Raw genomic sequence first — 72089 nt, 5'->3', positions numbered from 1 at the left:
TCGGCCAAAAAAATCATGGATTCCAAACCTATTTGCAACAGACTATAGCTATGCAGTTTTTAACCCACAATACAATTTTGGAATGAGGAATCGTCTTTATGTCTTCTAAAAACAGAATTGATTTGGCAAATTTTATGCTTTAATTTTTATAATAGTTGCTATGATATTTTACTTGATTTCAAAACTTGCATGTGCATTTTGGCACGAGTCAACATTACAGGGTGGAACTGTATCATCCACTTTAACTATTACATTCCAACTGCTACACAGCAATAAAATTGAGTTGAAAGAAAGTTCAAACTTCCAGGACAGAATTATAGGGTCAGTAATCCAAATGGCATCACCAATATTGTGGCTGGAAGACTGAGCCCAGAGTCGGTGAATGCTGCTAGTCGGGAGCTATTAGGAAAGACCAAAAGGAAACATATGAAGCTAGTTGGCCTCAAGGTTTCCATGGTTCTTTACATAAGGAGATGGTGACCATGTCTCTGAAAACAAATCATGTCAATGTAGGGAAAAGAGATGTCCATGATCCCAATCTAATCTTTGCTCGAGTTATGGTATTGCAACATTCTTGAGAAGACATCATTTGAATAATGTCCTCAAATATGAACTTGCTTCAGTACCTGCAGCCATGTTTGATAACAGTGGTTGGATGAGGATGACAACAAATTCTAGATTGAAGAGGAAACTCCAAGTAAATGTTTTAGAGAGAACGACCTGACAGACAGAGGCAATTATCATCGATGGTATTGCTGTGCTGTGGATCATTCATTGGCCAACAAAGAGTACCGTACTCAATTATGTCAACAGTTTCAGTGACTCTGTATTCAAACAACTGGGTCCGTGTGATGTGTATTTGGTCTTTGACCAATGCAATTAATTCAATATAAAGAGTGGAACATGATCTGATAGAGTTTGAAATGAAGCAACTATAAAACACAGATTGACCATTCACACTCCACTACCTCCATAATCAGTTGCACTTACAGTTACAAAGAATAAGGTGCAGTTGGTGGAGATTATCTGTCAAAATCTGAAGGAGAGAGTGAAGCAGTTAATGAGTAATCATCATCAACTTAGTGTGACAGGACACAAAGACATCTCCATACAGATCCAGATGGGAGATTAGACAGATCGCAATCACCTAAGGATGTCACAAGAGGAAGCAGATTTCATCATAGTATGGCAAATGGTTCATTTGGTGTTGGGAGGAGCAAATTCTATACAAGTCACATGTGATGATACTGATTTATTTATCCTGCTGGTCCATTTTTACTCCACTTTGCAATTGACTTGTAGCGTAGCAATGATGTGTGCATTCTCTGGAAGAATTACCATTGACATCATGGCAACATCAGAGAAGCATGGCAATGTTGCTTCACTCCCCTTATGTGAATGTACATTAACAGGTTGTGATACAGTCCCTTATTTGTTTGGAATTGGCGTAGTGCCATAAAGACACTGAAATCTGGAAAGAAACTAGAACATATTAGTAAACTTGATGCAATATGGATGATGTATTGGATGAAGCAATGTCTTTTGTTGCTTCTTGTTATGGAGTGCCTAATTAACACAACAACTGAAACCTTTGGAAAAAAATATCAATGGAGCACATCTTCAGGTATGTATTTGACATTCAGCATTAGATCAAGACCCTCCTCCATTGAATCCAGTGCATTTCAGTTGGACTCATGATGAAGAGAACATGTCACTTACAACAGTTACACTGCCTGCTGATGTTGCATTGAAGTGGATGACTTCTTTTGATGATTCGGTGTGGATGTTCCACAGATCACCCATGTTTAAGAGCATGGCAGATTATCATATTAAATGTTTTGTGAGTGTCATGGTGAAGCCCCATACCAAAACAAACACAAAACGGTACAGTAATGAAGATAAAGATGATGAAGACAATGATGATTATGAAGAAGTTGATACCATGAGGATGACTAATTGGTGTAAGTCGGTGACTTACTTGATATTTTTTCGTTATTATCACAATGTGATTGTGTTTGTATTATTGACCCCAGATTGTGCACAAGATAGCGCACTATTTTCATGCTTCGTACTCGTGTGTAAGTTCGATACGTGGAATGATTGCAAAAGTTATTGGTAAAACATTGAATTTCACTTTGAATTTATAAAATATATACCTGATATGTATATATATATGTATATATATATATATATATATATATATATATATATATATATATATATATATATATATATATATATATATATATATATATATTTGGGAGAGAATAAGTAATAATATATTCTGAATATATTTGAATTGTCAAGCAATGTTTCCGAGAAGAAATATGTTGAGATATGTACTTTGCAGATGGTATACCAGTGCCCACATACGACCTTGTTAGTGTGTTATAACTTCCTTATCTAGATGCTATCATGTACAAAGGTAATACAATTATATTATACTCAAGTAAAGCATTCCAAACGGGGTGCTACTTGCCATAATAGTTGATGAAGTACATAAAACGTGAATATTCTTCTTAGCAATTATGTGTAATTACATTATACTAATAAATGGACTTGCTGCCTTCATTAACCATGAACCTACATTCACCAAACAACACTCCATTGTTTCTAGCATTACTCAATCTCCCCACCAAATTTGAAACAGATTTATAATATGCTTGTAAATTTATTATCTTGCCAAAACGAAGTTTTTGCAAGATATGTTAGTCAGCTTGTATGTTTTTATCTTGCCAAAACGAAGTTTGCAAGATATGTGAGTCAGCTTGTATGTTTTTATCTTGCCAAAACGAAGTTTTGCAAGATATGTGAGTCAGCTTGTATGTTTTTTTCTTATTTTTTTTTATTATTATTTTTTTTTGTCTGTAATCACGTATAAAAAATTCTGCAGAGCACAGTTATCATCGGAAATTTTTGTAACTTCGCATATCAGAGGCCTATAGAGGTCCCTTTCAGTGCATAAAAATTTGAAGGTCAAGGTCAAAGGTCAAGGTCACTTTGTCGCAAATCAGGGGAGTCGACGAAACCCTCATTTTTTGAGTAATTTTGATCGGATCGTCTTCAAACTTCATGGGAATATAGTTCATGGTCTGGCGCTCAGCTGATTAATTTTTGGTGGCGATTGGCCTTGACCTTCATATGTTTTTTGTTTTTTTTTGGTCTGTAATCACATATAAATCACTCTGCAGAGCACAGTTATCATTGGAAATTTTAGTAACTTCGCCTATCAGAGGCCTATAGAGGTCCCTTTCAGCGCATAAAATTTTGAAGGTCAAGGTCAAAGGTCAAGGTCACTTTGTCGCAAATCAGGGCAGTCGACGAAACCCTTATTTTTTGAGTAATTTTGATCGAATAGTCTTCAAACTTCATGGGAATATAGTTCATGGTCTGGCGCTCAGCTGATTAATTTTTGATGGCGATTGGCCTTGACCTTCATGGTTATCGCCTCAGGTCAAACATATTTGACCCCAAGGTCAAATTTTCAAGTTTTAGGAACCATATCGTGTTCCTAAAATTGAACAATTGAACAACAATAAAATTGAACCTCAAATTGAACACCTCGATGAGTGCTTTCTAGATATGTCAAGCTTGAGACATTATGACGTCATTTGGTGACATTATGAGGAAAAAGCATATTTTTCCTGGTTACTCTGTAGAACGATTCTCATCGCAATCTCTCGTAGGCAGATATTCCTCAAGGAGTCGCTCATGGTGGATAGCGGCTCTGTTCACCTCAGTGTGACCTTAAAGAAGTCACACGTGGTCACCTTTTGGCAAGATACGGGTCACCCTGCGGGTGACATTGGTTTATTTATTTATTACTTACGAAATCTTTAGATTTCGTAAGTATATTGATGACTTCCGTCCTCTGTTTGTGTGTTTGTGTGTTTGTTTTTAGGCGCGATAACTCGAGAACGGAAGAAGCTACCAATGTCAAATTACACCAAGTGATTCAGGAGGGTGATGGCTAGTGCTGATTAGATTTTGGTCAAAATCGGTCAAAGGTCAAGGTCACAGTGAGGACAAATATTCGATTTTTGATGGTTTGGTACAGAATCATCGTAGAAACTTCTGGTTTTCGGCGCTACCTTCTCTAGAGACAGCTTTTATGAGACAAGGTCAGAGGTCAAGTTGACGATTTACCAGTACCAGTCTATGACTGCTTGTTTATTTATTGGCCACCCCTGTGGATGCGTTGAGTCAGAATGAGTGCCTGATGACCCCTCAATGCAAGAAACTGCAATAAAAAAATTCCCGAAGGGTGACAAAGATGTCACTTGGTGGTTTCTCATTGAGTGGACCCTGGAGGCAAGGAGACCATCAAAAAATATTGTGTGGACCTGAAAACACACTAATGGTTTGGCATCTGGAGTAGCTATACCAGTTTTGCCTTGACAATACCAAGTACTAAATTAACTGTTCACCAACATCTTCCACTTCCAACCCTCGCTTGGTTACTTGATAATATCTCATTTTACCCCAACCCCAACTTTTATTCATCGACATTTCATACTTACATGTAATGTTGATATTTTTTGATTTTTTTTTTTTTAAATACAGCCTGTGCTTGAAGTACGTACTCGAATTGCATTATTTTCATAAACTTTGAGACTTTTTAAAGTGATCTGCATGAACGATCAGCTTGCCATTTGTAGAGTCCAAAATTAAATACATGGTTTTGCTTATCAAAACTTTTGTGAAATTGGAGGTTTTGCATTGTGGTGTAAATCCTATCAAGGATCTGGTGTCTGAAAGGCATAACCCCAAATTTTCCATTAAATATTTCCATAATTCTTAGCTAGGCACACCACTGAAAGGACACAATCTAATCTTATTTTCCATGCTCAGTTGTTTGTAACAAGGTCATGAGATCTGATCACTGGTGTTTGAAGTCTGTTGTTGTCGTTATACACTACCATATTTATATATCATGTCACAACCCTGAATATAATGCTTATTTAGACATATAAAAGTACAATGAAGAGCAACTGATTACACCGATAATTGCAGTCATTATACCCGACAAAAGTTTCTGCGTGTTGCTTTCAAACAGATCCGATATTTTATAGGCTGTGGCACGAATATGTATTAATTCAAAAATCATTTTTATAACAAAGATGGTTATTTCATTGTCTGGTTTTTACCTCAGCCACCAAAGGTGGACAGAGGTTATGGTTTCACCCCTGTTTGTCTGTCTGTCAATCTGTTTGTCTGTCTGTCTGTCTGAGAGTGGGGTATCTCAAGAAGTTATACATGGATTCGGACGAAATTTGGTGGACAGCGTGGGTCTGTGCCAAAGACGAATTGATTCGATTTTGGTGAAGATCTCGATGCGGACACTATAATTTTTCAAAGTGATTGTTCACAATTGAAAGATAAGGCCAAAAACGATATAATGTTCAAGAGGTTGTGGATGGGTGATTACAAAACATGGTGGATGAGTTGGGTAGGTGACAAGAACAAGCTGATTATAGCGAACGCAGTGAGCTTCATACTTAACGCGTGCACGTGAGAGAATAGGAAACAACAACAACAACAACAACAACAACAACAACAACAACAACAACAACAACAACAACACAATACCCCTGGCTATTTAGAATCCGTGTCATTAGCTAAGACGTTTTGCTTCCGGTTGTTGTTAAACGCTGTGCGGTGTATAAACACGATTGGGTTTTATTTATATCTTGTGAGTATTACTTGACGTGTGCACATGAGAGAATAGGAAACAACAAAAACAACACAATACCCTGGCAATTGTGAATCCGTGTCGTTGGCTATGACCATTTTGCTTCCGTTTTTGTTTTGTTTCTGGTTTTTTCTTGTTTCCGGTTTTTGTCATGGGGAATGATGCATGCTGGGAGATCATGACCGGAAGTGTTTATTTATTTATTCAATTATTTTTTTCCCAAAGTTAATTTTATACTCCCGAAAGTGATTTTTTTTCATGACAGGAAATGTTTATTTAGTATTTAACATAACCGGGAGTGATTTTGAAACTCTTTCTGGAACATTTAATTTCTTTTATTCTTGACCAGAAGTGATCGTTTATTTATTTATTCAATTATTTTTTTTCCCCAAAGTTAATTTTAATAAAGATATCTCCCGCATCATCAAAAAATATTTATAAATCGTGATTTACATTATTTGATCGCTGATCCTGAATCCAGGCCGAAGTAACCGGAAATTGCGTCAAAATCATCAGCTGTGCGGCGCTTTCACGTACCATGGTATAGTTGGCAAGTATACAGTTGTGAACAAGTTTTATGTAAAGTCAGAAGCGAATGTAAGAAGAATTCTACGTTCGCTTCTAGGCTTTGCCTATTCCATAATATTTTGGTTCAGGTCTGCATTTAGATCCAGCCTATCATTGGGATACAAAACATAAACTGTTCAGCATGGGGGAGGTATACGCTCTGCCGAGTGCCGTTCTAGTTTATAACATGTTATCTGTATAATTAATCAATGCATAATGGGGCGAGTGTATGTCTGTATGTATGTATGTCTGCATGTATGTATATCTACCCTTCACCTCTTGGTTGGACAGTTGACCTGACATCACCCACAATTATAACCTGAAATACTTAGCTGGAAGTATCCAGAGGATGAACCCCCCCCCCCCCTGAGGACCCAAACGACCCTCAAGACCTAAATGACCCCGAGAGCCCAAAAGACCCCAAGGACCCAGAAGTCCCCAAGGACTCAGAAGACACCAAGGATCCTAAGGACCCAAAATACCCCAAATAACCAAAAGACCCAAAGATCCTGAGGATTCAAAATACCACAAAAGATCCAAAGGACCCAAAAGATCCCAAAGCCCCAAAAGATTGAAAGGACCTAAAAGACCCAAAATACCCCAAAGACCCAAAACACACATAAAACCCCAAAAGATCTCGAACACCCAAAAGACCCAACGGGACTATCTGGGACCCATGGAAATTCTGCACAATGTAAAATGTGTTTTCAAGTCCCCAACTCCCCCTCCCCCCCACACACAATCCCAATTCCAACCCCCCCCCCAACTCTGTCCTCTCTCTGCCCCCTCCCCCCCCTATATCACCACACCCAAACTCTGTGCTTTCCTTCTGCTTTCTTCTTAAAGTCCTCAACCACCCCAAATCCCAAGTCCTCAATCCCCCCCCCCTTCCCAACGTCTCAATCTCCCTCTTTCACCTCCAGGCACACTCACCCCCAACTCTCTGTCTTCCCCTCTCCATTTCTTCCATTACTTAACAACGTCACACAAATATACACAGGGAACTTTGGTGTTTGAGAAGGGAATTTGGCCTATCATGCCTGCGTTGTTCATGTTCCTGTTTGTTGAGAACAATGTTAAAAGTAAATAAAGGTGGAACGTTGAATTCGCAATCACTTCCTCCTTTCTTCCATTGTCCTTGTGATAATTTACGGACCGGTGTGTGTGTGTGTGTGTGTGTGTGTGTGTGTGTGTGTGTGTGTGTGTGTGTGTGTGTGTGTGTGTGTGTGTGTGTGTGTGTGTGTGTGTGTGTGTGTGTGTGTGTGTGTGTGTGTGTGTGTGTGTGTGTGTGTGTGTGTCACGCTACTCCTCCGAACAATTTTGGGCTGATTACATTGCCAGACTTAATACATAAGATCAGCATTACCCCAATTAATGTACAGGGGAGTTTTTATCTTTGCCGGTGGTCTTGGGGGGGGGGGGTGAGGGAAGGGGAGGGGACACAAATTTACACAAGTACATGTGTATTGTGTAGTGCCACCTTCAGATGGTGGAGGGTATTACAAGTCCTCACCATTTACAGTGTAGTATTCCTATCCCCACATTTTCCAGTGCACTAAGGTGTTTTGATTTATATGCAGTAGGTATGGTTTTGCTTCATGCACATAACTGCATGGGGTTTTTTTTTTTTTTTTTTTTGCCCACACAGCTGTCAGTTGCTTATGCACCACCCAAATGAAGATATGTGTCAGAAGAATGTTTTGCACGATTGGAACAAGATCACCCGTAGGGTGGCAATGCTGCTCGTATTGTTAATCATGATTTATTTTCAATGCCAGCAATGATTTACTTTCATTAACAGTGAAAATCAAGTAATTAAAGCTTGTTGTTTGAGAAGTTTAAATGTTCATGACTTTCAAATAATCCAAGATGGCTTCACCCTGGCTTTGGCAAGGGGACACCCCCAAGTCACTCTTTGTGAGAGGTGAAAGCCCAAAAGCTGCTTGTTATATGGTCAGCATGCATTTATTGATAATGAAAAAGACAAGACAGGATTCACTAAACGGATGCATCACTTGTAACCCCCGAGTGTGCCATTGGATCCTGTGGTTGCACAAAAAGTGAAGCTATTTTGATGCCTCCTCAGTAAAAATGTCTTCATGTTGACAGCATCAATCACAACGGATTAAGTGGTGGCCCAAATGTTTGCTCAATAAAGCAGCACCTGCACAAGGGTATCATACATATGTATGTTTGCGCTCTGATCTTCAATTTCTCTCCAATTTGGCCTGAAACACTGCACGCAGCACAGGATAATTTCAAATCCTCGAATTAAGAATAAATAGGTGTGCACATAATTAAAACATTCCAGTTTAGCATTGACAAGTTGAGGATCCTAGAGCGTCATATCAGGACAAATAATTATAACCTCTGTTTTTGGCCATTTTTGATAGACATGCCAAGTTCCTTGGCAATGACATTCAGCCATTGAAAAGGTGCAAATAGCTCTTCAGAAGTAATGCACAGGTTGACAACGTCAGCATCATCGAGATCACGCAGCATGTCGGCATATAAGCTTTCTAAAGTGAGCCTGGTGAAATATGATCTTTACCTCCGCCAACCAAGGTGAAGGAGGTTATGTTTTCATCCCTCTCTGTCTATTTGTTATACTTGCAAAATCGAACATTTTTCAACTATATTGGTTAGTCGATTTGGTTATTCTGTCTGTCTGTTTGTCAATCGCCTTTAGGTCACAATTCCAAACTGATTGTCATGAAACTTTACCAAGTCGTAGAGGAAGTATCACCTGAGAAGCCTTTTGAGGTCAAAGGTCATCGTCATTTTTCATCTGATTGACTTTAAATTTGAACACGATTCGCATCGTGCATCACTGAATTTGAAAACCAACTATTTGAGGTCAAAAGGTCAAAGGTCAACTCAAGGTCAATCTTCTAAAAATCATCAATTTCTGTCTGAAAAATCGTCAGTTTTCATCCAATTGACTTGAAAATCAACAGCAATTGCATAGTGCATCACTGAATTGGGAAAGCAACTATTTTTCAGATCTAAAGGTCAAAGGTCAACTCAAGCGCAAACATCAAAAATCATCAATTTACATACAATTAACTTATAAGTTAAGCAGCAATTGCAAAGTCCCTCACTGAATTTGCAAACCAACTATTTTTGAGGTCAAGAGGTCAAAGGTCAACTCAAGGTCAAACTTCTAAAATCAATTTCAATCTGAAAAATAACTTTTTATCCGATTGACCTGAACTTTGATTAAGATTGTGAATTTTAATCTTAATGAAACAGACAATTTGATGTATCCGTGGCAACCTTTGGAGAGGAAAGTGGATTTTGCAAGTATCGTGTGCTGCACAATGTCTTTTTCTTGTTTGTTTATTTTTGAACAAGATATCTCAAAAAGTTGTGGACCGATTCAGATAAAATTGATGGAGAGCTTGTATATGTGACAAGGATGAAGATATTAGATTTTAGTGAAGACCCGAATCCAGATCTGGACCCGCAAATTTTTTCAGGGATTTTTCATCACTGAGAGATAGGGCCAAAAAAGACATAACAGGATATCTCAAAAAGTTGTGGACGGCTGAAACCTAGTGGGCAAGTTGTGTATGTCACAAGTAATAATAAGATTTGATTTTGTGAAGATCCGAATCCGGATGCAAGAATTTTTAACTGATTCTTCACTATTGATTGATCAGGCTAAAATGTCGTACAGCATAATATCTCACAAAGTTATGGACGGATTCGGATGAAACTTGGTGGATGAGTTGATTCGGTGACAAGATCAAGCCGATTAAATTTTAGTTCAGGTCCGAATCCAGATCCGGCCGATCAGTGGGATAAAAGGATAAACTATTAAGCTTGGCAGAGGTATGTGCTCTTTCGTGTGCCCTTCTAGTTCCTGCATTGAATAATTTCGAAGTTCCTACATAATGTTACTTTAAGCTAGATTAAATATCGAGACAATCATTAAAATGAAGCAACTTTATTTTTGAAATTAAATATTGAACATCAGAAGAAAAAAAAAATTACCTTCTTGTTATCAAATTTGGTTATCTAATCTTGTGGTGCAGCTTATGTTTCGTTGTTGAAACAATATAATCCGATTTATGTATGATATCAAGCACGTTTACACTTCCAGTTAAAGGCAGGGTTTTACAATTTGCTTACTTTGCAGCAAAGCCAAGTTTGCTCCATAAGCAATATTGTGTGGCCTTCTGGGCTGAAATTTTCGTAAATTCAGCAGCATTATGATAGATAACAATCTGCATGTATGTGTCACTTTTATTCTGTCAATGAGTGTAAGGCCAACACTTATGAAAGAAAAAAAAAACACTATCAGTACTGTTTATGATAATGCCCGTGAAGATTTACATCAAAGAATAGTAAATAATGATGTTTCATCATCACTGTGGACAATATCCATGAGAACTGATTCAAACTCTCATGATAACGCCAGAAAAACTGAATTATTTAACTTGTTCAAAAAAAAAACAAATACACAAAATACTGTATCTATGTACAGTTACACTCAAGGACAACAAGAAGTTATTTAAATGGAATTTCCTGTTACCCTGCTTGGTGTTTGCTTTGGAATCAATGACTCATGATGCTGTTCACCAAGGTTGAAATCGCATTTACAATTTTATTGGGCGGACTGCAACCTTTGAACAGGACACAATCACACTCGAAGGCTACTACTATACACATACCCAATGTGAGCTGGAGAGGACCACCTTCATGTGGTGGCTTTGATTTCAAGAAGTAGTAGACGATCCTCATCTTCCTCCCCACTCTAGGCCTATAAAAATAAAAACTGGGAAAATTCTTGGAAACTTTCTGAACATTTACATATGCCCACAAAACTCTTGCCCAATACGTTACCAAACTACAAAACATCCCTGATTTAATTATCTGAGGAGATCTCAATGCAAAAGACACTTCCTGGTTAACCACCCAAAACCAACTCAAGAGGTACATTAATTATTATAGAACAATTCGACCATTTAAGTATCCTTAATGATAACAACTCACCGACATGATTCCCTCTTCACCCCAGGATTTTACCAAATCCCCTGATACAACTGTGGACGATGTCGTATTGTCCACAGTTATAGTATTGCTCACCCAAACTAAAGACTACCACATCTTGGCACACTTTCCGACCTTTCATCGGATCAACTACCCATCATCATCATTCATCAATTCAATCCCAAATCCATTACAAAAGATGACAGAAGAACATACACCAACTTTAATAAAGCCAACTGGCCGAATTTCAAACAATACATAGAACAAGCTTTTACAAATTTTGACTTCCTTGCACTCAATTAAAACGATGCAGCAGTAAAACATGTTTACAAAATCGTAACAAATGCATCCAAAAAGTTTATCCCAAAAGGCCACATTGGAAATTTCAATCCCAACTTCACAACATAAACTAAAACGGCGCTCAGTGGAGTGCATATATCCACCAGGCTGAAGAGTTTATGTTTTTGTTGCTTCCCACTGATTAGCTGGATCTGCATCCAAACTTTAGCTAAAATCTCAACAGCTTTTACTTCTCAAAAACTCAACTCATCCACCAAGTTTTTTTTTCATTATTCGTCCAAACTTTTAAAATTATCATGCTTTCCACAGTACATATAGAAAGTCTACACCCTCTTTCAAAACTTTCACCTTTTGTTGCCTTATAGACTGCAATTACCTTGCATTAAATCAGACCCACAACTTCCAAGTGAAAAACAAATTCCACAAATTTCAGAAAATTAATTAAAAAGTGCAAAACTAGAATATCTTGGTTGGATAAGCATCCACCCCCCCGAGTTACTACTTGATGGAAGCACCTTTGACAGCAATTATAGCTGTGAGTGTGTTGGGATAGGTCTCTTTCAACTTTGCACACCTTGATTGGGCAATATTTGTCCATTCTTCTAAATTAAACTGTGCAAGCTCAAGCAAGTTGCGTGGGGACTGATCTTCAAGTCATGCCACAGATTTTCGATTGGATTTAGGTCGGGGCTCTGACTGCGCCGCTCAAGGAGATTTGTTTTTGTTCCTTAGCCACTCCAATGTAGCTATGACTGTGTGCTTCAGGTCGTTGTTATGCTGAAAGGTGAACTTCCATCCCAATTTCAGCTTTCTTGCAGAGGGCAGCATGCTTTCCTCTCAGATTTGTCTGTATTTTGCTCCATCCATTTTCCCTTCTATCTTGGCAAATGCCCCATTCCATGATGATGAGAAACATCCCAATAGCATAATGCTGTCACCACCATACATCACAGTCGGTATGGTGTTCTTTGGGTGATGTGCTGTGTCGGGTTTGTGCCAAACGTAACATTTTGCATTTAAGCCAAAACGTTCCATCTCGGTTTCATCAGACCACAAAACTTTTAGTCACATGGATTCAGAGTCTCTGGAGTGTCTTTTTTGCACACCTCAAATGGGAATCAAGGTGGGATTTTTCTCGTAATGGCTTCCTTCTTGTTACCCTACTGTAAAAGCCAGACTTGTGGTGTGCTTGGGATATTGTTGTCACATGCACACAGTGACCAGTCTTTGCATAAATGCATGAAGGTCTTTCAAAGTTGTCATTGGCCTCTTGGTGACCTCTCTGATCAGTCTCCTCCTTGCTTGCTCATCCAGTTTGGAGGGGTGGCCTGACCTTGGCAGGGTCTTGGTGGTATCAAATGCCTTCCACTTCTTAGTGATTGTCTTGACTGTGCTCCAAGGGATATTCAAGGCATTTAAAATATTTTATACCCATCCCCTGATCTGTCTCTTTCAACAACATCATCGCAGAGGTCTTTTGCAAGCTCCTTGGAGCTCATGATTGAGTCTTTGCTGTGAAATACACCACCCAGCAGAGGAAATCTACAGGACCAGAATATTTTATTCTGAAACAAGGAAAAAGACATAAGATGTCATAGCACCCGTTGTTTTAGTAATTGTGCTGTTTGGAGTGAAAGGGATAGACCAGATTTGTTTACAACTAAAACGGTCGCCAGTCTACCTCTACCTAAATTGGTTGACTCAGCCCGGAATCCTTGTGAGGTCGGCTAAATTAGCACTAGAGTACTGGTGATAGGAGAACTGCATCTGCGGCAAAGCTGCACCCATAACCAATGCTGAAACCAGGAGCAAAAAAAGGCCGTACACAATCGGTACCCCCTCATCGCATCCATCCCTCCTGCAGCTCCCCCTTCTTCATCCTGTCTACCACCCCCTCCCCCTCTCTCTCCCTCCCTCATTCGCACCCCTCCCCCTTTATTACACCTATCAGCAAAGCCACCGGTTGTATTTGCTAGTTAAAAAATATGTGCAATACCCCTGGGCGCTCACCTGGTAATGGTTTGACCAAAAAAAAAAAACACCAGGAAACCACTGGTCGGCATAGACAAAATATGTAATGAAGAAGAAAGTAAATACCCATGGATATTTCTTTATGTCGTGAACAAATTTTGGCACATCACAGATGATGAAGGTTGTGGTCAAATTTAATCAATAATGTGTATTTAGCTTCTGAGAAGAGAGCAAATACCTATTTTGGGGGGATCACCCTTCCCTTTCCAGAGAGGGACAACAAGCCCCCTCTTCCAGTCAGTTGGGATGATGCCTGTGTTCCAGGCAGAGCAAAGAACTACATGCAATGACAAAAGTGGAGCATTTCCACCAGCCTTGAGAAGTTCAGCATGGAAGCCACAGATCCCAGGAGCTTTACCCCCTTTTCAACTGGTTCACTGCAGCCTGTGTTTCCACAAACGACGGTGGACCACAGTTGATTGGAGAGTCAGCATCAGGGATTGGAACACCCCTGACATCCAACTCGCCAAATGGTGGATCAGCCTGGAACAGCCGCTCAAAGTAACTGGCCAGGTGGGTTTTCACTTCGGACTCCTCTGTCAAGAGCCTACCACCCTCCACTCTAACCGTAGTACACCAAGGGATGGCCTTGGATGAATGCAATGCGTGAATTCCCTTGTAAGCAGGACAAGAATAACTTGACCACAGGTGATGCTCTTCCCCTTCAGAGATTCCTCACACATAGGCCTCCTTGTCCACCCTCAGTGCACGTACAGTTTTATGCCTCAGCTCCCTGAACAGCTCAACTCTGCCATTCAGCATGGCCCTGCGATTCTGGTCAATGGTATCCAGTGTCGCTTGAGAGACAAAATTCTTCTTCACCCAACGGTGAGTTCCAAGAGATCTACTGGCAACATTGAGGACAGTGGTCTTGAAGGCACTCCACAACTCTTCAGGATCCCCCAAAGCACGCAGACCCCCCAAATCTCCACTCAGCCTGTTCGCAAACTCCTCAGCTACCTTCTCCTCCTCATTGAGCTTGCCAACATCCAACACTGGCTGAGATAGTACAATTCTCCTGGATTGATGCTGCAACTTCAGAGTTGCTACAACAAGCCTGTAATCAGTATTGAGGAACTGAGCACTCCGGTATACCCTGCAGTTCTGAATCATCTTCCAGTGACCATAAACGAGCACATGGTCAATCTCCTTTGCCACACTGCCAGCAATGGAATATCAAGTCCAGCAATGAGTGTGTGGACGCTGAAACCATGAACCAGCCACCATAGTCCATTACCTGCAAAGCCAAGGAACTTAGTACTATTCTGGTTCACAGTTCCGGATCCATGGGGACCAGCACATGTCTCATAACCATCCCTATCAGTTCCAGTCAATGCAGTAAAATCCCCAAAGAGTGGAAGAGTATCTCGTCTGGGGCACTGACCAACCACAGACTCGAGCATGGCATAGAATGTGTCCTTCATAGTGAGATCATTCACCTCAGTCGGAGCATAAACAGAGACCTGGGAAATGACACCTAAGGAGTGACGAATCCTTTGTCTCATAATACGCTCGTTGACCGGTGTTACCTCAATTATCATTGGAGTCAGCTTATTGGACACAGCTACAGCAACTCCTTGGACATGGTACGGCAACACAGTTACAGCAACCAATAGTAGGTGTAACCTCCCACCATGACCTCGCCGCAATCTGGTCCCCGAACCTCAGAGAATGCTGTAATACCAATGTCCAAACACTTGAGCTGGATGATAACAGAGACAGGTGATCATCCTCTCTTCGGGATAGGACATTCCAGACACCCACCCCAAGGGACCGCCTCAGGTTAACCCAAGAAGACTGCCATCTGGTGGATATCACTTCAGCACCACCCCGCCAAACACTTCTGCAAACTGAACTGGGAAGGTTACTCTGTGGTTTTCCAGCGGTAATCAAAGATTGGGGATCCTGAAGGCTTTGTAACCCAATTGTAGGAGGACGTCCGAAGACAAAGTTTGGCACTAGATATGGTTGGCCGTTGGCTCACAAGGAGCTCCTCCACACTCTAACAGGTTTTGTTCTTCATCCTGCTGTGTGTCCATATCATACAGTCTCCTCACCAAGAAACTTGGTGGGGAGACAGTTTAGTTGCCGACACCCCGGCCATGGAACAGGTTAGTACAGGTTAGTACATGGTACCTGTCGCAAGTCACAGATCTAATCTGACCTGACCTGACCTGACCTGACATGGACACATAAGACACGTTAGACCCCATATTTTTTTAACGCCATTAAAAAAAAACTTTAGTATATCTTGGGTGTTGAAGTTTGTGGTCAAGTTGCATTGGAATTGCATGTGTATTTTCTGAAAAGAAATTACAAGTGTTTGTGGATGGATGGACGGACGGATGGACAGAAGGACTGACAAACAGATGACATGCCATTCCATAAGCTCCCAGGAACGACATTCCAGGTGAGCTAAAAATGTATAATCCCAACTGCCCCAATCATATCTACTCTCTTGTCCAAGTACCTGTTAATACATTATTCCTCAAAGCCTGGAGCTTTCATCCCGAGACATGGTCAAAATGGTGTTTTATGGCACAGATTTCAATAATTACTCTACTTTACCATTCCCCAAGGTTGCCTAAACGAGTAAAAAAAAAATCGATGGTAAACACATGGAGAGCAGATGGCTGAAACATGTTTTCTTACTTTTTGAAGGATATATTGGAAAAGCAGAGTACAGGGAAGAGGGTCGACAAGACGCTATATCATATCTGTAACGAACCAAGCGAGTCAAAAGACACAAAGAGGAGAATATGCAAAATTCAATACAAGGACGAAAAATTAAATGAAAAACCTAACCCACTGGGCACCACAAATCACACTTGTACAGAAAGACAATAATACAGATCGGACTTCCCTTTGTCTATGACGTGCAGGGTGGATGCAGGACTCAATGCAGTCTGCTTTGGAAACCAGGCGCGAAACGAGAGCTAGTGACGATAATGTCCAAAGACAAAATCAAACAAACAGACACGAGCAGGACCAGCGATGAGTAGGCCTTCAACGAAGTCATGTGGTCCTCTTTGTCTTATTCCCCAACGAGACCTCCTGGTCAGCACGTCTTCTTCCTCCTGAAAGTGCTTCTTTGCAGTCCGAGCATGTGGAGCTCTCCCGTCTGAGGTCTTTTTTCCGCTCTTGAAAGGCAGGATGATACCAGATTGTGTCTATCTCAAAGCTTCTACAATATCACAAGACCACAAGAACATCTTCACAAACTCATCTGTGGACTGCTTGTTCTACCATCTTGCACACAAGCCTCTCCTGGTTCTCTACTAATGGACAGAGTTCTCTTCTTATTCCTGGGTGGAGTCCTCCTATGGGGTGCTGTCCATGGGAGATGCCTCAATAAAAATAAATGCACATCTTTTCTTCCGGGCTCCATAGCCCCTTGTGCCGCCATGGCCGGCAGACACTTGCAATGAAAAGTCCTCGCCTAGCCCCGCCTACAACAAGAGGTATTTACGCATACATAATTACTCTGTCTACCCTGTCTATAAATTACATAAACTGCATCCTCAGCATCACGTGTAACATACGACTTACTCTGACAGATCCTTGTTACAGAACAATCTAACCTACACAAAACACACAAACCATACTACACTTAGCATCGTCTAGCTACGGATCCAACCCTCCCCCCCCCCTTTTACCATTTAACAATACTCTATATTATAGTTTGTTTGTTTGCATGATGAAGGGGGTTATTGGTGAGGAATGAACAAATGCCAACAGCACATTCACCTTTTCATGAGACTCTCTCACAGGCATCAGAATTAGGACACAAGTTTACAATCACCCATAAATATCTAAGCCACAAACGAGTCTTGCCAATCTCCAAGTGCCTCTCTATCCCCAAAGCTTCGAGGTACCGAATACAATTCCACTTTAAACCTATGTACTCTTTATGCTGCCACTACCTATCGAGAGAGACCACTCCATGCATAAACAACCCTTTCAGTGAAAGAGGTCTACCTTACCTTCCTGTCTACGAATACTAATTCCCATTAGCTTTACTGAAGGGTACCGAGCACTGTGCTGTCTGCTTACCCACATATCGACAACCACTCCCAGATCCTTCTGCATCAGGCCATCTAAGTCTGCCCAGTTCATTCTGCAGTGAGCTAGTTTTGTTATTCTTCACCATCCTCAACACCTTACATTTCCTCATGATAAACTGCATTGGTCGATGTTTTTGCCAATTTATGAAAGTATGTCATCTGTCCTGAATCTGATCAATCCCCTCTCAGATACATACGCACATTGCCTTCAAGTTTTTTGTAATCTGCAGATTTGGACAGCTTACTCTTCACCCAAATAGTCTAAGTTATTGACATTAATTATATTTAATACAACCTCCCAGCCAAAAATCTTCCACTCAGCCAATCTTTGTTTCTTATGAGTATGCCAGTTGCCTTCTCTGCTGGCCATTCCACAAGCCCTAAACTTCAGCTGTCTTACCTGTAGTACCTTTTCAATTTCCTTCTGAAAGTCGACAATATACTACATCCACTGCACTTCCCTCATCTACCTAATCAGAATCTACTTCGTAGAACTCCAATAAAATTGTTAAACATGATCTCCCTTTGGTAAATACATGCTGACTACCTTTTAGTTAGTTTGAAATTATTCAAATGATTCCCCTTCATTCATTAATTAGCATCTCCAACACCAACCCCACAACTGAAGACAAACTAGCAGGTCTACAGTGACCCAATTTTTCTCTGGATCCTTTCTTAAATCGTGGTATTACCTTTTTTACTCTCCAATCCTCCGGTACATGTCCTGACTAATTAGCTGTTAAGGATATCGAATAACTTCACAATTATCTTTTTGCCACTTCACACTTTTTGCCACAAATTTTTTGCCACTTTTGCCACTTCACAATTTGCCACTTCCCTCAACACTTTCGTTTACATATTGCAGTGATGGGCTTCCAGAGCATTATTTTCTCTTTTCTTTCTTGTGTAAATGTTTTCGATGTATTAGCCCTCATCGTGGCAACATTCATACAATTTGTTCTTTACAACTTGTATGTTTTAAAATGTCTTGTTATTATGTCGGTTTTTCTTTGCCATATCCTTCACCTAAATGAGTAGCTTTGTAAATTATAATTAAAGCATTATACTTGTTTCCATAGTAAATTTAAGTCGAGAATTGAAAGCAGTTGAATCAAATGAGAAAAAAACTATAAGCTTTATCCTTGAGTGCACTTGGCAATTTTCTTGAACCGGCCTTTCTTCCATTAACTCGATCATCTAAAGAACGTAGGAGACAATGGAGTAAGGTAGAAAACCACTGAAGCATGCGAAAAAGAAAATCTGTACAACAATGTAACATTCAGTGCCTCTGTAAGCACGCCACTTGGGCAACGAGGTGCACTCTTGTCACATGTCAGCATAAAGGAAAAAGATAAATGGTGAAAGTGGATCCAGGTCGAAAGGTTACAAAACATACGAGGAACTTTGTGGCCCAGTCACATAGATCAAATAAGATAAGTGTATTTCCACAGCACTGTGTGACACCATGTTTTGGAATAGTGTACTTGATGCACGACCAGAACTTGTCTCTTCCATTGTGTCCCCTGGTTAGAGTTAATTTTTCCTGCGGATGCTGGCAGTGAGTGATAATGGTGCTTGACGTGAAACAGTGAAGCGCGCAATGCCTGGACAATTGGATGCTTCCTGTCATTCTACCATATCTTGTGTCATTTGATTCCTTCCCCCCAAAAGTATCCAAATGCCAGGAAAAGTTTTGTGTCGAAGGTTTAATCCTTCCCAAAATTTTAATTCCTGACCTCATATTTTAGAATAGTCTTTTATCACAAAATATTAGAAAACTCAAATAGTGATACGTACTGTATGCATGACTCCAGTTTGAATCAAATTCATATTTTTCTGGATTTAGGTTTGTCTTAGGAATATAAAGAAAATGTGATTTAAAAGTCAAATGTGGTACTTTCTCAATGCAAAAGTTTGAATGAGTTTGAAGGTTTATCGATAAATATTTTCACGTTTCAAAAGAAGCAAGAGTATTTATTAAAATACAGCGTTAAGGCTCATGGAGGATCTGTTAGTCATCATATAAATATCAAAACTCAATCACGTTTGTCAACCATAATTGCAGGGAACAACCAATCAATTATCTTCAGGTGGCAAGGATCTTACAACCTGTTGTAAAATTAATACATATAAATATACCTATATACGTACAAGTGAATAAAAAAAATTGTGCTAAATTAAAAAGGCAATGTAGAGATAACAAACTACAGTCTGAAAAAGGTCCTAAACAAGATAAGGATGATGTTGGTTTAGAGAGTAGCTAACAGTATTGCCATCACATAACAATCCCTACATCACTGCTTCATTTACACTTCATCAATTATTGCTTCAAGCTTCTACAAACACTCCACTGGTAACAACAATACTTGGTTATTCTTGCAGTGTTGCCACATACTGAGACTCTTACAAATTAGCAGCCCGAGTACAATGTTATATCAGTACATGATCATCAACTTCTTACACTCTGCATGAACATCTCTAATAACAGCATTCTATAATTATCTGCATTTGTGATTGGTTACTCGAAGTTGATAAAAATAAAATAAAAGTAGAAAAGACAACTGAAGTTGCAAGAAGTCCCTGAAATTATATCGCAGCTTCTTGTACTTCTGAAGAAATGAAATACAGGAGCTTCTCATATTTTTAGCTTGGCCTCACCCTTGACAATAGCTTAGAGGTAGTGATGTAGGGATTGTTATGTGATGGCAGCACTGTTCGCTACTCTCTAAACCAACATCATCACTATATTGTTTAGGACCTTTTTTAGACCATAGTTTGTCATCCCTACAGTGCCTTTTCAATTTCGCATAAATTATTTTTATTCACTTGTTTCTGCAATTTTTTTACAACATGGAATAACACAATGCTATGACACTCAGAGGGTACACAATGTTGGAGCAAAAGCGACAAGATATCTTGGCACTGCATGTGTTCCTATATTGTCTTGCAAAACCCTAACTGTATCTTGCAGCTCTGTCTTATTGCTTGTTTCTCAAAGAGTAATGTCTTTATCCAGCCTCTGGCCACACAATAACCTGCACTTATAAATGGCCAACATAGTTACTGTGGATTTACAATTAAGAGAACAACATCAAAGTGATCATGCTGCAGCCTGATGTACAGAGCAATCTGTGTAACGTTATCACGCAAATTTTTGTCAACATGCGTAGGGGAGTGCCTTACCCAATCCATACTCTTGCTGTTGTACACATACACTCGGGTATTCAGCAAATGTGCTCGAGTAAGAATTTTGTTTTCTGTACCCCAAGCACCTGCACTGCCCAATTGAGAAGCTCTTACGTAGACTTCAATACTGGACACAACAGTGGAAAGTATGAATAGCTCAATATCAGACATGTATGTGACAATTGCAGAACGCACAGCTCCATGATGTTGTTGCAAGGCAGTGATGATATGTGCAAATGAGCGAAATAAACAGTTACTGCCCCCCTTTGATTTTTTTGAAATCTGTGATGGTCTGGACATGTAAGAATCACATCTGGACCACCAAAACTCATACCATTGGACCTGATGAAAATGAGACCGAGGATATTGCACACTGAGCGCTGCCATTCTTCAGTGATGGAATAGTACCTATGATCAGGCCATTCTTGTACATTGGCCATCTGGGGTGTACTGTTTTTAATAGGTTTCTTTTTCTTGTCTGACTTTCCATCATTGACATTAAACTGTGAATTGGTACATTTGTTTTTCCCAGGTGGGTTAGCACTTGAACTGCGAACCTCTTTAGTTGAGATGACCGCATCATAATGACTGCCCGTGTGTCTACAGTAGATGGACTAAGCTGAAATGTCGACAGCCAACCTTCTATCTACATTGTGGGGTCCATATCGGTTCCAGTTCTGTGGTACCACTCAGTAGGAAAACACATTTTGGTCAAATATGCAAAGGTAAGCAGTTTGAGATCCATGCCTGAGGCATACCTGTCCATCTTGCTTGGCTGGATGTACTCATCCATGCTTGAACAGGTGCTCAGTCCCGAATAGATTTTGATATGTCTAAGCATTACAGGGAACAATATCTCTCATGTGCTGGAGTATTTTAGCACGGACTGCCTCGTAGTGGTCTTCAGAACTTGTCACGACATATGACAGCGAGCGCAACATGCAGGTCCCATCTGGCGTGATACCTTTGATCTTACACATGTTTGGACGAGTGAGAGGCAAGTCATGAATGACCACCAGCACTCACTCCATTTGGTTTCTCAAACGGAAGACATAAAGCTGCACAAGATCCTCGCTGCCATTCTGCATCAACTGAGTGGAATTGAAATGGCCAAGCTCTCTTCTCCTCAGGCTCAGTGTTTCCTTGTGGCTTCTCATCCCACAGCATAGATTTGCCTTTGTCAGTTCCAGTCTTAGTAGAGTTAGAAGTCTTTCACTCTGCAACACGGGCATGAAGCTTCTTATTGGCAGAGTTGGAAGCCTTTCACTCTGCAACAGAAGTACGTTGCTTTTTTGCAGCTGGCTCGACATTTTGGAACACACCAATAAGCTTGCGCTTTTTGGTGGCAGATGCAGCAGGGATGTCGTACAAGGGAAGGTCTTTTCTGTAGAGTCCCCTCAATTGGTTTATCTCCTTGATAAATTTTGTATCGATCCGAATAGATGCTTGGTCATATGAAATGAGGTGCAACCCTACCAGCATTTTCACTCTAGACAGTGCAACTTAGGCCATTCCATCAGCAAATACCTTATTGGAAAGGTTTACAATTGCACAATCCAAAGACAGCTCTTGACATTTGTGGATGGTCATGGCAGAAGCCAAAATCCGCAGGAACTGGGTGCGATACACATAGTAGTTTTTCAACACTATGAATTTTCCCTTCACTTTCTCAATGTCACAAGTACTGCTCAGGTGGTCAAACTTTACAGATTATGCGACCTGGTAGTACATCAAGGATGGTGCCGATGGCACCATTGACTCGGCCTTCCTTGACATTTATGTTGCGCCTGAGCATGACTCTCACACTATGACTCATTATTGAGGTTGTTCAGCTGTTTAGCTGCCTTGTCGTGCCACTTGGCAGTACTTTTGCTTTCGTCAACCTTGTCGGTGCATTGTTTGACATCCTTTTCAAAGTCCAACTTATTAAGCATGTCGTGATTCACCTTATTGCACTGTTTGAGTGGGAAAGAGACAGACTGGACTCATTCCTGAATTCTCGAGATCATGAAATGTTTCCGGACTGTGCCATCAACAACCGGTTCTTGAAGGGTAACAATGTTTTCTTCAGTCAGACAACCACATCTCATACAATCCAGCATAGATGAGAATTTGCCCATCCTTCTTCTGTCGTTCATTGATGGTGAGCTCATCATACACGATAGTGTCTTTCCAAATGTTAACATGTTGCACATCCCAGTTTGTGGCACATAGCCTTCTTGTCTATCACCTCAAACACGGGATTGCCATTGACTGGCTGCAGTTGGAGCAAATCACCAACAAAGAGGACACTGATATTATTCAAACCACTAGTCTCCCCCCAAACAGTTCTTCCAGCCTCAGGTGAATGTATGCCTTGTTGAGGTTGGAAACCATTGAAATTTTGGCAATCATCAGAATTTTCAAGCTAAGAAGTGTGCTCTTCAAGACTTTCTGGGCTGCTTTAGACAGTGACCAGTAGCCTGTCTCCTTGCCTTCATGCTCTTCCTGCAACTGAAACAGCCAGTCGATAGTCACACCACAAACATTGAAAGCAGCCAAGCCAGTGGGTGCAGCAATGGCACACTTAAAGTCATCAGATGGCCACACATCATCAACCAGAGCCTTTACAGCCTCGATAAGAAATGACTTCCCAGTGCCCCCGACACGACGAATGAACATTCTCAAAGGTTTGATGTCACAGTGATATTTATTGGCTTCATGTTGACATTTATGTTGAAGGTGACTCCACGTTTTCAAAGATGTGCCTCTGATCGCCATTTAACATTGTGACCCTCTGTTTGAGAGTCAGTTTGATGGACGTATTGGCATTCATGTCGCACATGACTCGCATCACAGCCTTAGCTTCGCCAAAAAAAGTGAGGATCGTCATCTTCTTTGAAGTTGTTTTGTTCTACTCCATCTGCCTGTCTGACTTCATCGATTTTCTTGACAGTTGCTTGAGCTCTAAGCATAGTCTGCAGTCGTGATTGATATGCCAAACAGTCATAATTTACTGTCAAGAGGTGTTGAAATGCTTCCTCAGCAGTTTCAGTCTCTTTGAGAAGAGCACTTTCATCTCTGAAGGGTACGAAGAGAAGAATCAGGGAATGGAAGTAGTCAAGTCAATTGATCTTCCCTTTCAGGATCAAATATCATGTGATTTACAAGCTGGGGCTTGGACAGCTTCCTGTAAAATCTGTCCCCATTGCTGTCTTTGATGTACCAGTCATAGTTGGCCACAATGTAATGCAGACACACGTCCTCCAGGTCGTCTGGTCTGCCAGGATAATAGCTACTGTAGAGGTTTTGCTTAAAAAAATTCTTCACTGTCTGGGTCAATCTCACAAAGTTGTTTGAGCACCTTGTAGTTTTTCAACCTGTGACTCCTATTGTGAGGCACCAAAACAGATATCCACTTTACAGCATCAGATTTTTCACAGAGATGATCTCCAAGCAAGATTGAGTATAATCCCCCCTGTGCATCCATTTCTGTTTTGTGCCCCCGTCACACCGCCATTGCCCCATGCCCTTCCTGCATGCGGAATAATCTCCGAGGATCAACGTGTCCACCTCCTATTAATAAGGAACTGCTCATCCGTCAGGAGCTATCGGTGTTAACTGCCCCTCACCACAAATTTGGGTCGGGGGGGGGGGTTAACCTGGGCCGCCAACAACCGTGACAACATATCAAAAATCCACTTACATCTCTCACCTGTGAATGTAGGGAATAACAAATTACTTCTCACCAAATCAATTAAACCCAGGTGACTAAGATCATATGAATAAATCGACTCCCCATGCTCTTCTACCCAAAGAAAGCATAAAGCAACCATGAAAGGCTGCACAAGTTAAGCCCTTTGCTGTTTCAAACCCTTCCCAGAATTCCACCACAGCTGTAAAGACACTCACAAATCGTACATCCAGGAGAATCCCAATGCTACACATCCCTTCAGCTGACGGACTGGTTTCATCACTTGTTGGCAAATCATCAGCGACAGCATGGACAGAAACACGCACCTCTGAGGTTCCCATGCATGTACCACGTGCAATGTCAATAGCAGTCAACATATAAATAACAAGACCCAATCACACCTCTCACCCATATTTGGAGGGAATAACTAATCATCTCTCTTTTTTTTATCAATGTGACTCCAACCCATAGACCTGTCCTATGAAGACACGAGAGTACTTGGAGAGAAGTCGTTGCTGTGGCCACATCACACTATCACATGCAGGATGAATGAATGATTGAAATAATCAATCAATAAATGAATGCATGGCAGAGTAACCTAGGTATCTGCACACTTGCCTATGAACTGTCTAGCCTGGGTTTGAATTTCAACCCAGCTATAAACTGTCTCCTTGGTGCTAATGCATCAATATGTGTGTCCTCCATCAGAAGGATGTTTCGCCAAATGATCTGTCTGCAGGTACTAAGACTTTAAATAGCTTATGTTATCTTTCATGAAGAGTAGGTAAATGATTGCAGGTGTCTTTGCCAAATTTTAATTCGCTGCCTCATCCTGTACATAACAAGTGGCCTGGTCTTCCTGGATATCCTTTGTCACCAGGTTGCACTGCTTATAATGTCAGAGTTTGATTGTTGTCTGGAACGTGCAGCTCCGACAGTAAAAACAAATGCAACTTCCCAGTAGCTTGCATTGTTCGAACATCACATGTGAATAGCCGTCTTCAGTTATGAAGGGCAACCATGAAAGCTGGATGGATGAAAGGGAGGAAGACAAGCATAATGGTTTTTCTTAATTACTTGCTTGGCAAATTAGCCTTTGAAGCCAAAAATAATTCTGTGGATTAAGGTGACAAGAAAGATTACTTTGGCAGATGCCATACAAAAGACTGGAAATAAAATACCACAACAGAAAAAAGAAGATGATCATTCCAATAAGGAAGGGAACCTGTGCCTTGAGCCTAGTTTCATTCTGACCTCAGGAAGTATGGGTCCATTGCGTATTGTTCAGGTTTTGGGCACATGAAGTTTTCCTTATGGAAACAAATTGGACATAAATGTCACAATTGTGTCTCAGTGACACATTCTTCCTTGAAAAAGGTCTATAATTTTAAGGACAATTCAGTTTAATAGGTCGCTCATAAAAATTGAAATATTTGCTTTACATGAAAATTGTTGTTCAATCCATATTATCAGACAGACAGACTGACAGACGGAGAGCAATTCTATAGTCCCCTCCGGTGAAACCGGAAGGGGACTAATAATATAGCAGAAATTCAAGTTGTTTTTAATCAAAGAAAATCTTGCTCAAATTGTGAGTGACATTGGATAGAAAGGTAAAAAGTGTTACAACCCAAAATTAAAAAGAAATATGTTGAATTGATAGAAAGATTTCAACTGAATCAAGGTTAAGTGTTTTTTTTGTTTTTTTTAGAACAGGTGAATGATTCAGATCTTGCAGTAAATAAGCATACCAGAAGCTTCGTAAAGTGTATGGAGGACTTTTCACAAAGTGACAGTTGAATCATGAACCTGCTTTGACCTGTGCATGTACAGTTTGGAAGTTCTGATGTTTTCAGTTCAACACCTTTTCAATTTCTTCCTGATATAAAATTCTCATTCAGTTTGGTCAAAGGTGAACTTACAATACTGCCCTGCATTAAAAAAGGGTGCAAAAACAGCTCCCTGCAACGACAGACCAATCAGCCTTCTCCCAATCATCAGCAAGATTATGGAATCCATCATCGCTTCAGACATTAAATGGTTCCTCTTCTCCAATGGCTTGATTTCCGATCATCAATTTGGTTTCAGACCAGGTCACTCTACCCTGGATATGCTGCTTCTGCTCTCCCAACAATAGATGGAGGTCCTCAATGCTGGACATGAAATCAGAGCCGTATCTCGAGACGTATCACGTGCTTTTGACATGGTCTGGCACACTACCCTGCTCACCAAACTCTCTTCCTATGGTATCCAAGGCCATCTCCACTCGTGGCTCAAAAACTTCCTCTCCTGTTGCAGTCAACGTGTGGCCCTAAATGGAGTTCTTTCATCTCCTCTTCCTGTCCAGGCTGGAGTTCCTCAAGGTAGCGTTCTGGGCCCTGTTCTTTTTCTGATTTTCATCAATGATCTCTCCGACTCCCTGGAAAATCCTCTTTATCTCTTTGCTGATAACTCCACCCTCTGTCGTACCATCTGTCATCCCTCAGACCAGAAAGCAGCAGCTTCTTCACTCACTGCAGATCTGGGTAAAATCACAAACTGGTCCAACACGTGGAACATGTCTTTTAATCTGGACAAATCTCACACTTTCACTATGTCTCTTGGAAAGGACCATTTGGAACCCTCCCCGCCCCCATCCACTTTCTCAACAATCCTCTGGAAGAAGTCCTTCCTTTCAAGCTTCTGGGTCTCACTCTCTGCCATGATCTCTCCTGGGAAAGCCACATTTCCAACCTGGCCTCCAAAGCCACTCGCCGAATGGGAATCCTCTGTCGTGCAAAGTCCTTCCTCGGCCCACCTGAGCTCCTGAACACTTACAAAGCTTTCGTCCACAGCCTGATGGAGTACAGCTCTTCCCTCTGGGCTGGTGCTCCTGCCTCTCACCTTTCTGGGCATCATGCTGTGGAAACCAAGGCATTTCGGATAATTGGTATCTCCCGAGATGAGGCTGAATCTTTGGGCCTCTCACTCTCTCACCACAGGCAGGTCGGTGGTCTTTCTGTCTTCTACCGTCTCCTTTCTGGTCTCACCCCCGCTGCTCTGTCTGCGGTATGTTCCTACCATATTTCCGTAGGGTGCTCAAGGTCTGCCAACAACCCCCTTCTGGTAAAACTACCAAAATCACGAATCACTACTCACCTTCACTCTGTCATTCCTCTTTTTCCCGCTTTGAAATAAACTCCCTCACTCTGTTCAATCCCATTCTTCTCTCCAGGTCTTCAAAACAGCTGTTCACCACCACCTCTTATCGTCCCCCATCCAAATCCTCAATCTTTTCTAACCCCGTTAATCCACCCCAAACCCACCTCCTTCAAATTTCCTGCTTTCCTTCCTGAAAGTCCCTGTAATGTCCATCTTGTATTCCCCATGTTCCCCACCCCATCCCTCTCCCTTCCACAGATCTCCTAATGTCTCTGTTCCCCACTGTTTTGTGGCATCCCGCCCCTCTTGTCTCATTCCCCCCTTGCTGTGCGTTGTGTGTTAGCTCTCATACGAGCCTCGACAAGGTATACAAGAAAAAAAAATACGGAGTTTTTCTAAAATACTGGTAAATTGCACATTTAAATTTTGTGTGCATCGGAATCAAATCCTCTATTGTTTATTTGTTTGCATTTTCTGAAAACATTTTATAAACAAATGACTCAAAAATTTCTAGTTATTTTATTTGATCATTTATGTAATAGAGCAATTGAAGCCAGGGGCAAGAATGGTTGCACTCGGGAAGAAAGTGGGGTGCTGATTGTGGAGAGGAAGTTGGGACAAGGGATGTGGGCTATTCGTGCTGGAGGAGAGAGAGAGGGATGGGAGAGGGTCAGATTTTAGATAGTGGTTTTTCTTAGTCGATTGGTAAACCCCTGGGGGAAATATGAGGGTGTGTTTAAACGTGATGCCTCCTCTTATTTTTTTCCAAAACGGGTAAAGATATTGGAATGAAACAAAGACAGGTACAAACATCAATTTTAATTCTGCCATGGTGCATAAGTATATATCTCAATGTAATCATCACTGCGGTCCACACATTTCTGCCAATGTTCAAGTAGTTTTGTGATGCCGCGACGATCGAGCTGTCTGTCATGCTGACGTATCCAGCACTTCAGTGGCCTTGATGTCATCATTGGAATAAAAATCTTCTCCACTAAGGTGTTCCTCAAGAGTTTTGGGAAAGAGATGAAAATCTGATGGAGCCATGTCTGTGCTGGTGATCCTTTGTGGCAGTACTCCATTGACTGTCTCTTACTCTCAGGATCGTAGTGGTGCACTCAAATGTCATCTCCAGCCATCTTTAGTAACCTCAACTCCAGCTAGTCATCCCATCTCTCATCTCCAGCACTTAATGTGCTACAGCACAGACAACACAGAGCAGAATGGAACAGACAATGTTGTGCTGGCATCTGCCATCTTAACTAATGCAGCACTGAGACATCTAGTGTCAGAATCACACATGTATGAAAAAACAACTTGGCATATTGCGGGTCCTCATGAGCATACCCGTTGATGCGACAACAATGCTACGTGTAATTATAACAGTTTGTTTTTTTTGTTTTGTATTTGTAAGTATGTCCTTTTTTTTACTGTAAGCTGTCCACAATGTTTATAGATACCTATCACATTACAGTTTAAATCTTCATGGACTTTTTCTGCTGTACCCTTCCAAAGAGACTAAGTGATCCATTAACTACTCTCTGATTGACAGCCCCTTGCCTTACTTTAAGTAATTTTCTCTTCGTCTTTACTCTTCACGCTGGGGCCCGTCGTGCTGTCAGTGTCCATTCTGCTGAAACACATCTGCATTTATTTTGTCTATTTATATCCTTCATTATCTTGAACTATCAGATCCCCTAATAATTGCCTCCTTTCCAATATGAAGTCCTGTATCCTTCAACTGCTCTTCATAATTTAGTATCGGTTGCCCCAGCATCACTTTTGTCACTCTACATTGAACCCTCCTGATGTCAGCTCTATCCTTCCTTAGATCTGACTATGAAAACTGTACACGTTACTCTATGCGAGGCCTCACTTAATTATTGTAGTGTTAACCCGACTTCTCTTGATCAGCGTGATATGACCACTCCTTGGCTTTTTTCACAAGAACTTGGCTATTCGTTGTTCACCTTTGCGTCTTGGTTTTCTACGGTTTTCTTGGCATATAGGTTTTCTATTATCATTGCTTTTCCGAAACCTTGTGAATTCTTGGCTTTTTTCATTGGCTCACCTTGACATTTATGAAAATGAGGAGTGGTCACACTGCTCTTGATGTATAATATATCCCACTACTACCCTACTATAAAAACTCAAAAGGTTTTTAACTATAACTTCCCGACACTGATGCTGCCTGCTTACTTTACCTCCCACCCCATACCCTGCCCCTTATCTATGAGTACCATCAACCCTCCATCCTTCTCATGTGTGACATGCTCCCAGACTTCCCCTTGCATTACGTAGTCCCTATTTTCATTATTCATGCCCCTCCATATCACCTTACATTTATTTATATTGCATATAAACTGCAACTGGCACAACTTTGCCCAATTAGAATTATTATATTAAAGTATCTCGACTTTTCTGAATCTGATCACCCCCTTTCTCATACCTACCTTACCTCCAAACTTTGTTTCATCTGTACATTTAGAAAGCCGACTCTTAACCCCACTGTCCAAATAATTGATGTAAATTATAATAATTTTTAATGGTCCATTAATGACCCCTGAGGTACCTTATTATTTACAACCAGACATCCTCGCCTTCACATCGACTTTGCTTCCAATCACGAAGCCAGTTTTCAATGCAGTTATCTACTCTACCAGCCGCACGTCAAACGCTAACCTAAGTTAAAGGCCCTGTCACACCTTGACGATTTAGCCAGCGTATGCCTGACGTATGAAAAATTTGGCTAAAACGCTGGCACACGTCGAATACGTTATGAGTAAGTTTTGTATACGTTAAGAGCACGCTGGCATATGTCGTAGTATGCTGGCATACGTCGTTGTATGCTGGCATTCGTCGTAATATGCCGAGCTGTTAGACAAATTTTCCATGCTTGAAATTTTTCGACGTATGCCAGCGTATGACTCACACGTTCCGCATAATGCTGGCCAGAAGTTGTAGGCACGTTACGCGATCATTGACACACGTCCACACATTACTTGTAAGTTACTCATAAGTCGAAACACGTCGAGGTAATGTTTAGCGTACCCGAAACTTATTTCTAACCTATGAGTAACGTGTTGTAGGCACGTTACGCGATCGTTGACACACGTCCACACACGTTACTTGTAAGATACTCATAAGTCGAAATTCGTCAAGGTAATGGTTAGCGTCAGTGTTCCAGACTCCCTGGTTTTTTTTTCTTTTTTTTCTCTTCGGTATGATGGTGATGTTGCCACTTCGATTTCTAGTGCAGTTATAATATAAGATAATTAATAAGCTGCCGCTCAACGATTTAAATAATAACCGCACTAGAAATCGAAGTGTCAACATCACCGTCATACCGAAGGAAAAAAAAAAACCAGGGAGTCTGGAACACTGACGCTAACCATTACCTCGACGTGTTTCGACTTATGAGTAATGTATAAGTAACGTGTGTCGACGCGTGTCAACGATCGCGTAACATGCCTCCAACTTATGGCCAGTGTATGCGGAACATGTGTCATACACCGAGTAAGTTGAGAAATTTTCAACATGCTGAAAATTTATTGACGTACTCGGAGTATGACGACGTATGCCAGCGTGCTCTTAACGTATACAAAACTTACCCATAACGTATTCGACGTGTGCCAGCTTGGTTCGGCAAATTTTTCATACGTCGGCATACGCTGGCTAAAATGTCAAGGTGTGACAGCGGCTTCACACTTCGATGTCTTGTGCGGTTATGATTTGAATCGTCGAGCCGTAGCCTATGAATAGCCTACGCCACATGATCGTCGGTGATACGCTGCCGCGCAATGAATAAGTTAGGCTATCGTTGGGCATAGGTTGTGAATGCCGACAACACGCTCAGCATTCGTTGGTATAAGTTATCTATGTGTGATTGAAACGTTCTGTGTACGTTACTAATACGTTATGCATACGTCCAACACATTATTTATGCCCAAAACTAAAAAAAAAAAAACACATCAATAGTTCAGCATATGCCAGCGTTTTACATACACTTTGAGACCTTGCCATATGCTGGCTAAAACGTCAAGGTGTGACAGCCCCTTAACAGCCTTCGATGTGGTACCTTATCAAATGCTTTCTGAAAGTCTAGATTATGCTTCAGACTGCACTCCTCTCATGCAACCAATCAGAAACAACTTCATAGAAATACAATCAATTTGTTAAACATGATCTCCCTTTTGTAAATTCATGCGGCCTGCCTTTAATTGCCTTGAATATATTTTTAAGCCATTCCCTATCTGGTCTTTAATTGACATCTCTAACATTTTGCCAACAACTTGTGTTAAAATAACAGCTGTCACATGCTTGGATCCCTTCCCTGTGTCCTTCCTTAAATTAAATAGGATGTTTGATCTCTCCTGACTTCAATGAGCCGTTAAAGATATCGGCTAACACCATGTTTATCTGTTATGCCATGTCCCTCAATACTTTTGGATGCATATTGATCTGTACCTGGAGCTTTATCTTCTCTTTGCTTTCCTTACAACTACCTAGAACTCCTCTAAAAAAGCCCTTCCTCAACTCCTGGATTGGTTTTCTCTGCTGCCTGGAACTTCCCCGACTGTTCTTGCATTAATGTTGAAGTAACAACTATTTAATAGGTTTGCCATCTCACTTTTATCACAAACTATTATTCCTGTGACAACCGCTAACCCCACCACCTGACCCTCATCACAATTTTCCTTACAATCTGTACATATATTGAATGCATTTAGACTTCATCAGATGGATATATCTACATCCAGGTGTTGTATAATGAGATCATTATGATTCAATAACCCATTATATTGGAACTACTTTACATTTTATGAGCCCTTCGGTAAAATTACCACAATTTATATTTAATTTCGTGGAAACCTTGTCAATTACTTTCTTCGAGATATTCCGCATATCTTATGAAAAATTCTCTTAAACAGGTGACTGAAACATTAACGGTCGAATGGTGTTTTCAATATTTGGATTGCTGCCAAGGGCATTTGGAAATAACAAAGAAACTAAGAAACTAACATCTGATATGTGTGCTTTCCACACAAAGTGGAATGTTTTTTTACGGAGTGGTTGAACACGTGCGAAAACGAAGCCTTAACGGCTATGGGGGCGAGTTGGAAAGAGATGTATATCTGAACTTTTTGTGGAAATTTGGTCAATATTAAAGGATAGCTTTAGACAAGATAAATTCAAACATATCCCAAGTTAGCGACGATGCCTATTTCAGGAACTTACATCTTTTGTGTATCGCTAGTAAACGACCCAGTCAAACTCACCAATAATTATAACAATGAAGCACAATTTTATCATTTTAGAGTTCTTGCCATCATCACGCATGCAATCTTTGAAATGGATTACAAAGCAAATATTTGAGTAAAACTGTGTTGTATATTGTGAATTGAAAGTCCAACTGCTTTCATAGCATGTCAACACTGCAACCTTAATTTTGTGATGGATAAACACATGAATCATTCAGCATTCTGCTGCTGGTTGTCCAAATTTATATTTGCATCATTTCCAGAAGAAAAGATTCTGTTTGATTGTCTGTTAGCCACATTTATTGTTCAGTATCACAGACCATTTAAACAGCCTGCAAAGGTCACGCGATCTTCATCAACCTCCGAGGAACCTCATATCATCTTCATAAAGACGAGTACAATTAAAACTGTTTGTTGTTTTGATATTCTATGATGAACTTGAATGCGGGATATGCACAAATTTCGGCATTTGTGGCACTGACGCATCAGTTCATTGGATCAGATTATAAGGTCGAGCCACGTGTATCTGAAGATAAGCAAGGCAGTGACCACAGAGACTTCTCAAATGCACTTTAGTAGGTCTGGTATGGCACAGTTTCCCAGTCATACGGAGTCTGGTCTAATCCTGAAGCAAGTTAACAAGGGGCATCGGGTCGCTGTATCAGCCGCAGACAGGGCTATCGAGGAAGATGTTCGGTGAAGTTGTAAAGATAAATATCCACCCGAGTGATTCACTCGGCGATATGTCACTTTGCCGATTCAGCGAATGAAGCGTCGAGTGCATTGGCCAATGTATAGCAATCTGATTGTACAAGCTGAGTTGTATTTTTTTTTTTTAATTATAATGCGAACAAGCAATTTATGAGATAAGAAAACATGACAGCAGCAGAAAGGAGAGCATGTATAAAACAGCTGCCTGCTGCACCATGAAATTAACTTACAATATCATAAGGAAACAACAAAAACAAAAACAATGAATATAAAGACAGGAATATAAATAAAAGAAAAAGAAAACAAACAGGACAAAAAAAAATGAGTGGTGAACAATGGGTGGATCACAATTAAATTAGAGAAGACTTGGCTGGGTCCAAAAAGAGAGTTATAGTGAGTGCAGCAAATGATATGAAACATGTGATACAGAGGCCTCTGGACATTTCAAGATTAAAAAAAAAAACAAAAAAAAAAAACTTACCTATAGATTTTTCAGGCTGGGATGAGAGCTTAGAGGTTTGCCTCTGAGCTGTCTAACTTGGGTTTGAATCTCAATCCAGCTATAAACTGTCATCCTGGAATGTTGCAGGCAGGGCGAGACATCAATATGTGTGCCATCCATCAAATGTACGTTAACTCGGATGTCTCATCCGCTGGCATTAGTTGTTCGACGTTAAAGATCATTCGTGAAGAGTGTGTGCATTATCGTGGGCACCTTGAATAAACTCCAAATTCCTGCACATCAAGAATAAAATCAGGTGGACCAGCATTTCATGCAGTTAATTTTCATGTTTCATCAGGATCTCAGAGTGGCAATCCATCCAGGACCGCAACCCTCACCAATAAACTGCCTCGGCGAAAACAACGCTCTGTATTGAGGATGGTCCACGAGTAGAAAATTTATTTCACTTCACCATCTGGATACATGCCTGCACTATTCTTTCTCAGTACCATCAATGTAAAAACAGCTGCCATAGTTGTTTTTATATTGGTGTTACTGAGAAGGGATACCACTGGGATATTTCCAGACACCAGCAATTCCCGAACCTCTATCTACAATGTAATGAAAAATCTAACGTTTTCTATCATCTCCAGCACACGTTACTTTTGTCTCTCTGATCAAATGTTGGGTGCTGATAGTTATTATTAATAGGGAGTGCTATATAATGGTATTGTAAAAACTGGCAAGACCAAAGCAATTAATCTCAGATCCATTAGATTTTCAGCTTTTAGCCCAACTAGTTTCCACTGAAGCAAGCAAAGGTGTCGTGGAAGTTAAACTGTGACCTCTCATTTACGATTGCTTTTTTCCATGTTCAAAGATTTCTTTGCACAAGATATAACAGTTCAAAAATTGCTAATGTTTATGATGCATCTCATTTTGTGATCCTTTTAAATGCCCCTCATTTAATCAATGATGTGTGTTGGTTCTGATGAAACATAGAACTTAACTTTAGCCCTATTTTTTTCCCACCAAAATTTAGGCTCATTAAAGAGCAAGGTGATGGGCGGTATGAACTGACAGTAGAGCAACAGGGCAACTTATGGACACAATAAGTAAGTGAATGAAGAGACAGAGAGAACGAAAACGCTGCAATCTGCAAGTAAGATAGTTGGGATAGGAAGAGATAACGGGGGTAATAAATATTGTGGATAAGTATGGGGAGTGACAGATGACAATGCACCACCTGCTTGAAACAATGGAGGGAAGAGCCAGATAGGATGGCCTCAGAAAGGCAGTTCCATGTTACAGAGAAATGAGGAACAAAAGAGTTGATGTTTTTCATTAGTCAATGATCCCATTCATTTACCCACCTTTTAATAATATTTTTAACGTTATAACTTGACAAAATGATTGGCCAGCTCATTTCACCTCCATGAATGCCACTTGACAGTGTGGGATATTGGGATATGATGCAGGTTGTGTTAAAACATTGTCAGTATACCACAGACCGTGGATCAGCTTTTGGAGATATTCTACAGGATATTTTGCAGTGACTCATCAACTACATTCCATAATGTTGCTCCACTGTCATCACTAGGGATAGACACACCACATCCTACAATGAATTTGAAATTGGTCACTGGCTTTAACACCAACACAAATTTTTATTATAGGGAACCAAGGAATCAAAAAGCTACACATATTGAACGATCAGTTTCAAAGAGAGCATCTCGTCGCCGTTAGAGCTTTCAATTGCATCAGATGTGGCAATAAATGTGAATTGTTGCTCCCAGCTTGCCGACTCGATGACAGAAGACGCCATTTCCATTTTTGCCTCCATCACTACTCCGTTTGGAATCCCGCGTAGGCATGGGCAACTTGCTCGTAATGTTTAATACTCAAAAACATGGCTTAAGACTACTGTTTGTGGCTTTCCCTGGAGTCACATCTCCAAAGATAGGCAACGGCTCGCATCGTTTTCATCCGGAATACGATTTGCAATTTGTGTGAAACGCCTGTGATTTTCAGAAAGAGACTTTAGTGGACTTGTATGAAATGAAAATCTTCCTAATTTGTCAATATATTGCCATCTTTGAGTTTTTATTCTTGGAGTTGAGAAATATTTATGGTTTGAGTATATTTAGGTGTATTCTCAACGGGGATCAAAGTTTAAGCTTTATTTACCTCGTGATCTTGACTTGGATTTGGAACAAAGCTGATACTCATGAATATGACTAAAAAGAATCCTTTTAACCATAATGCCAACTTTAGTTTCTTAGTTTGAACCAGTGTGACCACTCCTTGGCTTTTTCACAAGATCTTGGCTATTCGTTGTTCACCTTGGCGTCTTGGTTTTCTATAAGTTTTCTTGGCGTATCAGTTTTCTATTATCATCGCTTTTCCGAAACCTTGTGAATACTTGGCTTTTTCCATTGGCTCACCTTGGCATTTATGAAAATGAGGAGTGGTCACACTGGTTTGAACATCATTTCTGGGTTTTGTTAACTAGATTTAACAACAGTTGCAGTTTAGTCTATCTTTACCAAAAGGTAAATACTGTCATAATTTCCTCTGCCACCGAAGGTGGACAAAGGTTATGTTTTCACCCCTGTCTGTCTTTCTGTGAGCAGGATATCTCAAAAAGTTATATATGTATTTGGACGAAATTTGGGGGAAAAGGACAAACTGATTAGATTTTGGTGAAGATCTGGATATGGATGCAAAAAATCCGAAGAATTTTTAAATGATTCTTCGCCATGAAGAGATAGGGTCAAAAACGAAATATATGTTGATATTTCAAAAAGTTGTGGAGGGATTATGACAAAACTTGGTGGATAGCTAGCTATCATTTGCAGTCTGTGGCTGGTGGTTGCATCATTTTGGGGCAGAGCTGTGCTTCTGATGTCGTGCCCTCTATTTTCATCCATCCATTGTGACAACACTCTGCACAGAGCATTGCTACTGTCGAAGTGGTCTCCTGGGCTATTAGGCACAACCCTGGAAGGTCACCACTCTGACACAGGATAGCAGAAAGCTGGTACTTATTTTGCTGACCTCAGAAGGATGACAGGCTGAATCAACCCCACCTGGTGTTAATTCAAGAACCAGCAGGTGCTCAAACTCAGGACCCTAAGATCTTAAGCCAGTCACCTTCACCCTTAAACCAAGACCAGGCTTACTTGGTGGTTGAGTGGGTAGGTGAGAAGAACAAGCTGATTATAGATTTCGGTTCAGGTCCGGATCAAGACCCAGCCTATTAATGGGATACAAAACGTAAACTGCTTGTCGTGGCAGAGGGAGGTATGCGCTCTATCGAGTGTTGTTGATTTTACTTTTTCATTCAACTTTTCAATATAGAGATTCTCAAACTGGAGCCATGGCCCACAGAGTGGTATTGCCTTTGGGGTCAGGGGAGCATGAAGAGTCTCCACTCAAAACACCAAGAATCGACAAAACAACAACAGGAAGGGAAAGAAGTGCACAAAAAAACATGGAGAAGAAATGAAAAGAGAAACAGGAGGTACTCCACATGCATTTTTAGTCTTATTTCATCATGGTGAATCAGAATTGATTGTCACCGAGTGTGCTTAGCGGGAAATTACAGTATCTGTGGTTTGCGTTGATTATTTTGGAGCAAAGCTAGATTAGCTTACAAGTGTTCTATCTTTGTCTTGTGACTGTTTCAGCTGCCAGTTGTTGTATTTATGAAGCTTCTTCTGAATCAATCTATTTGTTATTGAGTTGATTTTTATTACATATTCATGAGAAGGAAAAATCATTTCAAGGTCTTATATTAAGCACTAGCTGGGGTACCCACGCTGCACTGCTGGGTTAACCACTTAAACCCTTCAAGTGCGAGGGCGACAAAAATGTGCGATAAAGAGCGACGGTGTAATTGTGCACTTAGGGGGTTAATAAACAATGAGAAACTTCATTTCAAGTTGAATGGGTAATTGGAGTATACTGACCGTTGATGTTATCCTGCATTTTAAAACAGACTCAACTTCTCATGTGATTACTGCAGTGCCTCTTGATACACTACATTTCTGGTCTGATTGTTGGGAGCCATGATGTTGAGGTTTGCAGAATTGCCAGTGCGAGATGCTACCACATAAAACATTCCAAGGGAAAAGCAGCTTGCGGAGAGGTCAACTCCTATGGCCTTGTAAGTCTGGCCCTGTGACTTGTTCACCATCGTGGCAAAGCAAGGCTTAATGGGGAACTGTAGCCTGCAGAACTGGAATGGCAGTTCAGCATCAGAAGGCATCAGTGGTATCTTAGGGATGAGAGCAACTTGACCTTTGTCAGGGCCGCAGGAGATAGTTGCCTCTATCACGTTCTCGTGCAGTCTTGTGACTGTGCACCGGGTGCCATTGGTGGTTTTCCGTAGCTCCAGGGACCTTAGTACCATGATGGGGGAGCTGACCTTCAGTTTAAGTAGGTGTGGTGGCATGCCTGTCAGGTCGAGGGAGTTGAGGATCTCCACAGGGTAGGTCACGGCTTCCTCATCGCTCATGGTACTGTTCACCGACTTGTACTGTTTGTCTTCTCCGGGGACCTCATTCATGGGCCAAGTGTTGAGGTGGTTGACATTGGTGTTAAGTGGAGAGACGATGGCCCGTTCTGCTAACCACTCCAGCCTGTTGTAGTCGGCTGCCAAGTTTTGGTAGACCTCTGCCTTGAGTTCTTCCAGTCTGACAACACACTTTCCAAGTGTAGGTGGTATGTTGATGGTGTCAGGCTCAGCAGCAAGAGGGAGTCGACATTCTCCAATGTCCAGAAGCAGGTGTGCAAAGTCAGCAGCTGCAGTGTCGTTACTGAGGTGAGCCCTCATGTTGGTGGTGAGCTTCATGATTTTGACATGGGTCCATAGGTGGGATTGCTTGAGGGTGACGTTAACAATGTTTGCCCTTGTCCCATTTTTCTCTACCGGCAGGATTTGCCTGAAGTCGCCACAAAGGAGAGTGGGGATGCCACCCATTGGTCTGTTGATACTGGTGATATCTTGAAGAGTGCGGTCAATCACCTCGTATACCGATTTGTGGGTCATGGGCGCTTCGTCTCCGATAATGGCTGATGTGTCCTTCCGGAATTTAGACATGGCTGAGCTGCGGGTGATTTTGCACGTTGGCTGGTCCATCCTGTGCATATCGAGCGGCACCTTAAAGGTGCTGTGTATAGTTTGGCCACCTTGGAGGAGAGTGGCGGCTATTCCGCTTGAGGCTGTTGCCAGCACAATCTCGCCTTGGGACCTGATCTTAGCAAGGATGAGATTGATCAGATACGTTTTGCCTGTGCCACCTGGGGCATCCAAGAACATGATGTTGCCTCCGTGGCTGTTATTATGGTTATCGGACTGTTGCATAATCTCGAGGAACATGTTGTAGACCGTGCGCTGATCGTCTAAGATTGGTTTGGAGGTTTTCTGCCTGCGCCGCCATGTCTTATAGGTCATAGCTCACTTCCCTCTGGTATTCTCGGGAAAGCCTCTCGTTTGTGTCATGCTGTGGTGCAGGGAGGCCGTAGACTTGCAGAGGTTGGCCACCCATCAGAGCAACCTTGTCTTCGAGACAGCAGAGGGCTTGGTTGTAAATGTCGTCATTGTAGTCTGCATCTGCATTGTCCACACGACACCTGTGTTGGTGGAGGAAGTCCTCTGAGAAGTGATCGCCAAACTGTGTCCATAGGTCAATTGGGTTGCTGGGGACACAGGCTGTGAGGATGATCGCCAAGAGACTTCGCATGTTGGCTGGAGAATGAGTGACTGTGGCCTCCTCCATGGCCAGGCGCGGGAAATGGTCATCCTCCAGAAGTCCTCTCATATAGCAGGCCTCTCAGAATGTATCGCAGACATGGTTGTTGACTGTCCTCAGATTCTCAAAGGATGTCAGACCGGTCACTTCATTGAGGAGCATTCGCAGGAAGCAGCATTCTCCTGCCCTTGGACTGACGGTGAAGATGCGGCCGATTGCTGGAGCCCGCCAGATCTCATTTTGTGGGTCGTTTCCGTCTAATGGGACACCCCTCTTATGCCCTATCCACTTCTTTGTGCTTCGGTTCCAAATGTAGTACTCAGGGACATCAGCGTATTTGAGAGTTTTGGCGAATATATTATTGTTGAATCGTTCAAAGAAGGCAGTAATGGTGGTGGCTGGGGCTATGTTCTTGAGCTATGTTCATTGTGTTGGCTTCGGTGAATATTACTCTTTGTCCGTTCTTGAGGTGCCCAGCCAAGCCAACCACTGGTGGAAAGTGGTCATGCATTGGGTGCTCCAGAATGCGCCAGGCTGCCTCACAGCTGCCCACGTACCTCGCATTTTGGAACAGGGAGTTCTCGTCCATCACTCTCGGCTGATCGGTCTGTTGCTCATTGTCGTGATGTGTTCGCTGCAGCTCAAAGACTGCCTGGTCTGTTCCCTTTGTGACATACTTTGAGTACATACTTGATGGAGTTTATGCTGCTGCAGAGTTCCACGTTGATGTGGCAATTAAATTCCCACAGTAGGAGTGGGTTGTACGGGACGACGCACTGGTTGGTAACCTCTTGATTGATGCATTTGCTTCACTGTAGCATCTTGATGATTCCTGTGTGTCCGCCATCTTCCGGCTTGCGGCGTCGGTACTTGGGATAGCTGTCTATGCCATGTTGTGTGCACTGAAGGAATGTCTTGGGAAAAAGTTTGTTGCACTGCCGGTCCACCATGCAGGGCGAGTTCATGTCGATTGCTCCACAGGGGCCTTAGATCATGTGGGACAGCACCAATTTGTGAAGCTGTGGTTCTTTGTCCTTGTCGGGAATCTCAGCCGCAACGACCAAGTCAATCTCTTCCAGCCTGATTTTGTACTGTGGGTCTTGCCTGATGAGGATGTGGGCGTGTGGTAGGCCTCGGTTCTGGTACTCGATGCTGTACAGCCAAGCTGGCACCTTGCCAAAGGCAGCCTCCTTCACAATCAGTCCATCAGCTTCTTGTGCTTTTGGCGGAACACCCATGCCACCATGTCTGGTCTGTCCTGTGCTTGTTAACCCAGCAGGAGGTTGTCCGCGATTTCTGTCCACTGCGGGTTACATGTCATGGTGATGAAGAAGTCAGCCCAGCGCCTCCTTCTGAAACGGCTGAACAGATCGAGGCGAAACTCCACACTTCTGACCGCCTTTCTATGACGAACCAAAAGTTCCCCCCCCCCCCTTTGGATGTACGACACATCGTTTGGCACGTGGCATGTTATACCACGTTTGGCAGCCATAGTGGATTGAAGGAAAAATATTAATTAATGTTTACTCTGGAACTACTGTATCAATAAATGTGAAACTTCAGAGTTATGATGGAAGAGTCATGGGGAATGAAGGGTTGAAATTTGAACTCTATCAGGCCACACAGTTTGGCAGCCATGTTGGATTGAAGGGGAAATATTAATTAATGTTTTCTCTGGAACCGCTGTGTCAATATATGTGAAACTTCAAAATCATTATCGAGCCGACATGTGAAACATAGTTTTAAAATTTCCACCCAATCGGCCACGCGGTTTGGCAGCCAGAATTATTTGATAATTTGAATTTGAGAACTTTTAGATATTTTTTTTCCAGAAGGCTCACTTGGCTGCACCTGCATGCATTTGATGGCACAGGAACAGCAATTCAATTGATACCGACAATGTCTCCAGGAAAAAGGGCTGACTGCATACATAATGAATAGATTGAACACTTTGTGCTACCCGGTTCGTAACTCGTCAGTCCCACGCTGTATCGAAGCAGGGCTGTATTTGTATCACTCTTAAATAATGTTTTATCTGGAACCACTTATCCTATCGAAGCAAAACTTTGCAACTATCATCTACAGAAAGTCTCACGTTGTATCAAAGGCGGACATCTGGGTACCCAGTCATCACTGCCAGCAGTTATAAAGTGGCAGTTATAAAGTTTGAATATTGTATATTCAAACCACTTACGTTCCAGACACGTTGTATATTAATTTCCAGACACATTGGACACGTTGTATATTCATCGCAGACAACACAAAATCGTCGCAGACAACACAAAAATTATTTGTTTTCATCGCAGACAACACGCTGTTACTTTCGTTTAGTGTTGTGACACTGTCACTTTCACTTTTGTTTCCTTCGTTATGAGCACAGTCCAGGTTGCTGGCACGCCTCTCTCTCCCACCACTGGTGGTGAGGTTGGATTTATAATTTACCTCGGCAGTCTGTGGGCACTACACATGGTGACCTCGAGCCCCCTGAGCCCCCTGGATCCGCAACTGACCTGTCCCATAACCTTTCCTGCATCATGCTGGTTTAGAAAATACATAGTTTGTAGGGTTCTGTGGTCGCTACCCATGGTGAGCACGAGCCCCCTGGATCCGCCACTGACCTGTCCTATAACCCCTGAGCCCCCTGGATCCGCCACTGACCTGTCCCATAACCTTTCCTGCATCAAGCTGGTTTAGAAAATACATGGTTTGTAGGGTTCTGTAGGCACTACACATGGTGAGCTCGAGCCCCCTGAGCACCCTGCATTCACCACTGCAACTGCATATTCTGGAAATGAACTCTGCTTGCTAAACTCATATCATCATCCAATGCCACCTTTACAAATTGCTTCATCCACATCAGCCGCATGTCGCTGTTGATAACATATCTCATGCTTTTCTCCATTAAGGATGGCATTACATGTGCAACAGTGATGTTACAGATCTACTTATATGGTCTTCTTTCGTTCATGTAAAGCTATCTGAGCTATTTAGAAGATTCATCTCCAGTTTCTCAATCAAAAAATGAAAAGATTATGGTTGAATTCCTTATTATCCAATCTAAAAAAAGACAAAAGCTCATTTGCCATCTCAAATGTGGCATTTATATAATTAGGTGTTACATTTTTACTTTATCACTTGGAAAAATCCAAATAAAATTGGAAAAGGAGATGACTAATTAAAAATATTATTCAAGGTTTCTGCACAATTCCCCTCCATGCTCATCTCCTTAAAGGGAAAACCTCAGACAGAAATACTCATTGCATTGCTATAATGCACAAGTCATTTGTTGACCATTCCAGTGCTATTTTCATGAACAATAGATGCTTAGCAACAACAGCCTGATCTGTTCAAACAGCAGTCTGTAAGACAATTATTTTTTATAACATGAAGTTATTCATAATGGCAGCCAGGTCACAAGAATTTTTTGTCCAAGCAGCTAATTAAAATAATTTTACTCACAGGTGCTTCTATGTGTAATTTCAGGAATTATGAAGCTATATCATTTTACTAACTGCTGCATGTATGTGTAATATCAGGAATTATAAAATTATATCATTAGATCCTCGTGGAGGATCTCTCAGACTTACTCACATTGTTGTTCTTCATCTTCTTCTTGTGGACTTTTTTGTTTCACAGCCTACAGTTTTCATCAAAACTTCCTGAAACTTGGCATATAAATGTAAAAATACCCTGCGCAGACAGTAACCATCTCCGATTTAGAAAATTCCTCCTGGAAAAACAAGTGAAATCCTTCAATACAGCGTGTGTGGTGAATCAAATGAGTACACTAATGATAAAATATGCAATTTATGCTTTTTCAGTTGAAAAACAATTAAAAAGCGTACTTAATATTTGAAATGTAAAAATCTTGTTATTATTGTGATAAGCACCTTTATATATAACAGCAGGAATTAAATCGTTCGATACAGCGTGGCAGGGGACCGCGAAAGAATGATTGTAAGTAAATTTCAACTACTAATGCATGATGAAACACTTGTTTATGGCTAATATTAAAGAGAATGATGGCATAAGAAGAACTTAGCCTGGAATCCTCGTGCATAACACCGCCCACACAACACACGTGGTGTCCTTTGACCAATCAGGAGCAGTGCAGTTACAGTATCGTTTCCTTCAGCTCGATTGGTTTTGTCCTGCACGTGATGTTTTTGGGTTTTTTTTTTTTCGTTCTTGTTGAATCTGTGGAGATTATTTTTTTCGTTCTTGTTGTAAGTAAATTTCAACTACTAATGCATGACGAAACACTTGTTTATGGCTAATATTAAAGAGAATGATGGCAGAAGAAGAACTTAGCTTTCTGCGTTCGGCACGAAATGCCATGGTGGACGGAAATGACGTCTTTCGTTCATTCGTTCGTTCGTACATGAGGGGAGCGTTTCTTCGTTTTTTTCCGTCAAGCAATAAATTAAATAGTTTTCACATATATAACATATTAGTTTCACAAATTTCAATTGAAATACTCGGGTATTTCCGTCAATTGTCGCCATTTCCGTCGAGGTTACGCACTGCATCTACCGGACGGCCGTCATTGGCCGTCTTGAGGCACGTGGGGGGGGGGGGCACCGGACCCACCAGAGACGTGGTAGACGCCGCCGGGGACATTTCAAACTCGGTGCAATTGTATACAGCGCAGCACGCGCTGTAAAAATTTATGACATCAAAATATCGCCGCTAATGGAAATCGCCTAAAAAGTTATCTCCGAAACAAGGCAAAATTTTGAATTCTGTTTGCGGGAATCGAACAGGGCATTAGCAGAGATGAATTACCACACATATGATACATCACTATGATGTCATATCAATTTTAATGATGCCATTCCTATTTTTTGACATTTTTTTTTCACAACCCAGAGTTTTCATCGGATCTTCGTGAAATTTGCCATGTATATGCAGAAAGCTCACGCGCAGGCAGGAACCATCTCCGATTTTGGAAATTCTTCTGAGAAAAAAATGTTGACATCATAATATCGCCGCTAATGGAAATCACCGAAACCATTATCTCCGAAACAAGGCAAGCTGTTTTGAATTTTGTTTGCGGGAATCAAGCCGGGCATGAGCACAGATAATTTATCGCAAACCTGATACATCATAATGATGTCATATTCGTTTTTATGATGTCATCATTAAGAGGACAAGGATCTTCGCTCATTTGAGCTTGTTTTACTAACAGGTGCTTGTGTTTGTAATAACAGGAATTACAGTTATTTCATTTTACTAACTGGTGCTTGTATTTGGAATAGTAGCAATTACAAAGTTATATCACTTTACTAACAGGTGCATGCATTTGTAATAACAGGAATTACAAAGTTAAATCATTTTACCTAACTGGTGCATGCATGTGTAATATCAGTAATTATAAAGTTATCATTTTCCTAACAGGTACTTGTATTTGTAATAACAGGAATTATAAAAGTTAAATTGTTTTACTAACTGGTGCATGTATTTGTAACAACAGGAATTACAAAGTTAAATCATTTACCTAACTGGTGCATGTATTTGTAATATCAGGAATTATGAAGTTATCTCATTTTACTAACTGGGGTTTGTGTTTGCAAAAACAGGAATTATGAAGTTATATCATTTTACAAACTGGTGCATCCATTTGTAATAACAGGAATAACAGTTATATCATTTTACTAATGGGTGCATGCATGTGTAATATTAGGAATTATAACGTTATATAATTTTACTTACTGGTGCTTGTATTTGTAATCGCAGGAATTACAAAGATAGATCATTTTATGAACTGTTGCATGTGAAGTGTGTGTAATTTCAGGAATTATAAAGTTATATCATTTTACTAACTGGTGTTTGTCTTTGTAATAACATGAATTCTCAAGTTATATAATTTTACTAACTGATGCATGTATGTGTAATATCAGGAATTCTGAAGTAATATCATTTTAATAACAGGAGCTTGTATTTGTAACAACAGGATTTATGAAGGTATATCATTTTACAAACTGGTGCATGTATGTGTAATATCAGGAATTATAAAGTAGTATCATTTTACAAACTGGTGTTTATGTATGTAATAACAGGAATTATAAAGTTATATCATTTTCCGAACGAGTGTTTGTATTTATAATAACAGGAATTACAGTTATACCATTTTACTCACTGGTGTTTGTACTTGTAATCACAGGAATTATAAAGTTATATCATTATACGAACTAGTGTACTTATGTGTAATATCAGGATTTATGAAGTTATATCATTTTACAAACTGTTGCATGTATGTGTAATATCAGGAATTATAAAGTTATATCATTTTACAAACTGGTGTGTGTGTGTATGTAATAACAGGAATTATAAAATTATATCATTTTACTAATTGGTGCTTGTGTTTGTAATAACAGGAATTACAAAGTCATAATATTTTACTAACTGGTGCATGTATGTGTAATAGCAGGAATTATAAAGTTATATCATTGAACTAACAGGTACTTGTATTTGTAAGTACAGGAATTACAAAAGTTATATCGTTTTATGAACTGGTGTTTGTATTTGTAACAACTAAAATTATATAGTTATATCATTTTATTAACTGGTGCATGTATGTGTAATATCAGGAATTATAAAGTTCGAGCATTTTACTAACGGGTGCTTGTATGTGAAATATCAGGAATTATACAATTATGTCATATCTCTAACATGTGCTTATATGTGTAATTTAAATAATTATAAAGGTATATTATTTTACTCACTGGCACTAAGTTAAGCTTTTAATGAAATTAATTAATGGACTTTAAAAAGTTTGTGTTACACTTTTGGTTTCTCTCCGAGCCAAACCTCCAAGCGACTTATACTGCCCACTGTGAAATGGTGGTGCAACATCAGGCAGCAGAGGTTTGATTTTTCTTTAAAAAGGGCAAAATATATAGCTATTGTAAATTGTCTGTTGCTCCATGTATTTAATCTATTTTTTTTAAACTGGATGTTCGTGTTGATTTTCAAGATTAATGGAAGGGATAATAAAGTGACTGATGACTTTGTATCAAGAAAAAATAGTGAAAAATAAATGCTAAATAACCAATCAGCAACTTTTCAAACAAAGTGCGGGAAGTGGCCACCAAAAATGGGAGACACGAATGCATGGCCAGACACCACGGCTCACTATATATATATATATATATATATATATATATATATATATATATATATATATATATATATATATATATATATACACATATATACATATATACATATAATTGCGCTTCTCAGAACCACATGCATCCAACAGATAGTGGTCCCAAGACAGTTATTCCAGAAATATACCTGTAGATAGTCCTTTCCCTTTGGTCTAGTGGGACAACAGGGGCATGCATTGCGAGGGTCTCATAGCTAGGTTTGCTTACATCATTTCTTCTTCATTTTATTTCTAATGTCATTTCTACTCTTCTTTTCTGATTATTCCTGAGGTCAATCTGAGCCGCGTGCACCCTTTGCTGTGAGATGGGTCCTCAGCGAAGGCCAAGCAGGCATTACGCTGGACACCCTCCGTAGAAAGCACACTCAACACGATTTGTGTACTCAACACAACACAATGTACACATTTTTATTTATACATATACATATACATTTATATATACATATATACATATTGCATATGTACATTAGGGTGGTCCAAAAAACAGCAAAAAAAAAAATTCAGATGTTGTCTCCACAAGAGTTAAATTATTCCACTATGATTCACTAACACGCATAAAAAAATTTAAGTTTATCGGAGGTGATTTAGAGGTTGCTCCATTTGACGACTTTTAGTTTCATGAGTTGGTTAAATTAGGGTATGGTCAGGTACGATTTCCGGTACTTCTGGATGTCCGAGGTCGAAATGGAGTGCATTTTCGAACTCTATTGGGTCAATTTACTCTGATAAATGACTGCGCCGACGTTGAATTCACTACCATTTCGAAAATATGACCTAAAACAAGATTTATCATTACTGGAGTTGAGTAACTAATCCTACTCATTTCGATATTTTCTAATCTATAATTAATTTGTTGTCCGTCTAAACATTTCCTGGAGTAAATCGACCCCACTGAGTTCGAAAATGCAGTCCATTTTCAACCTAGAAAGTACAGAAGTACACGTAATCGTATCGGACCATACACTAATTTTTCAATCAATGGAATTACAATCTATTAGAATATTTCATCTCATTTACCAAATACCACTATCATCTCCGCCTCTATTGATGTCTCCACTCCCGCCTGAACTTATTTCAAGCCGGCCCAACATCCAGTGTTTTAGATTCAACGATTCACAAAAAATATGTTACTTATTTATTTACTTATTATTATATTAAACTAGCGATACCCGTGCACATGAACGGGATAGCAGTACAACATAGCTGATAGCAGACGACAGACCGTACACGGGGAATGACAAAAATACGCATTGTGCAAAACGCAAGTGGTACTATGGAATGTCAAGACTTCCCAAACATTGTCGGCATGTCCGCAAAGTGTCAAAGCAATTTCATAGGGATTGTGTGACGGCGAGCCGAGTTTTTATTGTGCAAGCTTGGTATTATAATCGAGATTAGGGTATGGTGAGATGCGAATCCGTACACTTCTGGACTTCCGAGGTGAAAATAGACTGCATTTTCGAACTCAGTGGGGTCGATTTACTCCAAGAAATGTTGAGTCGGACAACAACTTAATTATAGATTAGAAAATATCGAAATGAGTAGGATTAGTTACTCAACTCCTGTAATGATAAATCTTGTTTTAGGTCATATTTTCGAAATGGCAGTGAACTCAATGTCGGTGCAGTCATTTCTGAGAGTAAATCGACCCCATAGAGTTTGAAAATGCACTCCATTTCCACCTCGGACATTCAGAAGTACCCGTAATCGTACCTGACCATACCCTAATTTAACCAACTCATGAAACTAAAAGTCGTCATATGGAGAGACCTCTAAATCACCTCCGATCAAGCTAAAAAAATGTATACGCGTTATTTGGTCATATGAGAATAATTTTAAGCTTGTAGAGCAACATTCTATTTTTTTCGACTTTTTTGAACCACCCTAATATATATATATATATATACATGTATATATATATATATATACATATATATATATATATACATGTATATATACCCTCAACATGTATATATATATATATACAGTGGGGAGAACAAGTATTTGATACACTGCCTATTTTGCAGGTTTTCCCACTTACAAAGCACATAGAGGTTTGTAATTTTTATCATCGGTACACTTCAACTGTGAAAGACTTAATCCAAAACAAAAATTCTGAAAATCACATTGTATGATTTTAAAATAATTAATTTGCATTTTATTGCCTGAAATAAGTATTTGATCACCTACCTACCAACCAGGAAGAATTCCGGCTCTCACAGACCTGTTAGTTTTGCCTTTAAAAACCCTCCCATTCTCCATTCATTACCTGTATTAACTGCACCTGTTTGAATTACCTGTATTAACTGCACCTGTTTGAACTCGTTATCTGCATAAAAGACGGCTGTCCACATTCAATCAATCAGACTCCAACCTCTCCAGAATGGGCAAGACCAGAGAGCTGTCGAAGGACATCAGGGAAAAAAATTGTAGACTTGCACAAGGCTGGGATGGGCGACAGGACAATAGGCAAGCAGCTTGGTGAGAAGGCAACAACTATTGGCGCAATTATTAGAAACTGAAAGAAGTTCAAGATAACAGTCAATCTCCCTCGGTCTGGGGCTCCATGCAAGATGTCACCTCATGGAGCCTCAATGATCATGAGAAAGGTGAGGGATCAGCCCAGAACGACATGGCAGGACCAGGTCAATGACCTGAAGAGAGCTGGGACCACAGAATCAAAATAAACCATCAGTAGCACACTACGCCGTCATGGATTAAAATCCTGCAGCGCACGCAAGGTCCCTCTGCTCAAGCCAGCGCATGTCCAGGCCTGTCTGAAGTTTGCCAATGACCATCTGGATGATCCAGAGGAGGAATGGGAGAAGGTCATGTGGTCTGATGAGACCAAAATAGAGCTTTTTGGTTTGAACTCCACTCGCCGTGTTTGGAGGAAGAAGAAGGATGAGTACAACCCCAAGAACACCATCCCAACCGTGAAGCATGGAGGTGGAAACAGCATTATTTGGGGATGCTTTTCTGCAAAGGGGACAGGACGACTGCACCGTATTGAGGGGAGGATGGATGGGGCCATGTATCACGAGATCATGGCCAACAACCTCCTTCCCTCAACAAGAGCATTGAAGATGGGACGTGGCTGGGTCTTCCAGCATGACAACGACCCGAAACACACAGCCAGGGCAACGAAGGCGTGGCTCCGTAAGAAGCATCTCAAGGTCCTGTAGTAGTCTCGCCAGTCTCCAGACCTGAACCCAATAGAAAATCTTTGGAGGGAGCTGAAAGTCTGTGTTGCCCAGCGACAGTCCCGAAACCTGAAGGATCTGGAGAAGATCTGTATGGAGGATTGGGCCAAAATCCCTGCTGCAGTCTGTGCAAACCTGGTAAAGAACTACAGGAAACGTCTGATCTCTGTAATTGCAAACAAAAGTTTCTGTACCAAATATTAAATTCAGTTTTTCTGATGTATCAAATACTATTTTCATGCAATAAAATGCAAATTAATTATTTAAAAATCATAAATGTGATTTTCAAGATTTTTATTTTCGATTCCGTCTTTCACAGTTGAAGTGTACCTCTGATAAAAATTACAGACCTCAACATGCTTTGTAAGTGGGAAAACCTGCAAAATCGGCAGTGTATCAAATACTTGTTCTCCCCACTGTATATATGTATATATATATATATATATATATATATATATATATATATATATATATATATATATATATATGTATATATATGTATGTATGTATATATGTATATATATGTATATATATATGTGTATATATATGTATATATATATGTATATATATGTATATATATATATGTATATATATGTATATATATATATATATGTATATATATATATATATATATATATATATATATATATATATATATATATATATATATATATATATATGTACAGGCACTCCTCACTTAACGACCTACCTGTTTAACGACCGTGCGGACTTATGACCAGCTCTCCGACTAGTCGGTATTGTACGCTGAACGAGAACTTTGGTTGTGGAAATGGCAGTGCGGCGTCTCAGCGTCAAGCATCTCATCTCGCATCACCCTTTCTCAGTCTCAGTCTTGTTCCCGCAGTAGGCCGGTATTAACTACACTAGCGTTCGCAATCTCGAAGACGACATATTTCGCAAAAGAAAGGAAGGCTATTGATCTTGAGATGAAAATGATGATCATAAACCACTATGAAGCTGATAAGAACGTTAAAGCGATAGCATGTGACTTGGAGATATATATATATATATATATATATATATATATATATATATATATATATATATATATACATATATATATATATATATATATATATATATAAATATATATATATATATATATAAATATATATATATATATATAAATATATATATATATATATATAAATATATATATATATATATAAATATAAATATATCTATATATAAATATATATATATATATATAAATATATATATATATATAAATATATATATATATATATAAATATATATATATATATATAAATATATATATATATATATATGTATATATATATATATATATATATATATATATATATATATATATATATATATATATACACATGTTGTTGTTCGTCTTTCGGCTGCTCCTGTAAGGGGTCGCCACAGCGGATCATCCGTTATGATCCGCATCCTGATTTGGCATAGGTTTTACGCAGGATGGCCTTCCTGATGCAACCCTGGTCGCCTCTTATGACACAGGGATAAGGATTGAGTTTCGCCATGATTCCGGGCTGCCCAACACCCTCTCAGAGTGTGGCCTAGCACAGAGCTCCCGTCCTCAAGCGATCCTCCAACCCAAGCCTCCAAGTAGCCGGATTACAGGCGCACGCCACTACGTCTGATATATATATATATATATATATATATATATATATATATATATATATATATATATATATATATATATATATATATATATATATATATATATATATATATATATATATATATATATATATATATATATATATATATATATATATATATATATATATATATATATATATATATATATATATATATATATATATATATATATATATATATATATATATATATATATATATATATATATATATATATATATATATATATATATATATAGTTGTGGTTGACGAAATTCGCAAACCACCATTCAGGTCCCTTAGGTGAGATATCTCTGTAAGTATATGTGTAGTTAGGCCCAAACCCGTTGTTTAGAGGGAATAAATGTCATTCATGCGGGCTGCGACCCTTTTAGATAGCCGTTTTTCTTTTACTATCTTTATTTTGGACCAGCCGCCATTACTACCATTACTACCACCACCAACCACGTCTCAACAGCCATCACACAACAACCACCAGCCGCAACGCCGCTTCACGACAACAACAACGCCAACAGCCACGACCCTTGCCGTCACATCTCGCTCTCGCAACCATCGCATCACCGTCATTCCCGCGCCGCTTGTGGGCACCGATACTGGACTCGTGCAGGGCGCGCACCGAGCAGCGGGTGCAGAAACACCAGCCTTTCCGAAGAAATCGGATCAAAAACGACTCACGCCCACTTCTGTTCCGTCCTATCAGCGAGCATGGGGCGATTTGGCCCCGCCTCCAGGTGCGTCGGAGTAATATCGCTATATGCAGATTCATGGATCAAAAAGCATTCACGCCCACTTTTCCTCTGTCCAATGGGGAGCCAGCCAGAGGTAAAGGGTCGAAGGTGAAGGAGCGAGGCCCCGGGGGCTATAAAGGGCCGCGTTCGCTCGCCGGCAGTTGAGTGGAGTTGGGAAGAGTCAGTCAAGAGAAGAGTCGGAGAAAGCAGTTGGACGGAGCTGTGGAGAGTTGGAGAGGTGGCAGCGGCGAAGGCAGTCGAGGGGGCGCTCGTGTCAGAGTCGGGGAGCTGCGGAGAGGGGAGGCCGATAACGCGACCGAGGTCGCGGTGGAGACGCTCGTCGCGGGACCCGAGCCAGCGAGATATCCTCATCCCCCCGAGCATCAACAACCCCCTCCTGTTTCCCCCCGCGCTGAGATAGTGCGAGAAGGGGGCCCCGTTCCCACCCCATTCCAGACACTGTCCGCGAGGCCCGCGGAGTCGGGGCGCCAGCGCCATTTTGCGGCTCATCACCAGACGGGTAGGCTCGACGCGGTCTCGGCCCCAGGCCCGTCTGCCCCCTCATAGTGGAGGGTGGTCCCTTTTTCTTTTGCTTTGAGTATATGTGTTGTTGGCGCCGTCTGTGAAGTAAAACTGTATAAGTGTTGCCATGTGCTCGGTAGTCGGTGGTAGATCTGCATTGTGTTTTGCTTTTACATTTGCTTTTTGTGCATTATTGTGTGTTTCTTCTTCTTTTACATTTGCTTTTAGTGTATAATTGTATATGTGTGCTATCCGTGTGCCATCACGAAATAAATGTGCTTTACGTTGAACTGTTTTTCCCGTTTCGCTTCGTCTTTTCTTTCATTGAATCTCCATCTTACTTCACGTAAAGGGTTGGTCGTGGGCTAAAACGCCCGATAATTAATCGAACCGTCCAGGTTGACCATAACAACGCTCCGTTCCGATAGTACGGAACGGGTCGCTTAAAGTGGCCCGTGTCCGAAGTCGACCTGCGACGAGGTGCGATCGCCCGGTCTACCCTCCGTGTGGGTACTTAGGTAGGTCGTATTTGGCGAGCAACCCTATCCCACGCGGGGGGGCCGATTGGCACGATCGTGGTGAGGCCGAAAGGCCCACTCGTGACTAGTTCCCGGCGTTAGTCCGAGAGGGTCACGACGGGATTGTCCGTCCGGTGGGGCGACGTGCCGCGATTCGAGTTACGTGGCCGTTCGCATGCCGGCGGGCGCGAAACCGCAACACTGGTGTCAGGTCGTGCGATATAAACTCATCGCCCTCCTCGCGGCACTGATATCGGAGAACGGGAAAACGGGCTCTCCTGTCTCCAGCTAAATTCACGGGAATCGGTCCAGGGGTGAGAGGAGCGACCCCCGATTCCCTCCAAATTACGAGCGAGCTAAATTAACCCTTTACGAGAAATAAGATAGCGTCTCAAGGCGAGCGGGAGCCGGGGGTATTAGAAATGTATATGTGTAGTAATGTTGAATCCATGGTCCAGGATGAAATCCCCGTGCAGGAAATGTTGGTTGTGCAGGAACACGAACTCGTCCAACTGAACCCAGAGCCCGAAATAGGTGCGGCGGCGGCCGCGGTGTATGACACCACCCTCCCCCCCTCCGCCAAAACCCCCCGATCCTTGCCGAATCGGCTCACCCAAGCGCACCCGACATGGCCCGGCTATGCGCCATGCTGGCAGGAATCAGTGTGGAAATGCACGAAATGAAAACAAGGATGGATGCGAATACACAACAAATGAAGAAAAAATGGATGCGAATACACAACAAATGAATGAAAAAATGGATGCGAATACACAACAAATGAATGAAAAAATGGATGCGAATACACAGCAAATGAAGAAAAAATGGATGCGAATACACAACAAATGAATGAAAAAATGGATGCGAATACACAGCAAATGAACGAAGTGAAAACGAAAATGGATGCGAATACACAGCAAATGAACGAAATGGAAACAAACATGAAGGAAGAAATGAAAGAGCTGCGGGGTGAGACACAGAGCATGGGCCGAAGCCTGCAGGCGGGCATGGAGGCAGTAACCGGGGAGCTCAAAATGGCGACGCCACGTGTGGGAGCGAACGAACTGGGAGGGAGTGCAACGGCTGTCGGGCCCGCGGTGGAGGCGGGTAAAAAAATAATTCGGGGGACGTGTTGGGCGAGGGTCGTGACGGAAAAAGTGACGGTAACCGAGAGGGACAAACTAATTGGGGTGACGGAGACGTGCACGAGGGAGATAACAAGGGAAGAGACGGAAATAATAGTTGAGACAAGGGAGGTAAAGGGTGAAGAGGTGACTGAGTTGGCAGAGACACGGGAGATGGGAACGATAGAGGGAAGACTACACGATGAAGATGGGGTAAGTGACGCACACACACACACACGGAGGTTGTGGAGGATAATGGGGGTGAGCTCGCGGACTGGGTAGAGACCCGGTGCGAGCAGTTGGATGGCCTCCTCCAGGAACGAGGGGAGGGAGTATTCCCCCTTGAGGCGAGTCACGACCAGGTGGGTTGGGTCGTGCTTTGCGAGGTTGAGGGGACGAGTGCTGCGGACGGGTGCACGGAAAGCTTGGGGGGTATAGAGGCCCCGGAGACCCTTGTGGGGACACGAATCCCCAGTGTGGTTGTCCCTGTGTGTGTGGTGCAAGGTGTGAGTGCGTCCCCGTGTGTGGAAGCGACCCCGTGTGTGAGTGGTGTGGTGGCGATTGTGCCGGAGTACGTGCTTCCCAGCACGCCGTGTGTAAAAGGGGCACCGCAAGTGGAAGAGGCCGTGTGTGTGAGTGAAACGGCCAGTATGAGTGAGGCACCGCGGGCGAGTGCCCCCACGTGTGTGAGTGGTATGGTTTGTGTGAGGGAAATGGCACGAGTGAGGAAGGCCGCGAGTGAGTGGAGCCACGTGTGCGAGGGAGATGGCATGCGTGAGTGAACGGCCGAGTGCAAGGGAGACAGTGTGTGTGAGAGAGCGGTATGTAAGGGAGATGTCGGTGGGCATGTGTGAACATGCAGCCGCGTCTCCCGGTGTGAGTTTAATGGTGAGGTGTGTTAGCGTCGTAACACGCGGGAGTGCGTGGGTCGAATGGCGACGACGGCGACATGAGAGGAAAGAAAGCCGAGTAGCGGCTGTAGTTGTTTCGGGGACCGTGCCGGGTTCACCCAGCAGTGAGCACGAGGTCCGTGCTGTGCAACGCACGAGGCCCCCACGTGCTCGCTTGCGAGAGTGAAGTCCCGGTCCGGAAACGCCAGCGGTGGATTTGCCGATCCCGCGGACGGACAAAGTTTAGGCAGGATTACGGATTTGAACCGGACGGGTTCTCCACGTGATCGTGTGTGTTAAGCTCCAATGGGCAAAGCACATGTGTTCGCGTGGGGAACCCCTCGAGACGTGGGGCTTGTGTTTTTTTTATGCGCACGGTGACGTCATGGCTGCACGCGGGGTTGGAATCCGGCAGGAGGGGTATCCCTGCCGGATGGTACCGTCCAAGGAGGGACGAGGTACACGTGCAGCTGCATGACGTCACGGGCAGGTGCAAAGTGCGCGAGCTGTGAGTTGCCGCGCAGGTGCTGCGCATGTAAAAAAAAAACAAAAAAAAAAACAGCAAGCCTCACTTTCGGGTGCACAGGATTTCCCGGGCAAGGGGTGGAAGACCCCCTTAGCCGGGGCACAGGATGGAAACTAGTTAGGGGGAAGGGTTAGCTTAGCTAGACCGGCTCCATGGGGCAGGGGTAAGTCCTCATGGGGCCCGTGGAATGGATTAGTTAGAGGGATTGTAGTGAGATTTAGGTTGGGAAATTGATTAATGGGATTATTTGGAGACAGTGACAGACTTGTGGATGTGTAGCGGGGACGTAGCTTAGCTACGTAGTGTTAAAAGGAACGTGCTGTAGTTTAAGGGACGACGTGGGAGCACGAGTTAGTTAGGGGAGGTAGTTAGAAGGATGGCAGAGTTCAGCGGTGTGTGTGTTGAAGAGTTGGTGAGTTGTGAGGTGAGTACTTGTTGAGTGAGTGAGGCCAGCGGGTCTGTGTGAGTGGAGCGAATGCGGAATGCATGGTGCGATGAGTGATTGGGGGGAGGAGTGACTCCCGCCCAAGGGACCCCCAGGGTCAGTGTAAAGTGAGTTAGGGGGTTAGTTAAATTGAAAAATGGAGGTCGTTTTGTTGTTGGTGTGAATGTAGGCTCGAAACCCATTTGGAGGGGTGCAGGAGCCCTGTTGACAGGCTGGGAGCGTGGTGGCGAAAGGTGAGTATCGCTGAGTGGGTACCCCGGGCACCAGGCTAGTCGGCCGTGGTAGGCCAAGGGCCCATGGTGGGCCGGGATAGCGTAGTGGGCACGGGTGCGCCTGCTTGGTGCGGGGGCCCGGGGCGCCATTAGCCACGTGGGCAGTGTTGTGGGCACAGGTGACCCTCGGAAAGGGGCCCGGGAAGCCAGCCTGCCACATGTGCGTTTCAGGGGAGGTGCCATGGGGGGCACTCCCCGGTGTTTAGGGAGCTGGTAGGCTCGGAGGCAGTGTAGTGCCCGGGGGTGCCATCGTCGGAGAATCGGCAGAGGGTCGTGCCTGCCAAAGGGAGCCACGTGTCCCAGCCATGAGGCCGTGTGAGGGCACGGAGAGAAAATTGGGGGGCGAGGCCCGAAATTGTGAGGACACCAACACAGGCGACGGGAATCTGGGTTGTTAGAACCAATAGTTTAAGCGAGAGGCGCTTGTTGGAAGCCCCGGGGTAGTTTAACAGGTTAATGGTTAGGGTAGATTAGGAAGTGTACCCCTCCGCACCATCCATCCCCTCGCTGTCGTTGTGGGCCGCTGGACCCACTTTGGGTTATAGATCGCCGAACTCTGGGGAGGCCATTCTGAGGCTTGAGTTGGGCCTCGGCACAGGACGTTAGCTCTCCCTTGTTCCCCTCCGGGAAGGGAACGTAGGGGTTGGGAGTAGGCTAGGTGACAGGATAGGTTAGCCGAACAAGGACAGTACAGGGGATGAGGGGACGATTTATAGTGGGAAGTAAAAAAATAAAAAAATAAGTTGGGGCTAAATTGGGGTTTGACAAATTAAGGGAGTGGGTATAGACAATGACAGGCAAAGGCGATAGGTTGGGAGGGAGACCGTAGGGTAGGTCCGAGCCCGCCTTCCGAGTGGCCAGCACCACCGCACTCCCTCCACCAACCTCCACTGAACGGCAAAGGCTGGCCAGCTTCATCTGCTGGCTGCGTTGCTGCAAGGCAGAGGCCGGCTAACTTCATCGGCAGCTGTTGTTTTGCTGCAAGGCCTGTGCCGGCTGGATTGGCTGCAGCTGCTGTGCTGCAAGGCCTGTACCGGCCGGATCGTCTGCAGCTGTTTTCTGCAAGGCCTGTGCCGGCCAGTTCATCTGCCGGCTGTGTTTGCCTGCAGCGGCCTTGTTCTGCAGGCTGTGTTTGCCTGCTCACCTTTGCCATGCCATGCCCACTGCCCCTGTTCACCAGCCCCGTTCAATTTTTGCTTTGCCCCCCCCCTGTTCATTGCCATGTGCGCCAGGATCAAAGCAACAGTTTGCAAGCTGCAAGAACTGCCCTGTTGGCAGCTACAACACGGGCCTGCAGTGGCAGCCCGTGCACCGTGTTTGCATCCATCCATTCATCCATCCATCCGTTGTGTTCATTGCGTGTGCCACTTGAGCTGGCACGGAGACTGCGTTTGTGCAGCCCATGCACCGTTGTGGTTCACTGCGTTCAGTTCAAAAGGGAAGGCCTTGGACTGCGAGTGAGCAGCCGGCCACGTTCCCTGTCACCTGCATTGTTTGAGCCAGAGACTGCATGCGAGCAGCCTGGCTCCCTGCTAACTGCTTTCTTTTTGCAGAGTTCATTGATCCTGGGCCATGGTTTAGTGTAAAATTTGTAAGTTAAGGTTAAGATGTACTGTACATATTAGTGCGCCCCCGGCATGTCTGTCTTAGCGCCGGCAATTTTATTTAAGTCGTCCGTGTGAGTGAGTTTGTTTAGGTAGTTACTCAGCCCTCAGGTTATTTATTTTGGGGACACGAATACCATGAATGTCGCACTCAGGGATCCGTAGTTAAAATGTACGAGGGGAAAACTACACATGATGGCACACGAAAGTTTGACGACTCGGGACGAGTCTGTAAAAAGGGGAGGGGGTAGTGTTGTGGTTGACGAAATTCGCAAACCACCATTCAGGTCCCTTAGGTGAGATATCTCTGTAAGTATATGTGTAGTTAGGCCCAAACCCGTTGTTTAGAGGGAATAAATGTCATTCATGCGGGCTGCGACCCTTTTAGATAGCCGTTTTTCTTTTACTATCTTTATTTTGGAACAGCCGCCATTACTACCATTACTACCACCACCAACCACGTCTCAACAGCCATCACACAACAACCACCAGCCGCAACGCCGCTTCACGACAACAACAACGCCAACAGCCACGACCCTTGCCGTCACATCTCGCTCTCGCAACCATCGCATCACCGTCATTCCCGCGCCGCTTGTGGGCACCGATACTGGACTCGTGCAGGGCGCGCACCGAGCAGCGGGTGCAGAAACACCAGCCTTTCCGAAGAAATCGGATCAAAAACGACTCACGCCCACTTCTGTTCCGTCCTATCAGCGAGCATGGGGCGATGTGGCCCCGCCTCCAGGTGCGTCGGAGTAATATCGCTATATGCAGATTCATGGATCAAAAAGCATTCACGCCCACTTTTCCTCTGTCCAATGGGGAGCCAGCCAGAGGTAAAGGGTCGAAGGTGAAGGAGCGAGGCCCCGGGGGCTATAAAGGGCCGCGTTCGCTCGCCGGCAGTTGAGTGGAGTTGGGAAGAGTCAGTCAAGAGAAGAGTCGGAGAAAGCAGTTGGACGGAGCTGTGGAGAGTTGGAGAGGTGGCGGCGGCGAAGGCAGTCGAGGGGGCGCTCGTGTCAGAGTCGGGGAGCTGCGGAGAGGGGAGGCCGATAACGCGACCGAGGTCGCGGTGGAGACGCTCGTCGCGGGACCCGAGCCAGCGAGATATCCTCATCCCCCCGAGCATCAACAACCCCCTCCTGTTTCCCCCCGCGCTGAGATAGTGCGAGAAGGGGGCCCCGTTCCCACCCCATTCCAGACACTGTCCGCGAGGCCCGCGGAGTCGGGGCGTCAGCGCCATTTTGCGGCTCATCACCAGACGGGTAGGCTCGACGTGGTCTCGGCCCCAGGCCTGTCTGCCCCCTCATAGTGGAGGGTGGTCCCTTTTTCTTTTGCTTTGAGTATATTTGTTGTCGGCGCCGTCTGTGAAGTAAAACTGTATAAGTGTTGCCGTGTGCTCGGTAGTCGGTGGTAGATCTGCATTGTGTTTTGCTTTTACATTTGCTTTTTGTGCATTATTGTGTGTTTCTTCTTCTTTTACATTTGCTTTTGGTGTATAATTGTATATGTGTGCTATCCATGTGCCATCGCGAAATAAATGTGCTTTACGTTGAACTGTTTTTCCCGTTTCGCTTCGTCTTTTCTTTCATTGAATCTCCATCTTACTTCACGTAAAGGGTTGGTCGTGGGCTAAAACGCCCGATAATTAATCGAACCGTCCAGGTTGACGATAACACCGCTCGGTTATCCCGATAGTACGGAACGGGTCGCTTAAAGTGGCCCGTGTCCGAAGTCGACCTGCGGCGAGGTGCGATCGCCCGGTCTACCCTCCGTGTGGGTACTTAGGTCGGTCGAATTTGGCGAGCAACCCTATCCCACGCGGGGGGCCGATTGGCACGATCGTGGTGAGGCCGAAAGGCCCACCCGTGACTTGTTCCCGGCGTTAGTCCGAGAGGGTCACGACGGGATTGTCCGTCCGGTGGGCGACGTGCCGCGATTCGAGTTACGTGGCCGTTCGCACGCCGGCGGGCGCGAAACCGCAACTATATATATATATATATATATATATATATATATATATATATATATATATATATATATATATATATATATATATATATATTTGTGGTTCTGGAAAACTGCATTCCCCTAAGGCAATGGCACCCAACATACAGTGATCCCCAGGTGGTTATTTCATTTGTTTTCATGCAGTCAGACCTTCCTGTCATGTCTTGTGGGTTAACCGGACGAAGTACATTGCTTGGTTTTAATAGCTTGGTGTATTAATTATATCTCTATCTTCTATTCTGATTTCTCTTCTGAACCTTACCTTTTAGCCATGGTACAAATCAAGCAAGCAAGCATACACACCACAATATGAATAGCATACACACCACACAGCCTTCCGTGGGAGAATCAACATAAGAACAAACATACTATGCAGCATGCGCATGGCATGCTATTTCATTCAAATCTGCACGCCAATGTCCAAAGGCATCTCACCTTGTTCATCCCTCACTCACCAAAAACTCACCACTTCAAATGTCGACACCTCCTGCACATGGGAAAATGTACCTCTGTATCGATACAATTCGCCACTGCACAGAGGCATGCTGCGTGGCTCAGGTTGTGCTCGGACCTCTTGATGTGGGGAAGAGCAACGGACGTGAATGGCACAAGCCGCATCTCGCCGGGAATGTTCCGGGTGAGCACGTGGGATTGATGTGGCCCTCGTCACAAGGGCTCAGCGGGATAGACAGCGAGGAGGGTCACAGGAAGAGCAATCTGGGAGTTTGGTACAGAGCTCCGAGCCGTGTGACGCCGGATGTGCAAATAAGACTGCTTCCAGCCCCAGGAGCCTGGCAGGGTGTGGCTCGGGCCGCTGTGGCCCAAGCCATGCCCTGCCAGACAGCGGGATTTGGGATACAGTGCGTGGCTTCAGGGCATCACCTCACCCGTCGCCCAGGGCTTATAAAAGGCAGATCACGGAGCCACTGGCCCTCTTCTTCACCTCTTTCCTTCACCTCTTCTTCACTGTTCCTCGTTGCTTCTGCCCATTGCTGGCTCTTTGTTTCCCCTGCCTGTCGCTGGCTCTTCACTCGCGGTTAGTGTATGACTGACGCGTGCTTTTTCCGGAGGACCAGTGCAGAGTGCACATTGCCACGAGCCCCGAAAAAGTGACTAAGCCGGAGATAACGCGCCAACTCTTGAGGTGGGAATGCTCAAGCGGAGCATCTCACGGAGGTACACGCTACACGAGCAGATCTATGGCCGATTAGGTGAGGGATCTTTTGCCTCACACATCTTCTCTCCTCTCTCTCTTTTCACCCCTCTATCTCATCCCCTTTGGATGCACCAATGAGCATCCATTACTGACTCGCAATCACAGTTTCCCCTGGCATGACACCGCACCCCCCATATTGCATGACACCACACCTCCCACTCCCACACCTTACACACCAGTATTTCTCCCTCCTACCTCCCTCAAAGCGTACTGGGTTGAGTTGGTCGGCCGACCGTGCCAGGTATTGCGAGGCCCTTTATCCTCATCTGCTGTCTTTCTTTCTGGCCATTTAATCTTTCTCGGGTTTGTGTGTGCGTGTGCGTATGTGATGGTGTATGTCATAGCATAAGTTGACATCGAAGAAGCTCTAACAGGATAAGTCTGCTCTCTGTCTGCTTTTGTAAATTGCTTGCCTTTTGCCACACCCCACAAATTCCTTGTTATCCCTGCTGTACATACGAATAAACCCAATTTATTGTGCAACATACCTTTCCTCGCTTGATTGTAAATAAATGCTTGTATATAAATGTTCACAGCTCGTTTTCATCTTTTCCTTCATTGGTCCAGCATGGGTTGTATCCCAGCTTAGCTGGGACGTTATTACCCAATGATCTGCTTTTTTAGCTGGAACATCCTTGGGCAGTTACGCTCGGCTGCATCTTATCCGGAAAGGTGATCCGGTTTGAACAAGGCATACCAAGAGCGTGTCCCCCAGTAATTATATCACGTGATCATTAGGTAAATGATATTTATTCGTCAGAGGACCCGAAGTCACGTGGTGGAGTTATTGGCATTCACGGTTGATTAGCGACCTGCCGCGTCACGAAGTTATTCGTGTGCGACGGCCTGAAATTCCAGTGAGTCTGGTGGGAATCCGAGGTAGCTTTCCCCTCGTGGTCTTTTCGCTCCCAACTCCTGGTCTGCAACAAGATGTGTGTGTGTGTGTGTGTGTGTGTGTGTGTGTGTGTGTGTGTGTGTGTGTGTGTGTGTGTATGTGTGTGTATGTGTGTGTGTGTGTGTGTGTATGTGTGTATGTGTGTATGTATATATATATATATATATATATATATATATATATATATATATATATATATATATATATATATATATATATCATCTGATTGACTTGAAATTTGAACAAGATTTGCATATTGCATCACTGAATTTGGAAAGCAACTATTTTTGAAGTCAAAGGTCAGCTCAAGGTCAAACTTCTAAAATCATCAATTATTATCTGAAAAATCATCAATTTTCACCTGATTAACCTGACAATTAAGCAGCAATTGTATTGTGCATCAATGAATTTGGAAACCAACTATTTTGGGGCCAAAAGGTCAAAGGTCAACACAAGGTCAAACTTTCCAAAAAATCAATTTCAATCTGAAAAATAATCACTTTTCATCTGATTGACCTGAGCTTTGATTAAGATTGTTAATTTTAATTTGAATGAAATGGATAATTTGATGTATCCTTGGCAACCTTTGGAGAGGGGGTGGATTTTGCAAGTATATACCGGGAGCCAGGGGCATCGAACTCATGTGAACAAGGTACCAATGTTGCACCCCATGGGATGTTGGGACCCACAGCACTAACTCTCAAACTGACCGTCTGCCAGGATCTGGTAGGTGGGTGTGGCCCCCAGGGCCTTTATAGTGACCCATGAAATAGGGTCTAGATCATGTATTCTAGGTACCAGCTGAAACCAATTCAGAATTGTGCGTTATGATTCCACGAATATGAAGTGACACGTGTCAGACATTTTGAGTGGTGGAAACCCCCCGGCAGACGCCCTGAAAAGGGACCCTGAAAAAGGGTCTCGATCATGTTTTCTAGGTACCGGCTGAAACCAATTCAGAATCATAGTCTGGGTTCCCCTGAGTACGAAATGACCCATGACAGACGTTTTGAGTGGTGGAAACCCCCCGGCAGATGCCCTTAAAGGAACCACTTTTGTGACCCCTCAAAAGGGGTCTAGATCATGTATTCTAGGTACCGGCTGAAACCAATTCAGAATTATAGTCTGGGTTTCCCTGAGTACGAAATGACCCAGGACAGACGTTTTGAGTGGTGGAAAAAACCCCGGCAGACGCCCTTAAAGGAACCCCTTAGTGTGACCCCTGACGTCATGGGGTAGTTGAGGTGCCTTTTTTGCCAGCACCCCTTCACATAAATCATGGATCCGCTCCTGTGAAAGCATATCTATATTGCTAAAACTGTTTCCTACACCTAAAAGTGCCGACAGATGCTTGTTTAAACAAGCAAAGTCCAGTTGGTGTGTCTTTGATTAAAGACCGGGTTTCGGAGACTGCAGTTCGGCCTTGATTGCGGACACCTCGCTGTGCTCGTTGCATGTCGTTGCTTGGCAATTGAAAGTGGAACGCTTCTAAAAATATGACGGTGACCTTGACCTTCACCCGGTGTTTAACGGCATGCCCATGCCTTGAAAATGAAGGTCAGAGCGCGGTATATTCTCAGTTCTGGTGGGCACGCGGCCTACGTCGCATTGATATAGTATGAGTAGTAGCATTGAATATTGTTTTCGGACGAAATTCTTCCAACAATACGGAACTTCGCCATATAATTTATCATTTCAAGCATCATACGAATATTTTAATATATATAATATTTTAATTTCCATTATTGCGTATAAATGACGATTTAATGAATTTACAATACCATGTACTGTTACGGACTGGCATCCCACATAAGACACACGTGTGAGTTGTTTCTGGATACAGCGTGTATACAATGTATACTGAAAAACCGTTCATTATGAACGTGTTTTATTTATATTCATATTTTGATATAATGATTACGTATCCATGATGTACACGCCGGTCTGCATTTTGTGTCGTGCGGGATAATTTTAATCATATGGAGAGTTGACAGCAGAATTATGACGTCATCACACGAGACGCACTAGAAAAGCACGCACCAGGCGATTAACTCTTCGTAATGATTTATTTGTAAACTATTGTATTGCCTATTCAGAACATATAAGTATTATGATATATACTTTGTTAGAAATGACACCTTTGCGAAATCCTCCGCACCGTCTCGACTTTGATATAAATTTACTATGTTTTTGAGAATTTACTAATACATTGAAAATTGTGATGATTTTCCAGAGTATCAATATGGAGGAAACGGATCAAGCCGAAATGGTGATACCAGCTCCCAGTGTGTGTATCGTATGTAAGACCAGTGGAACGGTTCCGTTAAACCCATTGGATTCCAAGTTATGGGGTTCCATTAAAAAAAGGTGGCTGAAATTCGAAGGCAGATGTCATCTGACCGCGACAGCGATGCTACATCTGAAATTTTGACACGAGTTGACGAAAGCGAAGCGGTGTACCATACACAGTGTTCCAGAACATTCACTGCTGTCAAGCGTCGGTCATCTTCTGGTCCATCAGTTCATGAGCCAACGGCAAAATTACCCACGATGCGACAACAAACTTTCCTACCTGCTAGTGACGAAAAGGATTACTGAAGGGGACATGTTTATTCTGTGGGAAAGTGAGAAAGAAATGGAATGGTGTAGACGAGAAACTGTCCGAATGTTTAACAGCAGATGGTCGTGACACAATCTTTGCTGCAGCTCCACGAAGCAACAACGGACGAGTGAAATCGGTGGTTCGTGGCGAGGTAGATATTATAGCAAAGGAAGCGCAATACCACAAGTCGTGTCGTCGATTGTTCTCCAAGGAAGCGGACCAATCTGTTGAACAATCTGCCACCCCACGTACTGGTCGGAAGCTTCATGCGGAAACGTTCGAAACTATGAGAAGGTTGATTGAGACGGAAGTGATCGGAAATTGTCGAGCAATGTTGGCCAGTACGTTAATCGAGCTATATCGTGCGGAATACATTGGATGTGGCGGTGATGTAGGCATTGAGAATTACTCAGTTCAGACGTTAATGAGCAAAATCAAAGACCGATTCGGTGCGAGATTATCTATCTCTCTCTACGACAAGCGTCAGGGTAATTTTATGTACAACTCGGCAATGTCTGACAATGATGCGCGAGTCAGCTTCCACGAAGATCGCGAGAAAGTTGAACATCACGACAAGATTCGCGCAACCGCTCTATATCTACGATCCCTAATCCTGTCGATGCCAACATGTAAAACGCCTACACCCACGACACTACACACATTGAAAACCTGTTCAGCGGAGATACCGGAATCCATCCCTTTGTTCTTCAAAACCATGATCTGCGGGCTACGTGAGCAGAACGAGAACGAAAACATCGAACGAAAAGTGTTAGCGATGTCCTCTGATGCGGTGTGTAATACTTCCAAAGGCTCGATTCGTCCTTGGAAACAGACCGTCCTCAGTCTCGGGCGAGGAACACTAAAAGGATCAAAACTGGCGCTTCAAATGCTAAATCGTCACGGTCATTCAATAAGCTATGATGAAGTAAAACGACTGGAAACAGAGATGGCGTATTCCGCATCAGAAGAAAGCCGCGATACTCCTGACGGCCTGTCATTGAGAGCTGACCTTGGAACAGGGCTCGTGTAGGACAACTATGACGTCAATATCGAAACGTTGGACGGGAAGAACACGCTGCACGCAACGGTTGGAATATGCGACCAAAATCAAGCGCCGATTGTGAACGAGCAAACAGAACATCAGCCCAATATACGTGATGAAGAAACCGGCGAAGTTTTGTCGGAGAAGAACGGGAGATTCCACGGTACCGGACGCCTCTGAACAAAGCAAAGTTCAGTATCTCTCATCGAGCCGACGTGCAGTTGACCGAAGGACTTGCTCATGGTTTACGACCTATTGACATGTTCTGGTTCGTATAGTCACGCGTTAAGTCAATGCCTCTTTTCAATGGTTACTCCTCTCAGTTTGTGACAGACAAACTTCCACTGCACAAGATTTGTTACATGGATCCCATCGCCAAACCACCAACACAAAATGATGTCGTCCGGGAGACAATGGTCAGGAGTTTAAATGTAGCGTCTGAAACAAATGAGGAATACGGCAAAGTAATGTACGGTCTTGCTGTAGCCCTGAAGGCGTATTCTATTCAAACTGTTGACGCCCCACTGTTTGATAATCTGCTAATCCTTCTCGGTAATTTCCACGTTAAATTCGCGATGTTCGGTGCTCTCGGCACGTACATTAAGGAATCGGGAGCGGAATATTTGTTGGTCGGGTGTATTAGCCGAAGGTTCGCTGATGGGATTCATCCGCGGAAAGTTTTATAATCGATGTACACGAGTTCATGAAATCCTTGCAAACGTATTGGAAAGAAAACTGTACGACCAATTCGTCACTACAGTGAGTCAGGAACGCATCGATGAAGTCCGAAACATCCGCGACAGTAGCCCCATAGAGAGCGACGACCTTGAATGCTATATTAGAGAGCATCCCTTCATTCAGGATCACATGAGGCAATATGAAACCTTCTTCCATGAAACGATGGATGGACGTCTTGGTCCAACGGCAACATTCTGGACCACGTATGTCTTCATAGTTAACCGAGTGTATCGGGACTTGCAGCGCGCTGTTCGAACAAACGAGGTCAGTGGGTACCTCGCCGTCTTGCCTCCACTCGTCGACATATTCTTCGCTTTGAGCAGACAGAATTACGCCCGCTGGGGTACGCTTTTCCTCGACAAGCTGCACAACGCCGAACCACAGTTCCATGCAATTCTTGAACGCGGAGCCTTCTCCATCCGTCGCACTAAAAAACATTTCTCACGAACGGCCATCGATGTATGTCTTGAGCAGACAGTTAACAGGGATGCTGCATCGCCAATGAGAGGTATAGTGGCCTTCAGGAATTCTGAGAAAGCAGTCCGACGCTGGTGCATTACAACCACACAACGAGGCATGGCCGTAACGGAATTGCGACGATTGTCTGGCTTGGAGACGACGGAGTCACCTGCGGCTCAACTCACTGCTGCTAGGATACGGAAGGACAACGAAAGTATGGATGCACTGACAGACGCATTGACCGAAGCATGTGACCCATTCTGCGCCCCAGCATGTTCGTCAGAATCACTCATAAACATTGCGACAGGGAAAGCTACGGATCCGGAAACTAAAACGTATCTGCTTGATACCATGTCACGAGGAAAGGAACTTCATGAGAAATTCGAAAAAGAATGTCAGGAAGATGACGGGCGTCTCCTAAGGCGCATGTCGAGGAGCAAAGTCCAGAATTTTGCTGCTGAGAACACTAAACGAAAACAAACATCGACCGCAGCGCGAAAGCAAACGACAGAGGGGGTTAGAGATATGTTCATCCGCATAGTCATGATCATATCCCATCAAACTGCATTCGACTTGAGACACGTTATGACATTTCCCGTAACGCAGTACCCACTTGCAATTTCACACTCTGATGGCACACCGCTGAAAACGTGCAAGGCCAAACTTCTGCAAAAATTGGAAACGCTTCAAGATGGTTACACCCAATCCGATCTCCCTCCCGTTGACGTAACACTGGTGGATGGCGGTCTACTTCTGCATACGTTCCTCTCAGTTACGAACAGCGCAACGTACGGTGCGATGGCAAGGAGTCTTCTGATCAAAGTATGTTCCAACCCGGGTGTCGAAATACACGTCCTGTTCGATACATATGACAGATCGTCTATCAAGGAAATTGAGCGGAGGTTATGTAGCACAGAGGATCATCCGTTCGTCATCAGCGGCCCCTTACAAGTATCTCGACAAAGTGGCCAGCAATTGCTGAAGAATGGTAACTTCAAAGACCAATTGGCTGTGTTTGTCTTCGAAGAATGGGGAAAGAATCAATATGGCCCGATTCTTGGGGGAAAGATATTGATTGTGTCGCACGGTGGAAACTGCTGTCGCTACATCTACAATGTACAGAACGAGTGTATCGCTGTCGATCGTCCAAGCCACCTTCAAGGGGAACACGAAGAAGCGGATACTCTGATCGCATTTCATGCCAGTAATGTTGCTGGATGTATTGTGGTCAGAGCATCAGATACAGATGTAATAGCCATCCTTATTCATATGCTGGGAAGACATGTAGAGAGCGGTACGCAGGGACCAACAGTGATCATGGACTGTGGCGTTGCCAACAATCGCCGATACATCGATCTGAATCAAATCGTAATCATTGCCATCCACGTCTTCACTGGAGCAGACTTCACGACGGCATTCTACCGTCAGGGAAAGGTTGGGCCATTGGAGATCCTCATGAAGGACAGTTCCGGCCGGTTCATCAAGGCATTCCGAAACATCAGTACCGCAGACAAACCAGATGAGCCTACTCTACAGGAGTACACCTGCGTAGTGTACGGACAGAGCTGTCAGGTCGACATCAATGAGGCGAGACATGCCAAATTACTGCAAATGAACGGCAAGATCAATCAGGTCAGTAAAGCTTGCACTGTTCTACTCTGGTTTACTTTATTGCCCGTAGAAGTATTTTGTAACTGACCCTGTATCTGATTCATCGGAGTGACACTTTTCATGCATTATTTTTCTGCAGGATACGCTGCTGGTGAACGTGAAGCAGATCGACTGCGCCCTCCTACCACCCTGCCAGAAAAGTCTGGCAAAGAAGATTGCACGCACTATCTACGTCAGCATGCTGTGGGGTCGTGCCACGGCGGCAAATCCGGCACAGGGCCTGGATCCTCTGGACTACGGATGGCGACGAGAGGGCGAATGTCTCGTTCCAGAATGGTTTTCGGGACCCGAAGTGCCAGTCGATCTCTTTCGAGACAACACCAACATCAGCGACTCCATCACTACTGCCGACACTGAAGATAACGATGTTTTGGAAGACGACACCGACACTGAGCCATGGAGCGAAGAAGATAGCGAGACAGATTGATTCGACGATAGTTTGCAATAACCGAGAATTTACAGAGACAGTGCGGCGAGAGTTAACAGATACAGCAGTGTGCTACATATTATGTCATAGTTAACAGAGACAGCACTGTGCTGTATTATAAGTTGATAGATACAGCAGTGAGCAATGTATTATAAGTGAGAGTTGATAGACAGACAGCAGTGAGCTATGTATTTTTTTTAGTGCGAGTTGATATAGACAGCAGTGAGCTATGTATTATAAGTGAGAGTTGATATAGACAGCAGTGAGCTATGTATTATAAATGAGAGTTGATAGACAGACAGCAGTGAGCTATGTATTATAAGTGAGAGTTGATATAGACAGCAGTGAGCGATGTATTATAAGTGAGAGTTGATAGACAGACAGCAGTGAGCGATGTATTATAAGTGAGAGTTGATAGACAGACAGCAGTGAGCTATGTATTATAAGTGAGAGTTGATATATACAGCATGAGCAGTGAGCTATGTAATTAGGTGAGAGTTTACCTAATAGGTGAGAGTGAGAGACAGTAGTGGACTGTGAGTGAGTGTTGACGACAGAGAGACTAGCGTGTTATATGTGATGAGACCAGCGCAGTAGAAAGCGGTTTAGACAAAGCTACGTGTATTTGCATGACTTGAGAGTTGTCATAAACAGTTACAGCAAAGATATAAATAGCCCATACACCCATAAAGTTACACATTCTCAAGGAATCGTAATTGTTAACAAAAAACTAATATGGGAATTCATTCAAAATCCGTGATATTTCTGCTAATTTACTTCGATAGGGTACGAGGTGTTATTGCTATTCAGTGGTTTGAGTATTTTTTATTTTGCGGGTGTGCCCCTTTAACTGGCAGCAGACAGTTACAGAATGCAGTCGATTTGCAATATGATTATATCCTGTATCGATAGTTGACTAGAGATGATGTGCTATGTCTTTTGATTACCCGAGTGGTTCTCCCACCGAAAACGTCTGCCATGGGACATTTCGTGTCACCCCAACGATTCTCAATTGGCACAACATAGTGATCTCGAGCACCTGCTCAGGGGTGGGCATCTGCCAGGGGGTGTCCACCACTCAAAACGTCTGTCCTGGGTCATTTCCTACTCAGGGAAACCCAGACTATGATTCTGAATTGGTTTCAGCTGGTACCTAGAATACATGATCTGGACCCCTTTTCAGGGGTCACAAAGGTGGTTCCTTTAAGGGTGTCTGCCGGGGGGTTTCCACCACTCAAAACGTCTGTCATAGGTCATTTCGTACTCAGGGGAACCCAGACTATGATTCTGAATTGGTTTCAGCCGGTACCTAGAAAACATGATCTAGACCCTTTTTCAGGGTCCCTTTAAGGGCGCCTGCCGGGGGGTTTCCACCACTCAAAACGTCTGTCACATGTCACTTCATATTCGTGGAATCATAACGCATGATTCTGAATTGGTTTCAGCTGGTACCTAGAATACATGATCTAGACCCTTTTTCATGGGTCACTATAAATGCCCTGGGGGCCACACCCACCCACCAGATCCCGGCAGACGGTCAGTTTGAGAGTTAGTGATGTGGGTCCCAACATCCCATGGGGTACAACATTGGTACCTCGTTCACATGGGTTCAATGCCCCTGGCTGCGGGTCTAGTACAGTATTGTGCTCTGCATGATGTCTTTTTCTTATTTGTTTGTCTGTGTGCAGGATGCCTCCAAAAGTTGTTTATACATCTGGATGAAATTTGGTGGACAGGTTAGGTGTGTGACAAGGATGAACTGATTAGGTATTATTGAAGATCTTGATCCGGATCGGACTGCAATTTTTTTTAAATGCTTCTTCACCATTGAGAGTTCTGGATAAACTCATATACAGCTTGATATCTCAAAAAGTTGTGGACGGATTCAGACAAAACTTGTTGGACATGATGGATGCTTGACCTCGACAAATTGCTTCGATTTTGGTGAAGATCCGAATCCGGATCTGGATACAAGAATTATTTAATCTTTAAAGTAATTCTTCACCATTGAGAGATTGGGCCAAAAACAATATATAGCATGATATTTCAAAAATGTATTTGATCCGATATGTTCTCATGGATCAGACATTACGTGGCATTGGTACGTGCTCCACCGAGTGCCCTTCTAGTCGTATTGTTTTATTGTTGTTGTTTCTTTTTAACTGAAGGGTTCTTTGGAATAATTGGAGTTTCAAGGGAAGTTTGAGTATGTCCTGTAATTAAAATGTAAAAGTAACAGGGAATTATGTCTTCCAGTGAGCTTGCAGAAATTATTTCAAGATGTTCATGCCAAAAATATTTCATGAGATCTGCTGGGAGTCTCATATTTCTATCCATTGTTATGAGTAATCAGAGGAGATTTTCTTGTAAAGAGCTAAGAGCTAAAAGATCATGGGAATCATGAGCAATGCTACAGCAGCCTTTAAGTGTTTTTTTTTTTTTGGGGGGGGGGTTATTGTGATAATTTCTGGAATCATTATAACGTCATTGATGAGCATTCAAAACAAAATACTTCTGCTACAAATGTACAGTGTTGA

General features: G+C 42.7%; 1 protein-coding gene and 1 long non-coding RNA gene across 2 annotated transcripts; one reads left to right on the top strand and one right to left on the bottom strand.

The window, feature by feature from the left end:
• Nucleotides 1–28538: 28538 nt before the first annotated feature.
• On the bottom strand, nucleotides 28539–43510 carry LOC147035383 (uncharacterized). The gene is made up of 3 exons (XR_015061996.1): nucleotides 43411–43510; nucleotides 34103–34196; nucleotides 28539–28846 (listed from the first exon to the last, which is right to left on the bottom strand). It is a non-coding gene; the product is annotated as an uncharacterized LOC147035383 (long non-coding RNA).
• Nucleotides 43511–64249: 20739 nt separating this feature from the next.
• On the top strand, nucleotides 64250–71282 carry LOC147035382 (uncharacterized). Its single transcript, XM_085897292.1, has 2 exons — nucleotides 64250–69086; nucleotides 69205–71282. The coding sequence occupies exons 1-2, from the start codon at nucleotides 66915–66917 to the stop codon at nucleotides 69550–69552; spliced, it is 2520 nt and encodes an 839-aa protein (XP_085753418.1). The 5' UTR covers nucleotides 64250–66914; the 3' UTR covers nucleotides 69553–71282.
• Nucleotides 71283–72089: the final 807 nt, after the last annotated feature.

This window comes from Eptatretus burgeri, chromosome 1 (assembly GCF_056783735.1).
Source record: "Eptatretus burgeri isolate ZD-2024b chromosome 1, Ebu_testis_v1, whole genome shotgun sequence".
NCBI lineage: Eukaryota > Metazoa > Chordata > Myxini > Myxiniformes > Myxinidae > Eptatretus > Eptatretus burgeri.
This window is presented reverse-complemented; position numbering and strand designations above follow the sequence as displayed.

Bases quoted from the DNA above. Each gene is read 5' to 3' on its own strand.
- LOC147035382 (XM_085897292.1), top strand. From the start codon at position 66,915: ATGGGATTCATCCGCGGAAAGTTTTATAATCGATGTACACGAGTTCAT. The intron at 69,087-69,204 runs GTCAGTAAAGCT...ATTTTTCTGCAG, and splicing joins TGAACGGCAAGATCAATCAG to GATACGCTGCTGGTGAACGT.